The following is a 64,003-nucleotide window of genomic DNA, read 5'->3' as shown; positions in this document are numbered from 1 at the left end:
TATGTGGGATGCATGGTGTGTGTGTGGGATGTGATATGTGGTGTGTGTGTGGTGTGTGTGTGGGATGTGATATGTTGTGTGTGTGTGGTGTGTGTGGGGGATGTGATATGTCGTGTGTGTGTGGTGTGTGTGGAATGCGTGGTATGTGCTGTGATATGTGGTGTGTGTGTGTGTGGTGTGTGTGTGGGATGTGATATGTCATGTGTGTGGGATGTGATGTGTGTGTGTGGTGTGTGTGTGGTGTGTGTGGGATGTGATATGTCGTGTGTGTGTGGGATGTGATATGTCGTGTGTGTGTGGTGTGTGATATGTCGTGTGTGTGTGGTGTGTGTGGGATGTGATATGTCGTGTGTGTGTGGTATGTGTGTGATATGTCGTGTGTGTGTGGTGTGTGTGGGATGTGATATGTCGTGTGTGTGTGGTGTGTGTGTGGTGTGTGTGTGGGATGTGATATGTCGTGTGTGTGTGTGGTGTGTGTGGTATGTGATATGTCGTGTGTGTGTGTGGTATGTGATATGTCGTGTGTGTGTGTGGTGTGTGTGGGATGTGATATGTCGTGTGTGTGTGGTGTGTGTGAGATGCGTGGTATGTGCTGTGATGTGTGGTGTGTGTGGAATGTGAAGTGGGGGGGTGATGTGTGTGTACCCCCAGGCACAGCGATGTCCCTGGAAGGCCCCTCTGGGGGCGGGGTGGTGTGGGCACGGTGGGGATGGAGGGGTACAGGCGGGAGAGTCACAGGGTCTCGTGGGTGCCTGTGCCGGGATGGCTGTGAGCCCGCTGTGTGCCCATCACCTGGGCGGGCGGGCTTGTGTGGACACACACATGTGCAGTGTGTGACAGCAGGGAGCGGGTGCGGTCGTTTGTGTGCAGAGCGCCTGTGGGGTGTGGTGCGCGTGTACCCAGGTGCGCCCCACACAGGCGGCGGGCAGGGTGCGTGAGTGTGTGGCTGGGGCGGGTGTCTGGGAGGGATGCCTGTGCTTGTGGGGGCAGCGCCGGGAGAGGGGTCTCGGGCCGCGTCTCTCTCCTCTTTAGACAGAGCCCCGGAGAAGATATGAAATTTAAAAAAAAAATCAATTTTCATTCCACTTGTGCAGATTGTGTTAAGGGGAGGTGGGGATGGGGGGGCCTGGGTGAGGGATGAAGGGGCTTGGGGGGGGGGGTGAGGCCTGAGGCGGCTCCGGAGGCGGCCAGCACAGCTTAGAGAAATCAAAACAACTGGTTAAACCCCCAGCCCGGGGGGGTGAGGAGACAGGCAGAGGGGGACAGAGAGACAGAGAGACATGCAGAGACGGAGATACTTAGAGGCAGAGGGAGAGAGGACCGGCAGACCCTCAGAGACAGACAGACAGACAGATGCCGGCACCCAGAGGGGCACTGGGAGAGACAGCAACACAAGCAGGTCTGACTACACACACACACACACACACACACACACGCCTGAGAAGTCCATGGATGGGTTGGTGGACAGACAGATGGACAGGGCAGAAGGGGCCCCAGCTGTGGCCTTGGTCTGTCTCTGCGGGGCTGTGGTGCAGGTCCCAGCTGTGCCAGTCATGTCTGGAATTTTGATCCGTGTGTGAGCGTGTGTGTGTGTGTGTGAGCGTGTGTGTGTGTGTGTGAGCATGTGTGTGTGTATGGGTGTGAGAAGGCGGGCAGGGCTCGGGCACTGGCCATCTGGCTGCAGCTTTTCCTGCTCTGGTGTGCACCTGCTTGGCCCCCCTGTGACCGTGCACACACTGCTGGCTCCAGGGTCTGGGGCAGTTGCGTGTGTGCTGTTGTGTTACTGGTGTGGCCGGGCAGCACTGTGACTGGGTGTGTCTCTGTTCCTGAGTGACACTGCCTCTGTGTGATCCGGTGCCCGTGGGATTGTAGGTCTGCTAGTGTGTGAGATTGTGTGTGCTTGTCTCTGTACTGGATTGAATTGGTATGTGTCTTGTGTGTGTATCTGAGCAGAATTGTGTATCTATGTGTGTGAGTGCCTGTGACAGCTGACATCTGAGTGCGGTGCTGGTGTGTGTGACTGTTGACCTGTGGGTTTATGCTGTGTGGGTTGTGTGTCAGTGTTGGTGTGTGATTTTGTGGCATGTGCAGGTCTGTGTGATGTGTTATGGGACGTGGTGGGGTGTGATTCTGAGGCGCGTGTGTGGATGTATGGTGGGACATGGTGGGATGATTTTGTTGGTGTGTGTGTGATTGTGAGATTGGTGGGGTGTGATTTTGTTGGGGTGTCTGTGCGATGTGTTGTGGGACATGGTGGGGTATAATTCTGAGGCTTGTGAGTGTGTGTATGTATCATGGGATGTGGTGGCGTGATTTTGTTGGGGGGTGTGTGTGTGAGATGTATCAGGTGTGGTGGGGTATGGTTTTGTTGGGGTGTGTGTGATGTATTGTGGGATGTGGTGGGGTGTGATTTTGCTGGGTGTGTGTGATGCATTGTGGGGTGTGATTTTGTTGGGGTGTCTGTGTGATGTGTCATGGGCTGTGGTGGGGTGTGATTTTGTTGGGGTGTCTGTGTGATGTGTCATGGGCTGTGGTGGGGTGTGATTTTGTTGGGGTGTCTGTGTGATGTGTCATGGGCTGTGGTGGGGTGTGATTTTGTTGGGGTGTCTGTGTGATGTGTTGTGGGCTGTGGTGGGGTGTGATTTTGGTGGGGTGTGTGATGCATCGTGGGCTGTGGTGGGGTGTGATTTTTTTGGGATGTGTGATGCATCGTGGGCTGTGGTGGGGTGTGATTTTTTTGGGATGTGTGATGTGTTGTGGGCTGTGGTGGGGTGTGATTTTGTTGGGGTGTCTGCGATGTGTCGTGGGCTGTGGTGGGGTGTGATTTTGTTGGGGTGTCTGTGTGATGTGTTTGGGCTGTGGTGGGGTGTGTGCCAGGGCTGGTGTGCGGGTGTGTGCGGCTGTGCTTGGCGATGAGGGAGGAAGGCAGCCCGTGTCTGCCCAGCCTCTCTCCACACTGCTTTGCTCACACGCACACATTCAGTGCCATGGCTGCGGGCGGTAGAGATGGGGGGCGAGGGGGGGTGGAGGAAGCAAAATAAAATTAAAAATTAAAGCTTGCCCGGAGTCCCCATCCGCACCGCGCCGGCCGGCGGGGCGGGGCTGGGGTTGCAGCAGCTCCCCCTCCACAGCCACCGGCTGGGCCGGCCGTCCGTCCATCTGTCCGGCCGCCCCACCAGGCCGCTGCCTGGCCCTGCAGCCCCAGGCCCTCAGGCCCACTCCCTCCATCGGTCGATCGGCGATCAATGGGGCCAGGGGGGTGCCAGGGGCAGGACGAGATCAAAGGGGCCCCAAGAGGCGGACGGTGGGACGGAAACAGAGACGTGGAGATGGAGACGTGGAGGCAGAGACGGGTGTGGAGACCGGGACAGGCTTAGAGACGGAGCGGGGGAGGCGGAGACAGGGAGACGGAAAGAGAAACTGAGCCCAGAGACCCAGAGACACCGCCGCTGCTGCTGCCGCCTTCCCGGGCAGCACAGGCGGGAGGCGGGGCGGGCAAGGGGACCCAGCCCCAGGGCCAGGCACCCGGGGCCCCGTGGGGCCTGACACGGGACAGAGGCCAGGCACAGAGATGGGCAGCGTGACTGCAGAGACCCTGAGACGGCAGAGACGCGTGTGAGAGACGGCGGGGTGGGGGGAGCGTGGGAGCAGGGCCCGGAGCGCCGATCCCACGGCTCCTCGTTATAACGTGTCCGGAGGAGGCGGCGGGGAGTTGAAAGCGTCGGGAAGAGAAATCAAAACCAACACGGAAATGAGAGGGGCCAATAGGGGGTGGGGGTAGGCGAGGGGGGGGTTGGAGGAAGGAGGGGGACCCAGGGAGGCCGAGTGAGTGCAGGGGAGGGGGTGATGGGGGAGAGGGACAGAACGTGGTGGGGGCACAGAGATGGGGGAGCAGAGACAGTGGAGAGAGACGGGGAGAGACGCGGAAGGAGGAACTGGGGAGGTGGAGAGGAGGGAGGCCTGGGAGCCACCTGGAGGAGCGGAGAGGGTGGGAGGCGAGTCGGAGGGCCGGGGAAGAGAGACCGGGAGAGACCCCCAGGTGGGAAGAGGTAGGGCAGAGGGAGACCGAGGCAGAGAGAGAGAGGGGGACACGATGGCAGGAGACAGAAGGGAGGAGAGACCGGGGAGGGGGGAGATGCAGGGGATGGGGGACAGAGATGGAGAGATGGGGATGGGCTGTCAGGGCGGCGGGTGTGGGCTGGGGGCGGGCGCTGGGGCGTCTGTGGGGAGACGCGTCCAAGCGGCGGGGTTCTGAAAAGTCCTGTCCGGTGTCCAGGGGTGAGGCGGGGCTTGTAGGGAGGGCAGGCGGGGGTGGGGTGGTACTCCGAAGTGCGGGGTCTCTGGGGAGCACGGGGTGGGGGGTGGAAAGGACATCTCTTTAAGGGACTTTAATGGGGCAGGCATCAGAGGGAGTCACAGAAGTGCTGGGAGAGGTGGGGTCTGCACAGTGGGTGGTGAGGGGCTGGGAACCTGGGGGGAGGGGTCTCCCGGAGCCCTGCTGGGGCTGGCCAGGATGTGCCTAAAAGAGGGAGTCCGAGGGGGCAGTGTCTGCGTTGGGTGAGAGGGGACTGGGTGGCTGGGTGGGAGCCTGCCGGCGAGGGGCTGAGCAAGGCGGGGCCTGAGGGGACTGGGATCCAGGGGGATGGGTGGGGGCTGTCTGAGGGGGGAGGCAGATCCAAGGGGAGGGGGCTGTCTGAGGCAGAGGCAGATCCACGTGGCAGGGGTCTCCAGGGTGAGCAGCAAGTCTGCAGTGAGGGGCTGCCCTGCCGGGCGGGGCGGGTGGCACACCAGGAGGGCAGGGGCTGGGCCTGCCCCTCCCAGCCCGGCCACTGCCCACTCTGGCCAGCTCTGGGCCGCCGGCTGCCGCCGCAGGAGCCCACCGGAGGGAGCCAGCCAGTGGGTGGGGGCGAGTTTCGGGCGGAGAAGATAGGTGTGGGGCGGCCCGAGACAGACGGAGAGCCCGCAGGTCAGGCGGGAGACGGCAGCAGAGCCGTGCGGGCGCGGGCGGGCGAGCGGCGAGGAGCGCGCAGGGAGGCCGGCAGCGGTGTGGTTAGTGGTCGCGGACCAGCGGGAGGACGAGGCTGCGGGAGGAGAGGCTGCGACCGAAGGGACCTGGCGCGGGGCCGGGACAGATGGGGCGAGCGGGCCAAGGGCTGCGAGCGGGAGGGAGCGGGCGCGAGGGGCTGGGGCCAGGCGGGGCGGGGGCCGGGCGCCGGCTGACCCGTGTCTGTTTCTCCCGCCCGCCCCGTCCCTGCCGTCTGTCGCGGCCTCTGCAGGGCCGGCTCCGCCATGGACTGTAGCTGCGTCTCCGACCTGCTCTTCGCCCCGCCCGCCCTGCCGGCTCTCTGGACCCCCGGTAACTGGCCCGGACCTCCCCCACCCCTCCCCAGGCCCACCCCGGGGAGCCGCGCGCCCTTCTCTGTATCCCTGTGTGTGTCACTCTTGTCCGTCCGTGCGTGACTGCATCTCCCCGGGTCTCGGTCGGAGCCCCCTGAATAAAACCTCTTCATGAAAAACTTGGCGAAAAACTTGAGGGCCAGATTTCCCTGCCACCTGCCTGCTGGGGGAGAAGGGGGGTGTCTGTGGGCGGGAGGGGGCGGGTGGAGGTCAGAGAGCGATGCAGATGCCGGGTCCTGGGTCTCTCCTCTGGCACCTCCCAGCTGCTCCTACCCACTCTTGCTCTGTGGGAGCGGGGCCAGGCCGGATAGAGGGACACACAGGAATGCACACGCAGCCCGAGCCGGGAGACTGTAGCTTGCTGGAGTGGGTGCTCTGAGCTGGAAGAGGGCAGAGGGGCCGGCTTGGGTGGGCATGTGAGCTCGTCACACGCTGCAAAGGAGGATACTGTGTGCGCACGCATGCATGCATGTGACAGAGGGCGAGCCTGGGACTGCGTACCTGGTTGTCTGGGGTCTCCCCTTGGAGTGTGTCCCTGCGTCACTGGAGTGTTTCTGGAGGAGGGGGCCGTACTGGGAGCTGTGTGCCCAGCTGCTGCCTGCCTTTGTGTGAGCTCGTGTGTCTGCTTGTACGTGCACATCGGAGCCACCTGCGCATCTCTGGGCTGGACGTGTGGACGGGGGTGTCCGCCGGGTCACCCTCCCCTCTCCCCAGGTCTGTCACGTGCGTGGTGTGTGGCAGTCCACGCATTTAGGGTTGTGTGGGTGGACGCGTCCTGGGCTCCGTGTCCCTGTGCATGAAGAGCACTGGGGACCATCGCTACACGTGTGCCGCTGCTGCCGAGGTTGGGGTCCTGGTTCTGGCTCTGGGTCTCCGTAGGTGCCACACACCTGAGCATGTGCGTCCCAGGACAGGCGTTTCTGGGGTGTCCGCTTTCCCCGGAGGATGTGTTCTGGGTGCAGAATGGGCTGGAGTCCTAACTGAGCTCTCTCATCTGTGCTGAGAAAGGCCCCCGAAGGAGTCCTTCGGGGAGAACGCGGTCTCAGCACCCACTTCTGCACTCCACTCCCTGCCTCCCGCCTCTGGAATGCTAGGAAGCCGAGACAGCGAGGAGCTGTGCTGTGGCCATGCTGTCAGCGGATGCAGGCACCCTGGTCTCTCGGCGCAGCCCCAAGCCCCAGGGGACACCCTCCCTGGCCTCCTTCCCTTTCAAGCAGCCCTCGGCTCATTAGCGACTAACCCTGCTGCCTGCTCACACATGGGTCTGGGGTCTCCGAGGATGTGGCATAGGAGTGGGTACAGAAGCTGGACCCCCAGCCTGAGCCTGTGGATGGGAGGCAAGACAGACCCCCCATCTGCACCCACCTCTGGTGTTCTCTGGACAGTGGGGCCCAGGGTGCCCTCCGGGTGGGAGGTGTGCCATGCTGCGGGGGGCCGGGGTGTGAGTGCCGGGGCAGGCAGGTTGCTCTGCTGCAGCGTCGCCTGGGTGTCCCCCTGCTGCGTGTGTACCTGGGGACCGGAGGGTCTTGGTGCCACGTTCACTGTCTCCATCACACTGTGTTCTTTGGGCTCCCGTCTCCTCGTGCAGTTGTGTGGTTAGGGTCCCTGTTCTGAGGGGGCCTCAGGTGTGCTTGTGTGTGTTGTGATGGGTGTGCCGCCTGGCTGGCAGAGATGACCTGGCCCAGGTCTAGGCCACCCCCGGGAGTGTGGCACTCGGGTGGGTGAGGGGATGTCTGTGTGGCATGCCACCTGCCACGGGCACCCCAGTGTGTGCACACATGCATAAGCTCACAGGTGCATATGCACAGCCTGTTCTAGACGGTGCTCTCACACACCTGAGCACGGATACAAGAGGACGTGGGGTGTGAGGGCGGCGGATAGACGGGAAGAAGCAGGGACGCTGATGTGCACACGGGCCAGTCAGCTTGTGCCAGCGTAGGGTCCGTGGGGGTGGGGCGCGGTTTGGGGAATGGAAAGATGGAATAGGAGGTGAAAGACAGGGAGACTGCCAAGGCCAGGGGAGGCTCAGCGGCACAGGATGCACCAGACCTCGGGGCAGCAGGGAGGGGCTCCGCCTCTGGAGGGGTCCTTTCCCTCCATCCACTGGCCCCTCCCACCTTTCTGGGGGCTGGGGTCAGGCTGCACAGTCCCTGGATCGTCACCCACTATTTGGACAATCAGGGGACTGGACGGCGGGAATGAGGTTCCCAAAGATGCCTGAGTCTCAGGGCCAGGGCAGGACGGGAGACCTCCCAGGACCCACAGCCAGGGCCAGGCCACACTCCCTGCCTCCCCTCCCCAGGGTTCGCCTTCCCGGACTGGGCCTACAAGCCGGAGTCGTCCCCTGGCTCGAGGCAGATCCAGCTGTGGCACTTCATCCTGGAGCTGCTGCAGAAGGAGGAGTACCAGGGCGTCATCGCCTGGCAGGGAGACTACGGGGAGTTCGTCATCAAGGACCCGGACGAGGTGGCCCGGCTCTGGGGCATCCGCAAGTGCAAGCCGCACATGAATTACGACAAGCTGAGCCGGGCCCTGCGGTGAGGAGGGGCTGGGGCCCGGACCCCCAGCCTGCCCCCTCCCGCCTCACTGCCCTGGGGCACCCCGCCCCTGGGAGCCCTCCCTCTCCATCCCCTGCACCCAGGGCGGGACCCCAGCTCCTGCCGCACCCCTTCCTTGCCCTAGGCACTTGGTTAGGGGACTTCTGGGTGCCTCCACTTCCCCAGGCTGCTATACCCGAAACCCTGCTAGGGGTGGGGGCCCCCCATGGCCCCTAGGGCCCCCAGCACCCTCCCGGTCCCTCTCCCTGCAGCTACTACTACAACAAGCGCATCCTCCACAAGACCAAGGGGAAGAGGTTCACCTACAAGTTCAACTTCAGCAAAGTCGTGCTCGTCAATTACCCACTGCTGGATGTGGCCGCGGCTGCCACCGGATCCCCACTCCTGCTGACCCCCGGTCCCTTTGGAGGGACCCCCGGGCCAGATGCTCCCCCCCTCACCCCTGAGGTGAGTCTGGCTACCAGTGTCCGCCGGGCCGTGAACGCCCTGGGGAGGGGTGGCGAGTCTGAGCTGTGCCGCCTGCATTTCCCTCTCCAGACCCTGCAGACCCTGTTCTCTGCCCCACGCCTGGGAGAGCCGGGGGCCCGGACGCCCCTGTTCACCCCCGAGACGGACAAGCTGCGTCTGGACAGCCCTTTCCCGTTCCTGGGCTCTGGTGAGAACCCAGGGGGCTCCCAAGGTGCTGGGGAGGTGCTGCGTGTGTCTGAGGGGAGATGATGCGGGAGGGAGGCCCAGGGCGAGGCTGTGCACCTGTGCAGGTGCCTGCCTGTGTAGCCACAGTGGCAGGGACCTGAGGGAACCACCCTGGGAGGGCTTTGGGGCCCCGAGGGAGCAGGAGGCGAGTGGGGAGGGGAGGAGACGGAGTGGGAAGGACAAGGGGAGGCCGCTGCACCCTCACTAGCCCAAGTAGGTCCTGGTGCTGGGGCGGCCCAGCCTGACCCACCCCATCCTCCCCAGGTGCCACCGGCTATTCCAAGCCCCCCGGCCTGCTGGGCCCCTACGGCCGCGCCTTTCCTGAGTACCCCTGGAACTTTAACCCATACCTCGCGGGCCCTTTCCCCAAACTGCCGCCGTCTCTATACCCCCCGCACTTCTACCCCAACCCTCTGGCCACTTCCCTGGGCCACCTGCCCTCGGCAGGGGCAGGCGCAGGCGGAGGCCCGGCAGCCGCGCCCCTGCTGGCTGCCACAGGGGAGAGCCTGGGTCCCGAGCGTCCCTCAGGCCTGGCAGCGGCCCCCCGCCTGGCGCTGCCAGGGGCCGGGGGTCCAGAGGGGGGGCTGGGCGGGAAGGAGGACAGCGACTCGGAGCTGGAGATCACAGACGTCAGCGGCTGCAGCTCCGACAGCGAGGGCGACGAGGGCCTCCCGGCGCCCCCCAAGGCCAAGGCAGGCAAAGGGGGTGCTGGCAGCTGAGCAGGCGCAGGCCGACGGATTCTGCGAGGCGGGGACCTGGACGGCTGCACCTGCAGCCTGTTCTGTTTGCTGTGTCCTCAATGCCCACCAAGGCCCAGGCCCCGGGCTGGGCCCGTCGCCGCCCCAGTCTCCTTCCCCAGCCCCCTGCAGAGGGGAGGGAGCAGGACGGCCTCCAGCCCTCTCCCCAGGCTCCACAGTTGGAGGGGGTCCCCGCCTGGCCCTGCTCCCCAAGTGCAATACGGCGCTCAGCCTCCCCGTCCTCCCCGTGCTGTGACCCGCGTGCTTGTGTAGCCGTGTCTCTGACCCCCTGTGCCCACCCGAGTCCTCACCCTTCCCGACAGGCCTCCCTGGGGCAGGGAGCTCAGAGCAATAACCCCGCCCCCAGCCCCGGCCCAGGAGGGGCCCCCTCCCCACCAGCTGCCCACGAACCCCTACAGCCACCTCCAGAGAGTTTACTACAAAAATAAAAGACGAGTGAGAAGTGGGGCGCCCAGTGTGGTGGGTGTGGAGGGGGGAGGGGCTGGGTAAGGGCTGCGGGGGGGGGGCTCCCCTCCCGCCCACCGCGGTGTGTCCAGCGGGTTGCCCAGGGAGTTAACTGTTGAAGGAATGGACAGGTGGAGGGGCAGACCCGGGGAGTGGATGTCAGTCTGCAGGGGCCCGGACGCCACACCCAGCCCCGAGCTCACAGGAGTCTCTCCTTAGATAATATATATTAAAAAATAGACCTCCAATTCCGGGTATAAAAACAGAGCAAGGCACTTGGGGGTGGGGGAGGGGGTGGCCCCCACAGGCAATACTGAGACGGCCCGGGAAAGGGGGTCGCGATGACGCCCCTGGAATGAAGCCCTGAGTCCCCCAAGCGGAAGGTGGGGGGCAGAGAGGGGGAGCGGAACCCCAGCCGGCCCCTCCCCCTTGTGGCCCCAAGGCGCCGGCTCCCTCTGCTCAGGCCTGGGTGCGAGATGCTACGGCGGCTGCGTGGGGGCAGCCCCTCCTGTCCTCTCCCGCATTCCTGTTCTTGAGAAAGGCCTGTGGGAGGGCGGAGAGGCAGGGTCAGGAGAGGGAGGACCGGAGCGGGGCGCCTCCGTGCCCGCTGCGGCCAGGCCCCCACTCACCTGCCTGGGCGGGGTCCTCAGGTGCAGCCCGGCTGGGGCACGGGGCTCCCCCCGAGCTGAGACAAGACGGGCCGCAGGCGGCACATTTCCTCCTCCAACTCCTGCGGGGGCGGTCGGTGAGCGGGGCCCTCCCCCGCCGGCTCAGCCCCCCCCCCCCCCGCCGGGCCCCCACGCACCTCCAGCTGCCGGAGGGTCTCCTCCAGGCTGAGCAGCTTCTCTAGGATGTCCTGGGTCTGCGGCGGGCTCAGGGGGCCACCCTCGGGGACCTCCTCCTCGCGGGGAGGCCCCGCCCCACTGTCTCCCTCCGCGGGACACAGGAGCTGCTTCAGGTTCAGCACTGACGGGGTGGACGGCCGAATCAGGCACAGGGGGATGGGGACGGGGACAGGGACGGGGGTGGGGGTGCTGGGCAAGGCGGGGCCCACGGGGACCGGGTCAGGGACCGAGTCAGGCACACGGGGCGGGGGTGCTGGCGAGCCGGGGCCCACAGGATGAGTCAGGCACACGGTGGTGGGGGGACGGGTGTGCAGGGCGAAGGGAACTGAGCCCGAGGCGAGCAGGCTGCGGGAGGGGAGGGGAGGGGAGGGGCTCGGGTGGGCCAGGTGCGTGTTTTGCAGCAGCTGGGCCTGAGCTGGCGCGGGGACACCCCGGAGGGAGGGGCAGGCCCGGGCTACCTTTCTGAAGGGCCGAGGCGGCAAGCTGGCCCTCGGGGCCCGGGCGGCTGAAGGGCAGGAGGTCACCGAGGAGTCTCTCAGTCCGGGCTGGGGGCACAGCAGGGTGCTCAGCTCGCGCCTCCCCCTCCCCGCCCGGCCCCCACAGGCACCCTGGCCTCACCGGTCTCACCGTCAGGGGGCGGCATCTCTCGGCTGCCGTTGCCGTTCTCAGAGTTGCTGAGCAGGGTCTCTCGGATGCTGGGGGAGGAAGCGCTGGGTGACCCCACGCTCTCAGCCCCAGGAGGGGGCAGGGGCAGGGAGAGAGCTGTGGGCGGGGCGGCGGGGAGGCCAGGAGACAGAGAGAGAGGCCTGGAGCAGCAGACAGACGGGCCGCGCGGGCTGGGCACACCATGGGCGCACAGGGCTGCGGCGCTGCTCGGATTCGCAGGAGCCGCCCGGCCCCCTCACCTGCTTGGGCTGGGTCGGGACTTCGGGCGAGCAGCAGGGGCAGGGACCTTCAGGGAGCCGGCAGTCTCGGTGATGAGCGCGCACCAGCTGGGGAGACAGGCCAAGCCCCAGGGCCCTCAGAACCCCCGGAGCCTGGCCCGGGGCCTCCCACCACCCTTAGCCCCCGGGAGAGCCCTCACTTCTTCCGCTCTGACACGGTCTGCGCCACCAGCTCGTATATCTGGGCCTCCTGGTCCCAAGTGAAAATGACATAGAAGGCTTTGTGATCTGCAGCGGGAGGGGAGACCGGGCTCAGAGTAGGGTCCCCCAGCGCGCACCCCTCTGCGAAGCTCCCACAGCTCAGTCCACCCTCACTGCCTGCTAACACCTAGGGTCCCCCACACCCCCTCACAGATCACGCAGCAAATTCCTGGCAGCTCAAGCAGGACGTCCCTTCAGCTGCCCGCCACCCAGCACTCCCACTGGCCCCGGGCAGCTTCTGGGCGTGGCTTCCGCCCCTGCTCCCGCCCAGCTCCCCAAGTGGCAGCACCAGCCCCTGCAGGGTGACTCTCCCCTCTCCTGCTCTACCTCAGTAAAACCCACACCCGGCCCCGCCCCTCGCCCAGAACAAGCCCTAGCCTGGCCCCGCCCACACGTCACCAGGACCGCGTCCGGCCCCACCCACCAGGCCCCGCCCCCTCCCCACCCGGCCCCGCCCCTCATCCAGACCCTGCCCCCCTGGTTCTCCAGAGGGTGCCCTCCCTTGCTCTGCTCAGCGGACTGCCCTGGGCCAGCCCGGCGCGAGCGCGCTCACCGGTGGCCACCTCGCGGGTCATGGCGGACGTGAGCCGCAGCACGGGCCGCAGCATGGTCTTGCCGTCCGGCGTGGGCGTCAGTGTCCGGCTGTGGGACTTGAGCAGCAGCCGCTCGTCCTGGCGCTGCAGCAGCAGCAGGAGGTCGTCCAGCAGCAGCACGTGCACCTCTGCGGGAGGCCGCACGGCCACTCAGCACCGGCCGGCCCTGGCCCGTCCCGCCCCGCCCCTGCCCGCACTGCCTCCCCACTCACCCACAGCCTTGTCCTTCGTCACCCGCCACGTCAACGGCCCTTCATGGATCAGCTTCTTCCGGGTGATGTCCAGGTTCTGGGGCAGGAGGGGGATGGTTGGTGCCAGACAGGAAGGCGGGGACGGGGGTGGGGGGTGGGGTGGCCGTGGGGTCGGCTGTCAGCGGGGTCTTGGTGGGTAGTCACTGGGAATGAGGTGGGGCTCAGAGCTCCCCGGGTGTTGTGTCACAAGGGCAGGGCAGGGGGCACCCACCTTGAACTCGCTCAGCATGGGGTCGCTGCTCTGCCTCAAGTGCGACAAATCCAGTCGTCGCTGGTAATCCTTGAGCCGCTGGGGCAGGAAGCAAGAGTGTTAGAAACGGGCCAGGCCACGCCCCGGGGCTGACCCACGCGACCTCCAGGCGCTAAGCCCGGGGATCCTGAGGACTGGGCCAACCCCTGAACACACAGCGACCTCGCTTGGGACAAGCCCAGGGCCAGGCCTGACCTCAGGCTGAGGCGGGCTGGTGCCTGCACCCAGGCCCTCGCTCCCCCGCCGGGCTCACCAGCAGGTCCTCCATGTCACGCACGGCTTGGTTGACGTGGTGCAGGATCTCCCGGCAGCACTCGGCCGCCCGCTCCACCTTCTCTCGTTCCGCGGGTTCTTCTGCGGGTGAGGGAGAGGCCAGCCGCCGTGAAGCCCGGCCCTGGGAGCCCCTGGCCGGAGGGCGCGGAGGGCGCGGAGGGAGGAGGGCGCAGAGGGCGCGGAGGGCGCAGAGGGCGCGGAGGGCGCGGAGGCCGGGCGGCCCTGCGGGTACCTGTGTTCTGCCCGATACTCTGCAGCAGCAGCGGGTACTTGGTCAGCCGCTGCATCTCCGTGGGGATCATGTCCTTCAGCTGCAGGCGGCGGCACCGCGGGCGGCTCTCGGCTTCCTGGGGGGAAGCAGTGCTGAGCCGCCCGAGGCTGGGGCTCTCCTGGGCCCTGGGCCCCAGGGGTCCGGACCCCGCCCCTCACCTGCACAAAGGCACAAAATCGGGGCTCCTTTCGCTGCTTGGCTTTGAGCTGCTCTAAGGCAAAGGACTGGCGGCTGCAGAAGCGGGAGGAGATTTTCTGGAACCAGGAGCCCTCCGCACCATCAAACTACGGCGAGATTTGGGTCGGGGAGGCGCGTCAGGTGGGAACGGCAAGGCCAGGGCCTCGCGAGGGGTGGGGATGGTACCCTAGAGTAGGACAGGCCTGGGGGCCGGAGTCCTGGGACTTGGGGGCAGCAGTTCAAGGCCTGGCCCCGGGTCCCTGGCTGGGAGGAGGGGACAGGGTGGGGGTGCGGGGCTGGGCACCCGCACCCGGGCCAGCAACACGTCTCCGATCTCTTCGATGAGGTAGCCACTGTCTTGCCTCCGCTTCATCAGGCGATCCAAGAACAGGGCTGTGAGGGGCAGAGAGGGGAAGCGGGTGCTCTGTCAGGGCTTGGAAGTTTCTGCGCAGGGCCCGGCTGGGAGCAGGTGTCTGGGTACGACCCTGGGGACTGGTGAGCCCGGGCCCCACCCTCAGGCGTTTAGATGGTGTCTGTCCCTGTGGGATGTGAGCTCTGGGGGTCCAGGGCGGTGGCCCCTGTGCTGGACACAGGCTGCTCGTGGTGGGTGCTCGGGGAGAACGTGCCGGGCCCCAGACCCACAGCACCAAGGCCTCGAAGGAGGCAGCCGGCGTGGGCGGAGGGCCACAGCCCTGCACTCACAATGCACCTCGATGAGCTCGTCCAGGCTGGGGAAGATGTTCTGCAGCTCCTCCAGGGGGAAGAAGCCCCCCTCCGCCATGGGCTGGTAGAAGAGGTCGTGCAGTACCCGCAGCATGCGCACGTGGGCTGCCTCCGTCACCAGCAGCTCTGTGGGGCCAGAGCGGGGAGCGTGGCTGGGGAGGGGCCGGAGCGGGTGGGCAGTGCTTCCTCGAAGTTGGCAGGGTATGAACCCTCTGGTGGGGTTGTTTGCCCCCTTAAATAGCCACTGAGGACCCCTCCACCTGCTGCAGCCAGCAAGGGTGGCCAGCGGTCCCCATCTGCCCGTCATGGGGAAGTCCTAGGCAGAGCAGGACGAGCTGGTCACCCTGCCGCCCGCCGCCGTGGTTAGTGTCTAACCGTCCAGCGCTCTGTCTCAATCCCCTCCACGCACAAACACACGTCAGTGGCCTCAGCTCTAGGCACACCCAGAAGCCCTGGCACACACGTTTCTGAGAGAAACTGCCACGCTGTCCGGTGTGGCAGCCCCTGGCCACACGCGCCTCTTCCCGTGTGAATTAACTGAAATGGAGTGCGATCCAGAAATCCAGTTCCCAGCTGCATCTCCACATTCCACGTGTTCACAGCTGCAGGTGGCTGGACATTTCTATCATTCCAGAAAGTTCCATCAGAGGGGGTCGTTTAGGATTTTATCGTGTCCTCCCAAGGAAGTGTGGTCCCAAAAGTAGTCACCCAGGGCCCTAAAATTTCTGAATGAGTGCCTTTTTGACTGTTAAGCAACCTGTAGGTCAACTCGCAAAGGAGCTCTGTGTGTAGAGGGGGCGGGGCTTTCAGGTTCTACCACCCAGTTCCTTTCCATTAGGAAGCGGAAAGAAAAAAAAATCAAGACAAAACCACGCACCACCGAGCCTGCCCCGGAGCCAGCCTGGCTGGGAGTGATCGTCTTCCCAGCTTCTCCCAGTGGGCGGGCTCTCCTGCTCTGAGACTGAGTCCAGGCTAACAGCAGCCCCTCCCTCTGCACGGCACCACACTAGACGCTGCACAGCCCTCAGGTGGGAGCTACGAGCGTCCGCCTCTCACACACACAAGCAAACACGGCGGCAGGTGCAGCGTGACCTGAGGGCACCTCACAAAGTCCGTGGAAGATGGGGTGGGCTGCTGCTTGGAACGCGTGCATCCCACACTGGGGCGCCCAGGTTCAAGCCCCGACTCTGCTTCTGATGCAACCTTGGGTGGCAGCCGATGGGAAACCCAGATGGAGTTCTTGGCTCCTGGCTGCAGCCTGGCCCACCCAGTTGTTTGTGGGTTTTTAGGGAGTGATCCAGGGATGGCTCATCTCCCTGCCTGCATTTACCTTTCAAGTTAAATAAATAAAATTTTAAAGAAAAAGGCTTATGGAAAATGGAATTAAAACATGCTTATTTTGTGGGCTGGCATTGTGGCACATCAGGTTTAGCTGCTGTCCGTGACACTGGTATTCCCATATGAGCAGCAGTTTGAGTCCTGGCTGCTCCACTTCTGATCCAGCTCCCTGCTAATGTGCCTGGGAAAGCAGTGGGGGATGGCCCAAGAGCTTAGGACCCCGCCACCCACTTGGGAGACCCGGATGGAGTTCCAGGCTCCTGGCTTTCAGCCTGGCCCAGACCCTGGCTGTTGCGACCATCTGGGGAGTGAACCAGCAGATGAAAGGTCTCTGTCTCTCCCTCCCTCTAACTCTGCCTTTCAAATAAATAAATACATTTCTAAAAAAAAAAAAAAAAAAGATGCCTGTTTTGGTACAAAAACTTTTGTCCATGCATATGAGGGACCTTCAAAAATTCATGGAAAACACAGGAGCCCAAGGACTTGGGCCATCTTCTACTGCTTTCCCAGGCCATCAGCAGAGAGCTGGATCGGAAGTGGAGCAGCCGGGACTCGAACTGGCGCCCATATGGGATGCTGGCACTGCAGACGGCGGCTTTACCTGCTATGCCACAGCACTGGCCCTGAGAAGCTTATCTTTTAATTCCACTTTCCCGCGGAACTTCTTGAAGTCCCCTCGCACACCACTTCCCTCCCTCCCGTCGGCACCGTCTGTACTGCACACAGGTTTCTGGAGAGGCCACTGTGCCAGCGCCACGCACACCCAGCAGCGGCAGGGCTGTGGTTCACAGGAGCAGCAGTCCTCTGGGACCCGGCGGCTGCCACCAAGGTGAACGCCCCCTGCACCCGTCTGCCTCTGCCGCCATGGTGGGGGGCAGGGTGCACTCACCGCTGATGACCTCCTGCCGCTTCACCTGGCTCTTGGGCAGGCTGTGCAGGGTGTCTAGGGGCACGAGCTCGCGCCAGCCAGGGGGCTCCTCCGGTTCCAGCTCCAGGCCTGAGCGCCCCGGCTCGCCCTCATCTCCAGGCTCGGGGCTGTGGACAGAGGCCCTGTTAGAAGCCCCGCTCAGGGCATCCAGCGGGAGCCTTCAACTCCTCGGTATCCCCCCACCCTGTGGCCCTGGCCTCCGACGTGCCCAGGGCGGCTCCCCTCCCAAGGCCTTGGCTGCGGCTGCCTCGGGGGCCTCAGCGTCTGACCGCCGTTTCTCTGAGTCCAGCACAAACTCCCGCCCCCTCCCACTCCGGCTCTCCAGCGGCCTCGGTGGACGGACGGGGAAGTGACGTACGTGGCTCGTCGGGCAGGGCCAAGCACGGCCGTGGCAGAGCTGGGGTCCATGTCCACGTCGCTCCGGGAACGGCCCCCACCCCGGCCCTTAGCCCCGAGGCTGCCCCGGGAAGGCCGGCGGCGGTCACTCACCCGCAGGCTCTCCGAGCGCCCCAGACGCCCTGATAGCCTGGACCCCAAGGCCAAGGACAGAGTCAGGCAGAGGCCAGGACAAAAAGAGACCAGGACAGGGACAGACAGACGGAGAGACCAGGACAGGGACGGGGACGGACGGGGAGAGACCAGGACAGGGACGCGAGTGGGGAGAGACCAGGACAGGGACAGGGATGGGGAGAGACCAGGACAGGGACAGGGACGGACGGGGAGACCAGGACAGGGACAGGGACGGACGGGGAGAGACCAGGACAGGGACAGGGACAGACGGGGAGAGACCAGGACAGGGAGAGACTGGGACAGGGACAGACTGGGACAGGGACGGGGATGGGGAGAGACCAGGACAGGGACAGGGACGGGGAGAGACCAGGACAGGGAGAGACCAGGACAGGGAGAGACCAGGACAGGGACGGGAGTGGGGAGAGACCAGGACAGGGACAGGGACGGACGGGGAGAGACCAGGACAGGGACGGGGACAGATGGGGAGAGACCAGGACAGGGACAGGGACGGGAGTGGGGAGAGACCAAGACAGGGAAAGACCAGGACAGGGACAGACTGGGACAGGGACGGGGAACGGGGAGAGACCAGGACAGGGACGGACGGGGAGACCAGGACAGGGACGGGGACGGGGACAGACGGGGAGAGACCGGGACAGGGAGAGACCAGGACAGGGACAGACTGGGACAGGGACGGACGGGGAGAGACCAGGACAGGGACAGACTGGGACAGGGACGGGGAACGGGGAGAGACCAGGACAGGGACGGACGGGGAGACCAGGACAGGGACAGGGACGGGGACAGACGGGGAGAGACCGGGACAGGGAGAGACCAGGACAGGAACAGACTGGGACAGGGACGGACGGGGAGAGACCAGGACAGGGACAGGGACGGGAGTGGGGAGAGACCAGGACAGGGATGGGGAAGGGGAGCCAAGACAGGGACAGGGACGGATGGGGAGAGACCAGGACAGGGACAGGGGTGGGGAGAGACCAGGACAGGGACAGGGACGGGGACAGACGGGGAGAGACCGGGACAGGGAGAGACCAGGACAGGAACAGACTGGGACAGGGACGGACGGGGAGAGACCAGGACAGGGACAGGGACGGGAGTGGGGAGAGACCAGGACAGGGATGGGGAAGGGGAGCCAAGACAGGGACAGGGACGGATGGGGAGAGACCAGGACAGGGACAGGGGTGGGGAGAGACCAGGACAGGGACAGGGACGGACGGGGAGAGACCAGGACAGGGACAGGGGTGGGGAGAGACAGGGACAGGGACGGGGGTGGGAAGAGATCGGGACAGGGACAGGGACCGGGGTGGGGAGAGACAGGGACAGGGAGAGACTAGGACGGGGACGGGGCGAGACCAGGACAGGGATTAAACATGCAACAGGAGACAGAGGAGTTGCAAAGACTACTGGGATTTTGGGGGTGCTGGGGTGATAGGGCCAGGAAGGAAACTCCAACTTGGCTGGGGGAGGGGAGGGCACCCGGGGGAGCATGGGTCTGGCCCCTCCCCCACTGAGGCAGGGCAGGGGCAGGGGATAGGGAGGGCAGGGTTTCCATACTTAGCTCTTCAACTGGGAGGGAGCTGTCCCTACCCACCCCTCATGGGAGGGATGAAGGGGAGGGGTGGCCATGGGGAGAGGGGAGGGGCTGGGAGAAGTGGGGGAGGGGCTAGCCCTCCCCCCACCCAGAGCCCAGGCACCCACCTCTTCCACCTTCTGGGGAGAGAGGGGCACAGGGTCAGCAATGGGCCTGGGAGGAGCCCATCCCACCTCCCCACACCCACCAAGGGGTCCCCAAAAGCAGCAGCACAAGGACGGGCAGGGGGCAGAGCCCCCCCACAGTGAGGGGGACAGGGCCCCCGGGCGTGGAGCGTGGGGCACTGGGGAGGAGGGCACCGGGACCAGGAGCAGAGCAAGGCTGCAGGGCCAGGGGCTTAGGAGGGAGAGAAGGGAAGGAAACGGAATGGGGCTCGGGCAAGAGGAGGGAGAGGCAGGCAGGGAGGGGAGGGAGGCGATTGGGAGGGAGAAGGGGGAGACAGGAGCTGGCAGTGAGGAAGAGGAGGAGGAAGAGGAGGAGGAGATGGCTAGGGGCAGGCAGGGAGGGAGAGAACCTGGACAGAGGGGAGGGGCAGGGAGGGGTGGAACTGGGAGAGGGGGGAGACAGGAGCTGGCAGCAAGGAGGAGGAGAGGAGGAAGAAGAGATGGCTAGGGCAGGCAGGGAGGGGGGGAACTGGGAGGGAAAGTGGGGAGACAGGAGCTGGCAGCGAGGAGGAGAGGAGGAGAGGAGGAGGAGGCGGCTAGGGGCAGGCAGGCGCAGATGCCAGCGGCAATGCCCACGCACCCTCCCCAGCCCCAAATAAGCCCTCCCGGCCCCTGGCCCAGGCACCTCTCCGTGTCAGCACCCTCCTCCGTGCTGTCCAGGGGCGCTGGGGGCTCCAGGCTCATTGGGCCCTGGGGGGGAGGGTCCCCCACCTCCAGGGGGCTGTCAGCACCTGCAGGGGTGGAGAAAGGGGAGCGAGGGCTGGTCTCCACCCTGCCCCACCCCTGCAGGCTTCAAGTGGCCCCTTTCGTGGAGTGGGGGAGGGGAAAGACACACAGTCTGAGCAGGTGCCCTGGGCAGCTCCGTTCCTCAGGTAAGACCTTCCTGAGCGTGGGTGTGGGCAGCTGAGACGCCCCCCCACCAGGCTGCAGCCCCCTGTGGAGTGGAGAGGCCGGGAGGCCCGAGGAAAGCATCGAGGGGCAGGAGGTGAGAGAGCAGCAGGGCTGGGAGCTGAAGTCAGGCCCAGCCACGCGCTGTCTGAGCGCCCAGGGCTGAGGGCTGCACAACCCTAAGGAGCTGAGGGTGGGGCGCTGGGGGCTCCCGGCTAGGAGGGCCCAGAGACACTGCTCGGGGGCTCTGGGAATGGAGCCACACGGCTGGCCAGGAGGGGGCGCTGGCACCCAGAGGGAGGGAGGTCTGAGGCAGCTGTGGCCTGGCTGGGAGGCGCTTCCTGCCCTGGCCCCGGGAACTCACCAGGCTCCCGGTCTGGGCTGTCCCCAGAAAGCGGGTGCAGAGAGATTCCGGGGGCGTCCTGCCCAGAAGCCCCGGCGCTGCGGTCCCGGGAGGGCACCCCCAGGCCCCCCTTCCGCTCTGTAGGGCCTGGCTTCTCACCTGGGGAGACAGCAGAGGGAGGCGGGGTAATGACGCGAGCAGCCCAAGCACAGCCCCGGGGACCCCTGCCCCGATCAGGAGGCCCTCTGCCTCCCTCCAGGCCCCGCCCCCGGACGCCGGCTTTACCGTCAACCTCGCCTTTGAGGTGCCGCAGGTCCGCAGCTGAAACGAGAGAGCAGAGCGGGTGGTGAGGTGGGGCGGCCGCGGAGGGCGGGCTGGGGGCGGGGCCGGGGCCCCTCACCCTGGGGCTCGCCCCGGTTCCAGCGGGCGGCGTCCAGGATGCTGCTCAGCCCTTTCTTGGTCTTCGGGGGCTCGTCGGACCGCCGGTTCCCCATCATCTGCAGGAAGACGGGGGAGGGGCGCCCGCCTTTGTGAGAAGCCAGCAGAGCGGATTTCCACCGCGGCGGGCGCGGGGTCCCCTGGAGAAGGGGCCGGGCCTGGGGGCTGCGGGAAGCACCTTTTTCCGGAAGAAGTTCCTCCCGGACTTCTTGTCCCCGCTCTTGGTCCGCACCCCAAGATGGCGCATGTACAGGCTGATGGCGCTGACCACCGCAGCGCTGCGGGAGGGGACAGTGAGGGCCCCGGACCGCGGAGCTCGGGCCTGGCATCCCCCCCCCCCCACAACCACTTCCTGTGAGTCTGAGGGAAGAGGAGGGTGCAGTAGGGCAGGGATGTGGCCCGGTGCCCCGGCCCCAGCCCCTCCGTCCCTCAGACCCAGGCTCCAAAGCCGTCACTGTGGTCCTCACCAGCGCTCCTCATCCACAGAGATGGTGTGCCTGCCGGGACGAGAAGGGAGTTGGAGTTGGAGCCGACCTCCTGAGCCCGGGGCCCTGCACCCAGTCTCCAGGCCGCCGGCCCCGGGGCGACACGGGGGCAACTGAGGGAGGAGGCTCTCTGTCGGCAGGACAGCGGCTGCAAGGACATGTCTGGACCAGGGATAAGACCTGGCAAAGGCAAGGGACCCCCAAAGCTGGGGCAGAGGGAGGAAGGAGTTAGAATCCCAGGGCTGGGGACAGGGGCTAAGACAGGAAGCCTGACGCAGCCTGGGGATGGCGGGGGTGCCCTGGTGGTGGAGGGGCGGAGGCCCCCGTCGCTGGCCACTCACTGCATCTCCTCCAGGTGGGCCAGCAGCCGCTCGGCCACATGCCGCTCGCGGGCCACGTAGCTGGCGCGGTCCCGTCCCCCCCAGGCCTCCAGCTGGGCCAGCTCCTGCTCCCAGGGCGTCATGCCCATGAGGCGCTTGGAGCGGAAGTCCTCCAGCTGCCGGCCCACGGCGGCCTGCTGGCTCTGCACCACCTCCTGCACGAAGCGCCGCTGGACGTCCTCGGCGATGAGGTCGGGCCGCGTGCGATCTGCAGGGACAGCGCGGCGGGGCTGGGGCCTGCGGCTGGGACCCCAGGGCCCACCCGCCTCGGGGCCCTACAGCCTCCCGAGGCCCGGTCCCTGCTAGGCCCGGTCCCTTACCCGGGGAGTCCCCTCTTCTTTCTTACCCAGTTCAAAGGCCACGCTGGGGGGGACCTGCACCCGCAGAACCTGCTCGGGAGACAGTGCAGTGAGGAGGGGGCGGCCAGGAGGGAGGGCTGGGGAGGGCCTGGAGGCAGCGACCCCTCGCGGGAAGAGGTCAGCAGGGGACAGCGGTTCTTGGGGTGCGCGGGACACTCGAGGTTGCCTCTCACCGCGGTCTTATCCAGGAAGCTGTGACAGAAGTCCAGGAACGCCTTCTTGGCCTCTTTGGGGCCCAGTGAGCCCAGCATGTCCGCGTGCAGGCAGCAGAGCTGGGGGAGACACAGGGCGGCACGCCCAGACCTGCCGACTCTGCAAAGCTGTCCTCCCCTGACTGCAGGGCTCAAACACCACCTCCTCCAGGAAGCACTCTCGGATCTCCACCCCCAGCCCTGGCCTCCGCACGGCCTCTCCAGGGCCACCACGCGTCTCATTTTCTATCCCATGATGCAGTTCTTTGTGCTTCTGAATCCTCAGCGTAGCCACGACCCCCTCAGCCTGTTCGGTGGTGGGGACCCCCACTGGCCCCAGGAAGTGGCACAGTGAGGATTTGCGTCTGGGCAGCCGTTCCCTGCCCAGTGTGCTCGCCCTGCCCCGTCGCCTCTCCCTGCCCAGTGCCCTCTCCCCGCCTCGTTGCCTCTCAATGCCCAGTGGCCTCTCCCTGCCCCAGTCCGGAGCCTAGGAACCTGAGACAGGGTCTGCAGGTGGGGCCGAGGGGCGGTGCTGCCTCCTGTGTCCAGCGCACGGCAAGGCCTGGTGCACGAGCTTGGGCGGGAGTGGACCCTCTCCTGAGCGGCCGTGCAGCGGGGACCCCCATGTGTGCCGGCTCCTGGGGCACTCTCGCCTGGCCAGTGGCTGAGGACTCCCCGCGAGGCTTTCTCCACGGATCTACAGCCACTCTCCCCTCCCCCAGCGCAGCCAAACTGCAAGAGGCCCGGGCAAGCAGCCCAGGGGCCCGCACCGTGTCTCCACCACTCCCTGAGCTGAGCTGAGGGAACCACACGAGGGTAAATCTCAGACCGCACGGAGCCGCCTCTGCCGCAGCGGACAGACTACTGCCTGCACTGCCCGAGCTCTGGGTCAAGCCCTCCTGTTCCACTTCTGATCCAGCTCCCTGCTAAGGCGCCCGGGGAATCAGCGGAAGACGGCCCGAGTGCTTGGGCCCCTGCCGCCCACGTGGGAGGCCTGGGTGAAGCTCACAGCTCCTGGATTTGGCCTGCCCCAGCCCCGAAGTGAATAAACAGACAGAACAGCGGCTCCCGGCTTCCCCCGCCGGCCCAGGGGGCTGCATGGGGTGGGTTTCTTGCTTGTGCCTCGGGGCTGCCGACGGCCTTCTCCCAGGCTCCAACCCTGACCTATGGACGGAGGACGGGATCCTCTCCAGAGTGCATGGGGAGGGCACTGTCACTGATGGTGACGCCGCGAGCAAGGGAACGGGATGTAGTCCCTGCAAAGCCCCAGGGACCCCCCCCCCCAAGCACCGCCCACCGAGGTTCACGCGGGCGGGTGGGCGCCTGTGTGGGTCTCTGGCTGTGAGCCGCCCGCCCACCTCGCTCCCCGAGCGCGCCCTCACCATGGGTCCCGGCTCGAACTGCAGGGCCACGTGCTGCAGCAGCGCCATCAGGTGGGCGGGGCGCTGCTTCACCTGCTCCAGGCTCTGGAACTGGCTACTCTGCTCCTCCGCGTTCTGGAGATGAGCACAGTGGGGGGCTGCGCTGTACCCACCCCTCCCGACACCTCCCGCTGCATCCAAGCTGGGAGGTGGGCAGCAGAAGGCGTGGGTTTCGTGTGGCACAGGTAGGTGACGAGGACAGGAAGCAGGAGGGACAGGTGGGGGGGGCAGGGACAGGAGCTGTGGTGGGGTCCCTGAGGATGGGGTGGGGAGGTACCAGGAAGAGGTGGGCAGCAGGAGGCGGGGACAGGAGCTCCGCGCCCGCTTCCCACGGCCCGCTCACCATCTCCAGGTCGTTCTCAAAGTCCTCATCCTCGGCGCCGATGATGCTGACGGGCGCCAGGCCAGGCCGGGGCGGCCCCGGGGCCTGTGCGAGACCGGGGACGGGCTCAGCCCCCGCTGCTCCCCACCTGGTGGCCCCAGGCCCCTCACCCCCGGGCTGCCCACTCACCGCCCCGCGGGCGACCTCCTCCAGCTCCATGGGCTCCGCAGGCTGGGGGAAGAGGCGGGGGAGGCGCGGGCGGGCACTCGGTCACTCGGGATCCCTGTCCAGGTGCGAAGGTGAGTAAACAGCCCGCCCCAGCCTGGCCTCCGCGGCTCAATGGGGCCTCTGTGCGGCCACAAAGAGCCCTTCAGAGGCCAGCCGGGGCGGGCGGGGCCCAGACCTCTGGGTCAGAGGGACCAGGGGGCGGGAGGCTGGCTCCAGAGGGCAAGTGCAGGTCGGGAGGGGAGAGCAGGGGTGCGGGGGGCTCTCCCCCTCTTCTGCGACAGCCCTGGTCAGGATGTTGCTCCGAACCCACCGGCCCCACTTCCTGTCACAGGAAGTCACAATGGCAAACCCCCAACCCCCACCACGGAAGAAACGAAACCAGACCCCCCCGCCCTCGGGGAGCCCCCCACCCAGAGGCCCTCCTTCCCCTCAGGAAGCTCCTGTGTTCCCCGGCCAAGGGGCCGTGTGTGCCCAGGCTGCACCTGTCCCCTGCCCAGGTCCTCTTCCGGCCGTCGGTCGCCCCTCCCCTGGCCTCCGGCTCCCCCTCCTCGGCTCCCCCTCCTTGGGTGGTCTTCCCCACATCCCCTTCCAGTCTCCGCTGCCCCAAACCCTCCCACCTCCGCCCCCGGGTTAGTCAGGGGTGAGGTGGACCCGGGGGCGGCTCCCTACGGCCCAGAGTTATTTATAACCCGGGACCCGCCCTTCTCCCTCTTCCTGGGCCTCCTCCCTCCCTCGCCCACGGCAGCTGTGATCTGGACTGGGCTCATGGGACAAGGATGCTTTCTGGGGTGCCCCGGGGGTCCACCTGAGCAAGCATCGTCTCCAGCCCTTCCCGAAAAGGGTATCTGTCCACCGAAGGCGTGGGTGGTTCGGGACTGAGCACTGAACGCCCAGGTCAGGTTGCCCCGCAAGGCAGGAGAAGCAGAGTCATTATTTTTTTAAGGAGAGCTGAGCTCACCAGCACCGCCGGAAGTGCTTCTGGGGACGAAGTCCCTGAACCCGCCCGCCCGTCTGCCTCCCGCACGGTAGGGAACCTGCGGCATCCGGGCTGGGAGACGGGACCACGGGCGTGGAGGGTCCACGCTCAACCTCAGCCCAGTGAGGGCAGGGAGCCCCCCCACTCCCCGAGGTAAGCACTCAGACAACAGGACAACAGTGTGAACGGTAGCTGACACCTGGGGGCAGCGATGCAGGGCCGGCCACCCCACCCTCTGCACCCAAAACCCTGAGACCCGCCAGGTCTTCCCAGATGCCAGCAAAGCCGCGGGTGCGGGGGGTGCGGGGGTGCGGCCGCTGTGGCCTGGGCAGGTCCAGTGTGTGCCGTGCGGGACGCGGGAGGGGAGGGGGTCCAGGAGGGCGAAGCTGTCCGAGGACGGAGGGGTCCACAGACGACCCGCAAGGCCTGTGGTCCAGCAGAGGGAGCCCTGGGTGCAGCGCCGCGGGGGCACCCAGCAGTCAGGGCACCTGGCCGGAGCTCAGGGTGCGACAGGCGTGGAGCGGACGACCCCAGGCCCCCGGGAACCGGGGCGGGCCGTAAAGGAGCTAAAAGGAGCCCTTGGAAACTTCAAGTCCGTTCCCTCTGCCACTCGGTAAGGGACCCGAGGGTCCTGCAGGGAAAGCCCCCGGAGGCTTCAAAGGGGCGCAGAATTGTACAGGACTCGAGGTGGGTGCCGGGATGTAGTGTATACGCCCCCTACTCAAGGGGATGCTATGGCCAAGAGGACCCCGTCTGTAAGAAGGGGTCTCAGGGAAGGGGCGCGAGCGCAGGAGACCCTGAGACCTACAGGGGCCGCGGCGGGTCCACACAAGCCCCAGAGCATCCATGGGACGTGGCGGGGCTACACGGGCCTTAAATCCTACAGGGGACGTGGCGGTGTGCACGGCCCGGGATGCTGGACGGACCCGCAAAATCAGGGTGCGACGCCCGCCGGGGACCGCGAGTCCCTCACCTGCTCCGGGTGGGAAGAGAAGCCCCCGCGGCCGCCGGGACCGAAGCCTCCGCGCGCTGGCTCCGGGATGCCCCCACCCCCGCCGCCGAGTCGCTCTAGCCGCCCCCGAGGCGGCCTGCGCGCCCAGCTCCACTCCTCCCGCCGGCCGCTCTAGCCAGGCTCCTGCCGCGGCGACTCTACTCCTCCTGCAGGCCGCTCTAGCTCTCCGCCGCGCCACGCTGGCCGCACAGGGCCGCTCTGGCCTGCCTTGGAGGGCCGGCGCTTCCGTATCTCCACTGTCCCGTCACTCCGCCGGGCCCCGCCCCCGCCCCGCCCCGCCCCCCACCCGGAGGCGCGGAGGCTTCCAACTCCGCGGTGCAGCTGGACGCGGGACCTGAGCGGCCCCGGCCCGGAATCCCGGAGCCGGGGACCGGCCGAGGCCCCGCGACGCCCCCTCTCCCTGACAGGCGGGGTGACTTCCCACGAGCAGCCTCAGTCTTCCCTTCTGCACAATGGGCGAGCTCTCCGGCTCCCTGCCCTGCACTTATCTCCCAGGGGATAATGCATGATCCGGAAACCAGCTTCCCAAACGCGCCGTGCGGCTCTCAGCTCCACAGCGGCCCACGCCGTGTTTTCCTTTACGAGTGGCTCCGAAGCACGCGGGGTTTTCCACGGGCCACCTCCACACGGCCTCTCGCTGGGCTCCTGGGCCTCAGTTTCCCCACCCGCACCCCAGGGCTGACCGCGCGTCCTCCGCCGAGCCGTGGGGAGGCCCGGGACCCGGCCTCGCGCGGCCGCCACCCGCCGGCGGGCGCTCGGCGAGCGAGGCTCTCTCCCTCGGCCCCCTTTCCCAGACGGGAACACTGAGGCGCGGGGCCGGGGTCGGTACCTGAGTCGGCGGCGGCGCCCGAGGTCGGCCTCGGCGGTCCGGGGCCTGCGTCCCGGCTCCCGCTTCCTGGCTCCGGCGGGGCAGGAAGTCGGCGCGTTTTTTCCGGAGCCCCCGCCCCGCCGCCCCTCCCCGCTTCCTGCCCGCGCCCCGCGCCCGCTCGGCACCTCCGCTTCCTTCCCCTTCTCGCCGGCCGCCCCACCTACCCGGCCCCGGCCCGGCCCGGCCCCACCTACCCGGCCCCGGCCCGGCCCGGCCCGGCCCCACCTACCCGGCCCCGGCCCCGGCCCCCGGCCCCCGCCCCCTCCCCACTTACCCGGCCCCGGCCCCCTCCCCACTTACCCGGCCCCCTCCCCCCTTACCCGGCCCCGGCCCGCCCCGGCCCCCTCCCCACTTACCCGGCCCCGGATCCCGGACCCCGCCCCGCCCCACCTGCCCCGGCCCCCGCCCCGCCCCGGCCCCACCTACCCGGCCCCGGCCCGAACCGGGCCCCCGCCCCGGCCCCACCTACCCGGCCCGGCCCCGGACCCCGGCCCCCGCCCCGGCCCCCTCCCCACTTACCCGGCCCCGGCCCGCCCCGGCCCCCTCCCCACTTACCCGGCCCCGGCCCGGCCCCCCCGCCCCGCCCCGGCCCCACCTACCCGGCCCCGGCCCGAACCGGGCCTCGGACCCCGGCCCCCCTCCCCGGCCCCACCTACCCCGGCCCCCGGCCCAGGCCCCGCCCCGCCTACCCTGCGCCCCCCCCCCCGCCCCTGCCCCGCCCCACCTACCCCGCCCCGGCCGCGCCTGGTCCGACGACCCCGCACCCTGGGCAGCCCCGCGCCGCTAGCTGGAGGAGCCGGGGTCCGAGCTGCGGCCTGGCCTGCCGGCCGTCCCTCCTCAGTCCCCCACTGCCCATCTCGCGTGGGGTCTCTCCGCAGCCCGCGCTGTCCCTCGGAGCCCTCTTGGCTCCCCGCCTCCGCCCCCCACCAAGTCCCTGTGTGGCCGGCGGGCCCTGCACCCGTCCCTGTCTGTCTCAGTCGCTGTCTCTCTGGCCCTACTCCTCGGATGGAGACCAGGCTCCTTAGCTGGGTGGCCCGGGTGCGGCCCCAGGTGTGGGAGTGGGCCAGGGCGGGAGGGGGCTGCCCCCCTGAGATCCATCACTGCTGCCGAGGTCGGCAGTGGGAAAGGATTTATTATCACTAAGTGGCCATGACAGAGCGGGGCGGGGGCACTAGGACGCTGCCCGTCGATTAGGGGCTCGTTCCCGCGGGGGAGGGGAGCAGAGGGGGGACTCTCGCTGCAGAGGTCTGGGACAGTGGAGAGGCCGGGGCGTGGGGGCTGGTGTGGTCATGGCTTCTCCAGCTGCACGTCTCCGATGTGGAGGCTGCCCACGTCCTGGTAGGTGCCCTGGAGGCCCCGGGAGATGTCCTCGTACATGGAGCAGTCGTCCAGATTCAAGCCCTGGAAACAGCGTGGGGTCAGCACCTGCCCAGTCCCCAGCCGCCCCCAGGGAGGAGCCGGGCAGACCCTCGAGGCCCCCACCCCACGCTCACCTCGTAAAGATTCTCGTCTTCGTAGTCGTCCTGGGCGTCCACTGCGAATTTCTCATTCTGCCAGCGCTTCTGCAGGGGTGGGCGGGGGGGATAACCTTTCAGACCCTCCCCATGCCAGAGGGGTGGGGTGGGGTCCAAAGCTGGTGTCCTTAGGCCTGTCCCCACGAGTGATGACGACAGTGACTCAGAGTAGCGGCCCTGTGGCCGAGACAGCGCGGGGAGGACGCCCAGCCCCATCTTCCCAGTTATTTGAAAGGCGGAACGAGAGAGAGAGAGAGAGAGAGAGAGAGAGAGAGAGAATCTTCCATCCGCTGGTTCACTCCCCCAGTGGCTGCAACAGCCAGGGCTGGGCCAGGCCAAAGCCAGGAGCCAGGAGCTCCGTCTGGGTCTCCCACGTTGGGTGGCAGGGCCCTAGTACTTGGGCGGGGGTCTGCTGCCTCCCAGGGCACATTAGCAGAGAGCTGGGTGGGGAACAGGTGCTCCATGATGCCGGCACCGCCAGTGGAGGTTGGACCTGCTGTCCACCATCTTACCTGGAGGGTGCCGGCAGGCACTCCTGGGCTGGGGGTGGGGGGCAGGACAGACACCCCCTGGGGGTTAGAATGACTCGCCTTTGAAGGGAGGTGACTGCGGGGGGGGGGGGGGAGGCAATGAGGGGGCGTGTCCTGGGCTCAGCATCATTTACAGTCCTTGCCAAAGCGCAGGGTGGGGACTTGGAGGCCTGAGCCCTGGCAGGCTGGCTGGGCGGGGGGAGGGGGGGGGGATGCAGGGGGGGGCTCACCCTGAACAGCAGCAGCGTCCCGGGCACCACGGCACAGAACAGCAAGATGATGCCCTCGGCTGTGATGATGCGGTTCTTGGTGCCCTCGCCCATGTCCAGGAAGGGTCTGGGGGGCGGCTCTGTGGGAGGGGCTGCTGCTTAGGCTCCTGGCACCGGCTGCCCGCCCTCCCTCCAGCCCCCTGACCCCAGCCAGCGCCGGCCACGCCCCCAGCGCCCTTGGCAGAGCGTGCTCACCGCGCACTCGGAGGTAGGTGCCGCAGGAGTGCCGCTCCATGTCCCCGTCTTTCACGGTGCACTGGTACATGCCACCGTGGCTCTTGTTCACCTTGGCGATGACCCATTCGCCACTTTCCGTGGAGGCCTGGCCCAGGTAGTAGCGTGGCCACGAGCAGTTGCCCTGCCCGATGAACCACCAGGAGACGTTGGCACTGTTGCTGCCGTTGTTTTCGCACGGGAGGTGGGCCCGGTCCCCCAGGCTGACGGTCATGGACGGTGGGCCCTCCTTTATCCACAGGGCCTGGCACTCGGGGCCTGCGGAGGGAAGGAGCCGTCAGGGCCTGGGGAAGGCGAGGCCCCCCTGGCTGCTCCCTCTTGCACCCCCACCACCCAGGAAGTACCCTGGCCAGGTCAGATCCCTTCCTGTTCCGATCCAGCCCACCCTGCCTTGCGTGCATATGTGTCTGTGTGGGTGAGTGTGGCCAGCCCAGGGGCAGGGCGTGAGTTCTGTCCTTGAGCCAGGCTGGGAGCTAAGGGAAGTGGCTCAGCAGGGAAGAGAGAAACTGGACTGGACGATGTCACTGCCCTAGGCCAGTCCACATGGCCCACGGGGGAGGGGGCTGAGGAAGAGGGGAGGAGGAAGAGGTGGGGGAAGGCCCAGCGGCTTCATGGTCATGGGCGTGCGACACCCAGATGAGCTCCAGGCCCTCCTGGAGACACTGTGGTGAGCCACCTTGCTCTTGGAGCCCCTCGGTCAGCCCGGGCGCAGCCCCTGCCAGGTGCCGGCCATCGGGGGCTCGAGGGAGGTGGTGGAGGCCCCACCTCCCCCCAGAAAGGGCTCCTTCTACAGGGGGGCCGCTGAGAGTCCTCCCCTCCCCCCAGGGCCCCATTCTGCACCAGCGCAGTGCTCAACCTCGCAAGTTCCTTATTTTGACCTGTGGGGCTGCCTCCCTCCACGGCGCTGTGGACGCCCCGGGCTCCCTCCGGCCTCACCTTGGCTGGCTCAGGAGTGTAGCTCCTGTGTCCCATATGTCGCCTACGGCAACGTGCAGGACTGCTACGGGGAGGGGGGTCATCCCCAGCTGCCCACCCTTCCCTCCGTCTCCCCCACCCCTCTGCCGGCCGCCCACCCAGCGCCCACCCCTCCGCCACATACCCAGGCAGGCCAGGAACAGCAGGAAGAGGGGGAGGAGGGGGGCAGGCGGACCTGGGCGGGCTCGCAGACCCCCAGGCATCTTCTCCCCGTGGGTTGGTTGGTCTGAGCTGCGGCAGTCCTGGGGTACCAGATTCCACGCCAAGCCCCACCCCACTTCCGGCCCAGCCTTCGCGGAGATGGGCTCCGCTGACCCGGTGCTGGGCTCTCTGGCTGTTGGGCCTGAGAGCGGGGGAGGAGCTGCCCCTGCACCTGTGGTAGCCGCAATTCCCCTGAGGGGCGGGGGAAGAAGGCACGCACAGGCTGCCTCAGCGGCGTCTGGGGAGGTGAGGGAGGGAGCCGAGGTGCAGGGTGCAGCTGTCCCTTGGCCCTGTCCCGGCACACCCTGCACCTCCCCTCTCTGAGCCTCTGTTTTCTCGCTTCTTGGGGGACAGGAGTAAAGGAGCTGCCCCCCCACCCCAAGCGCTAAGCGCTCAGAAAACGTCGCTTGTGTTGAACAGGCGGCCCCCTTGGTGGCCTCCCTCCTCCAGGCCCTGGCATGGAAACGATGTATTTATTGAAAAGGCAGTGATGGAGAGGGATCCTCCATGCATCGGTTCACTCCTCAGATGGCTGCCACAGCCAGGGCGGGGCCCGTCTCCCAGCACCCGGGCCGTCCTCTGCTGCTCTCCCAGGCGCATCAGCAGGGAGCTGGGTTGGAAGCAGAGCGCCGGGGGCTTGCATCGGTTCTTCAGTATGGGATGCTGGTGTCGCAAGCTGCAGCTCAGCTCTGTGCCACAGTGCAGGCAACGTGGCCGACAAATGGAGGGCAGACAGAGCTCTTCCACCTGCTAGTCCCCCTCCAACAGCTGGCTGGGTCACGCAGGAACTCCATGTCTCCACACGGGTGGCAGGGACCCAAGTACTTCAACCAGTGGGTGGGTGGGAAATTGCTTTGTGTCTCTCCCTGTCACTCTGCCTTTCAAATAAATACATCTTTAAAAGATAATGACTTCAGTGTTTGGTCCCTGCCACATGGGAGACCTGGGTTGAGTTCCTGGCTCCTGGTGGCCCAGCCCTGTTGGAGGGAACATTTCTGTCTTCCTTCCTTTCAAGTAATAAACAGTCCACTGTAGGGAGATTTTCCTTTTCAAAGATTTGAAAGGCAGTGACGGATCTTCAGCCAGCTGGTTCACCTGCCAAATGAGGTCTTTTAGATTTTTATTTATTCATTTGCAAGGCAAAGAGATTGAGATCTTCTATCATCTGGTTCATTCCTCAGTGGCTCCAAGGGCTGCGGCTGAAGCCAAGAGGCCAGAACCCCACTCAGGTCTCCCCTGCAGGTGCAGGGGCCCAAGCTCTTGGGCCATTTCTCCACTTTTTCCCCAGGAGCATTAGCAGGGAGCCGGATGGCCGGTGGAGCTGGCAGGACTCGAACCAGTGCCCGTATCAGGTGCTGGGTTTGTAGGCAGCAGCTTGACCCGCTGTACCATAACGCTGGCCCTGAGCCCAAACACTTGTCAGCACCTGCCGGCTTCCCAGGCACATTAGCACAAAGCTCATCTCAAGTGCAGCAGCTGGGACCTGAACCGGAGCTCCCACATGGGGTGCCAGTCACAGGTGGCAGCCAATCTGCTGTGCTACAGTGCCAGCCCCACAGGGGGATTTTTAGTGTCAACAATTAGTAAAGGGGCCGGCGCTGTGGCGTAGCGGATAAAGCTGCTGCCTGCTCCTCTTCCGATCCAGCTCTCTGAGGCCTCTGCACCTGCAGTGTCCTTACAGGACGGGTGTGGGGGTGCTGGGACCCTAGTGCACAGCAGGGGAAGCACACCTGGCTGCCCCTGGAGTGACAGCGGGGGTGGAGCCACAGTGGGGTGAGAGGCCTCATTCCTGAGGGGCACCCCCAGGACGCCGCACGCCTATCGTCACTTGCTTCCTGGGCTGGAGGGTCCCAGGGGGGTTGTCCACTATAGTGAGCGTCTGTCTGGTTGCCTTCCTTTGAGGCTGTGGCCCAGTTCCCTTTGAACCCGGGTCCTCCCCTTCCCATGCAGGGTGTTCCTTGAGGGGCAGGTCATTGGCTCCTCTATGCTTCTGTTCCTTCTGCCCCTCCCAGCAGATCGGGATCCAGAACTGGAAGCCGGACCTCATCTTTCAAGGCTGAGCGGCTTCCAGGGCCTCCACTGCCCCCCAGTGGCCGGAGAGGCGCAGACAGATGCCTGGCGCTGAGCTCTGGGGAATGCCTTCCCTGGGGGGAGGGGCCAGGCCGGGGAGCAGCTGGGGGCTCCACGTGATGGGGTCTCCTCATCGGTGGGGCGGCTGGCAGACTACCCAACCCCTCACCTCCTAAGTGGGGCTGCACAGAACAGCACTCAGGCCCATCTCACTGGCCGCTCCCCATGGAATCCTGGCCCGGGAAGGAGCCAGGTCCCCTGCTGGAAGTGGACCGGTCATCGGGGCAGTTTGCGGGACCATCACTCCCAGAGTCAGCAAGGCCAGTTCAGAACTAGCTGCACCCAGCGGGGGCCCAGGGTCCCAACCACGGGGGGGGGGGGGGGGGGGGCCGTGCAGTGGAGGCAGGCACGGCGGGGCAGGCCCCAGGTGTGTGCTCGGCGCCTGCCTTCCTCCACCCACCCTGGTCCTGGGCTTCACACAGCTGCTCCTCTGCTCTCTTTCCCGAATTGCAGGGACAGGACAGGACAGGACCAGGGGCAGGCAGAGGGACAGCTGGGACATCCTGCCTCCTGGGGAAACCAAGTGCAAAGCCTGGGCCTCACTGCCGCACCACAGGCACCTGTCAGGGGGGAAAGTGCCCCTTCCCCCGCGCCCCACGGAGCAGCCAATCAGGAGCCAGACCAGTTTACGAATGAGGCAATTTATTGACCCAGCATCACTTGTTTTAATGTTTCTTGTTGGCAGCTGCCACCTGTGGGAGAAGACGGCGAGGTCAGGGCGGGGCCTATGGGGGGGGGCCTCTGCAGCAGCCCCCACCACACGGCCCGGCCTTGCAGTTCCAGTGGCTCAGCTGGCCCCACAACTACTTTTCCCCACTGCCCCCAAGGAGGAAGCAGTGTGCCCCACGGGCCCAGCCACCTCCTTCCCTCCACTGCCCCCACCAGGCTGGGCTGTGGGAGGACCCAGCCCAGACACGCCCAGGCAGCGATGGAGAGCCAGCCCCAGCCCCCTGTGGGCCTCACCTGTCCAGCGATTCTGTCCAGATCTCTTTGTCCCTGAGGTGTCAGTTTGCGGCCCCTGCGGGAGGGAAGGGGTCATGCACACATTAAGTCCCCTCGCGCCTGGCTCTGGACCACACGGGCCAGGTCCCCGAGGGAGCCTGGTGGCTGGAGGCCCCTGGACCACACGGGCCAGGTCCCCGAGGGAGCCTGGTGGCTGGAGGCCCCTGGACCACATGGGCCAGCTCCCCGAGGGAGCCTGGTGGCTGGAGGCCCCTGGACCACATGGGCCAGCTCCCCGAGGGAGCCCGTGTAGCTGGAGGCCCCTGGACCACATGGGCCAGCTCCCCGCGGGAGCCCGGTGGCTGGAGGCCCCTGGGAGCTGATGGGGCAGTGCTGTGCAAGCATCAGATCAAAATCCCCAAAAAGTAGTGGCCAAGTTAGGGGGCAGGCTCATGAGGGCGGAGCCAGGGTGGTCGGTGGAAGTGGCCCCGCCCCAGGCGCCCACTTACCCGTCCTGGTCCTTTTCCACCATCTTCAGCCCCTCCAGGGCCTGCAGGACGCGGCGGGCCACGCTCTTGGAGCCGCGGCTGAAGTGGCTGGGCATGACGCCGTTCCTCTGCCGGCCCCCGTAGATCTTGGTCATGGAGCCGACGCCAGCACCGCCCCGCAGGTACAGGTGCCGCGCTGTGGACGCTGGGGGTGGGGTGGGGACGTGAGGACCCTTCGTGGGCAGGAGGGGTCTCTGCACAGCTGCGGCCACGCGCTCCCCGCGAGCGGAGAACCCTCTGGTGAATCCAGGCGGGACGCCTCACCCACACCCGAGGCCAACAGGCACCCGGCAGCGGCGTGCAGATGCGGGCGAGGCTCCAGGGCCTGTCCGTGCTCTGCCACTGCGGCTGCAGGACCGAGGCCTGGATGCGGGAAGCCCGGCCGCCCGGGCCTGCCCAACTGGGCTGGGATTTCCAGGGCTGAGACCTGCAAGCGGTGTTGGTGGCCTGGGTGACAGCAGCGTCCCAGCCCTGCAGACCAGTGGGGAGGGCCTCCTCTCTCCTGACTACAGCCCAGGAGCCAGGCGCTGAGACCAAGGCGAGGTGGGTGCTCCCCTCGCTTCAGCCTCCCCCTGCCCCTGGAGACCTAAGATGCGGGGGAGGGGCCGGTGCTGGGGCACCATGTGTGTGTGCCCCGCATGGACACCTGGACGCCCGTTGAGCCCCGGCTGCTCCACTTCTGGTCCAGGCCCCTGCTCGTGCGCCTGGGAAAGGCAGCAGGAGATGACTCAGGTGTCTGGGCCTGGCACCACGCGGGAGACCCCGATGAAGCTCCTGGCTTCAGCCTGGCCATGGTGGCCACCTGGGGAGGGAGCCAGCAGGCGGAAGGTCTCTCTCTCAAAATAAATAAGTCTTAAAAAAATGCAAAAGGAGCTTTTTCGCATTTTCCACAAACTTTTGGGATCACAACATTCTTCTGCAGCAAGACACGCCCTCTTCCTGCCACGGCCACCCTGCCTCTGCTCAGCTCAAAACCACCATCTGGCCGCCCATTCTGCCTCGGCCTTGACCCAGGCCCCACCCCTACAGCCTGCCCCTCTGCCGGGCCTCACCTCACCCCCAATCTGCCGTCACAGCAACCTCACTGGAAGCCCCGTTCAATGCCACCCCTTCCCGGCCGCCTGCACCCGGGACAGCCCCGAAGGGCTGAGACGCCCAGACGGCAGCAGAGGCTGTGCCCAACAGGACCGGAGGCCTCTGCTCAGCTCGGGTCGACAGGGGAGGGGGGTGTCTAACCCAGCACTGCTCCTCTCCCGTAGCAACACGGAGCCTGCCATCCCTGGGGAGGCTCGCGGAGAACACGCACGCCCAGCGAAGCCAGCTGACTCACGGCTGACTGCTGCCTGAAACCCCGCTGGTGGGCACCGGTAGCCAAGCCAGGCCGTCCTCGTCACAGCGCCTCCCCTCCTTGGGAGGGCCACTCTGGCCCCTGCAGTCACCCTACCGTGTGGCCACACCCCCACCCTCTCCTATACAAGGGGTTTCTTCTGCCAAGGGCCACACCAAAGAATCACCTTAGCAAGTGCACCACGGCTTCACTGGACTTCAAGCGCTGCCTGTGGTTGCTGGGCAGGGCCACACTGAGCCCTGGGCTGATGTCCCCCCCATGCCAGACTGAGGGTGGAGGCTGACTCTGCACTTGAGGGCCTGTGCAGACCGACAGCCCAGCCCCAGTCACCCCTTCCTCCCACCCACGCCCGTCACAGCCCGCGCAGGACCGGGGCCGCCTGCACCACAGACGCCCCAGCTCAGCAGGGCCCCCACCCAGACGCCACTCTCGACCCCCCCTCCCTTCTGAAGGTCAGGCAGCCCCCTGCAGCGAGCGGCGTCCCACTCGTGCCCGGTCCCCGGTCCCCGTCCTGCCCGGACGCTGCACTCCCCACCCGGCTCCCCGCCACCCTGAGGGGGACTCTGGCCTGGCCCCGTCCACACTGTTGAGGCCACTTGGAAGAGCTCACTCTGCCTTACAAGTAAACGAATTACAAAAATGGCCAAGGCAGCACAGATCCGAGGGTCAGACGGAGCCGGCCGGGTGGGCAGGGGCACCCAGGGGCCAGGGCCGGCTTAGGAGACGCTGCAGGCCCGAGGCGCAGCCCGGCCACCCTGCACCGGCCGGCGTGGCCGCATCCCAACAGAAACGCACGGAGCAGGGCCCTGGTCCCGAACCCAACCCTGTGCCAGACAGACCAGAACTCCACGGGCAAGCCCTGACGACGACTCACCGGGGTCACCCAGGGTCTTCGGCACAGCCAGCGCCACCCCGACCCCACCCCCACCAACCTCTCCGCTAGCCGAGGCTGAGCCCCGCCGACCCCCAGTACCGGCTCCCGGGCCTCGTGGACACCAGGCGCAGTGCACCTGCCGCTCGCGGCCTCCGGCGCGGGACACCCCGTCTCGGGGTCACCCTCGAGCGCCTGCAGTTCCCCGGAGCCCAGCACGGCCCCCCGCCCCCACCCCACCCCGGCCCGCGCCCAGCCCCCGCGCCTCACCGGCTCGCGTGTAGAACCAGTTCTCATCGTAGGGGGCTAGCTCCTTGTGCTTGGCCAGCTTGACGGTGTCCACCCACTCGGGGACCTTCAGCTTCCCGGACCTGCCCGCGACAGCGACACAGGCCCCGGTGAGACCCCCGCCCGCCCCGCGCGGCCCGCCCCGCCCGCCCTGGGCCCCGCACTCACTTTTTGAGGAAGGCGGCCAGAGCTCGGACGAACTCCTGCTGGTTCACGTCCTTTACGGTGACTCCAGGCATCTGCGGCGGCAGTCAGGCCGGTGACCGCGGCTCGGCCCCGCCGGCCCCGCCGCCGCGGCCCCGCGCCGGGAACCCAGCACGACCCCCTGCGCGCCCGCATCGCCGGTCCGGGCGCCCCCCAGCCCGCACTCTCCGCTCCCACACCTCGCCGGCCGGGCATGTCCGGGCCTGCCGCCCGCACGTGGCCGCGGCTGCAGGGGGCGGGGCGGCCCCGCGCCGGACGCCCCCGGGCTCTCGGGCACGCGCTCCCGGCTGCTGGAACCCGGCCCCGGCGCCCCGTGCCCAACCCGACCCGGAGCGCCCGCTTACCGTGCGGCCTCCGCGCTGCCAGCCAGGGGAAAGGGAGCGACGGGGTTTCCCGGGCGCACAAGTCGGGCGTAGGATCTCGCGAGAGTTCCGAGGGCTCGCGAGAGCAGAGCTACGGCAGGTGGCTCCGCCTCTCTCAGGGCGAAGGCGGCTTCGTTTCCGCTTAGATGGGCGGGTGTGTAGTCAGAGGCGGAGAGGCAAAGGGAGAGGCCAGGGGCAAGGGCGTAGAGGCTGGTTTCCTTTTTGCCCGTCCTTCTTCCGGAGGCCTGGGGGGAACTTGTGATTTAGGTGGCGTCGCGCGTTGGCCGGGAGGAACCGTGGTGGGGGAAGAGCATAAGGGCGGAAGTGCGCGAGAGGTTGGCTGGGTGGCCCCTGCAGGCGTCTCTAGCGGGCCGTCCCTTTTCCGGGTGGAAGTGCCGGTTCCCTTACCGGAAGTGAAAATAGTAAGGGCGGAACTACGAGGGCGGAACGTATGGGAAGGGCGAGGACGGCCTATGGCCACACCCACTTTTCTTCCACAGCCAATAATCGCTCGACTTGGAGCCGGAAGCCCCACCCTTCTTAGGGCGGACATTGCTTCAGCCGGGTGGAAGTGGGCGTGAGGCCCTGGCGGCGGGGAGGGGTTAAGGGCAGGGACAAAGGCAGGGGCGGGGCCTCCCGGCGCCGGTGTGCGTGGGCTCGGCCCCGAGTTTACCGTGACCGTCAATTTTTTCCCCGGTGCTGAGATGCCGTGTATGCGAAATCCGCATTGCTTAATTATTGATAAGCCTATAGGCGTTGTTGAAAAATGTGAAACTATTCTAGAGACAGAAAATCGTGTATTTAAGTCGGGTTTGCATTCGTGTAGAATGTTGTTGAAACCTGTTTCATACTTTCTAAAGCTGAAGAGTTTTACTATCTCATTTGCTTTCTCTGCAGTCAACACACGAATTCGCGAATTTATTTGAAATGCAGAGTGACAGAGACAGGAAGAGATAGGAGAGAGGTTTTCCATGTCATGGTTCCCTCTCCAAAGGCCTGCACCAGCCAGGTGTGGGCCAGGCAGGAGCCATCTGGGTCTCCCGTGTGGGTGCAGGGGTCCAACTCCTCGGCTGCCTTCCGCTGCCTTCCCAGGTGCATCAGCAGAGAGCCGGATGGGAAGGGGGCGCAGCCTGCGTGTGATGCTGGCCTTGCAAGCAGATGCTTAACCCGCTGGACCACAGCACCAGCCCCAGGCTGACTCATTCCAGGCCGTCTTCCGCTGCTTTCCCAGGCACGTTAGCGAGGACCTGGATTGGAAGCAGAGCAGCCAAGACTGGATCCTCTGATCCGACCTGCGCGCCAGCGTCGAACGTGGCGGCTTCACCTGCTGTGCCACAAGGCCAGCCCTCCGTGGTGCTGGTTTCTGTAGCTTCATGCCCAGCAGCTCTGTGACGTGCTTCCAGGCCAGGCCACTGAGGCCTTGTAATATTGCGACCTGAGCGGGAACTTGAACCCAAAGCCGGTAACTGCTCAGCCCCTTCCAGTGGATTCTATAAACGGACATTTAAAAAATGCCCTAGGGCTGCGGCGTAGGAAATGGTGCTCTCAGTTGCTGGTCCCGGGTCGGGAGCCCAGTGGCCTCCCAGGACTGCAGGGGGAGGGTGCTGAACTCAGCAACTCTTAAATCTGCCGTCTCCCCCCGGCCGGCCTCCCCGAGATCTGCCCCCCTCCCCCAGGTGCCAGTGGGGAGGCCTCAACAATTTGAAAGACAGAGTTGGCCTAGCCGGTGGCAGCGTGGCAGCCTTGCCAGGGCTGGAGGAAGGACAGGGCTGTGAAGAGGGACCCACCCTGCGCCTTCCCCACTTCCCTCTCACACCCTCCTGTGACCCAGCTGTGTGGCGCTGGTGTGCCAGGGGCTCTTGGTTGGCACCAAGCAGCAGTCTTAGCCCCCGTGCTGTGCCCTCATGGGTGTGGCCGTCTCTCCCAGCGCAAGGCCAAGTGACAACAGGGGAGTGAAGCCAGGCTAAGGCAGGCCTCCGTCTCCACCCCGCAGTGAGCTGCCCTCACCTCTCAGGGAGCCGAAGCAGCCTGCCTTCTCGAGGCCCGAGCAAGGCGGGACAGGCTGTGGCTGGACCGAGCAAGGCGGGACGAGCTGTGGCTGGACGCCACTGCCGTCAGGCACGTGAGTAGAGAGTGGTGCGGGGAGACGGACACCGCGTGTTCTCTCCTGGGCCTGCAGTGGCAGCCGCCAGCACCCACTGCCATAGAAGAGAGGAGGGCAGGAGGACAGGGCCGGGGAGGTTAGACCAGGGGTGCACCAATACAGCGCCAGAGGAGCAGTTAGTTTTAGAGGTTTTTATTTATTTATGTATTTAAACTTTTTAAAAAAGATTTATTTGAAAGTCAGAGTTACACAGAGGCAGAGAGAGAGAGAGAGAGAGAGAGAGAGGTCTTCCATCCACTGGTTCACTGCTCAATTGGTCGCAACAGCTGGAGCTGCACCAACCTGAAGCCAGGAGCCTGGAGCTTCTTCCAGGTCTCCCACGCGGGTGCAGGGGCCCCAGGACTCGGGCCATCTTCTACTGCCTTCCCAGGCCACAGCAGAGAGCTGGATCGGAAGTGGAGCAGCTGGGACTCCATCTGTGGCCCACATGGGATGCCAGTGTCACAGGTGCCAGCCCCAAGTTTTGTTTTCTTTTCTTAAAGATATTATTGATTTGAAAGTCAGAGTTAGAGAGGGAGGGAGAGACAGAGAGAGGAGACAGAGAGAGAGAGAGAGAGAGAGAGAGAGATTTTTCATCCACTGGTTCACACCCCAATTGGCCACAATGGCCAGGGCTGGGCTGGTCTGAAGCCAGGAGCCAGGAGCTTCTTCCACGTCTCCCACGTGGGTGCAGGTGCCCAAGGACTTGGACCATCCTCTGCTGCTTCTGCCAGGCCATCAGCAGGGAGCTGGACTGGAAGAGGAGCAGCCGGGACCTGAACTGGTGCCCATATGGGATGCTGGCACTGCAGGGGTGGCTTTACCTGCTACACCACACACCATAGCGCTCGCCCGGTTTGAGTTCTTGCTTTTTTTTTTTTCTGGACAGGAAGAGTTAGACAGTGAGAGAGAGAGAGAGAGAAAGGTCTTCCTTCCATTGGTTCACCCCCCAAATGGCTGCCACAGCCGGCGCTGTGCTGATCTGAAACCAGGAGCCAGGTGTTTCCTTCTGGTCTCCCATGCGGGTGCAGGGCCCAAGTACTTGGGCCATCCTCCACTGCCTTCCCGGGCCACAGCAGAGAGCTAGACTGGAAGAGGGGCAACCGGGACAGAATCCGGCACCCCGACCGGGACTAGAACCCGGTGTGCCGGCGCCGCAGGTGGAGGATTAGCCTAGTGAGCCGCGGTGCCGGCCCCAGTTTGAGTTCTTGTAACACAGTGGGGTGACGATAGTTGACAGTTTATGATGTAGTTCAAAATCACTCAAGAGTCCAACATTTCCTAACCAGTGGAAGTGATAAATGTTTGAGAGGGGTTGCACATCACCCTGATTGGATCCTTACCTGGGTACTTATATTGAATTACTGTACTATGCCCCTGAGTGTGTACAAATATTACCTGTCAGTTAGAAGAGAAGGGGGCGCAAGTAACAGCAGCACAGAGGCTCCGTGATGAGTCGGCTCCTCCAGCTTTCTGGGCGCCCCTTCTAGGAGGGGCAGGGAGGGGTCTCCAGGGCTCACATCTTCGGAACAGCCTGACCGCTCTTCACGTGTGCAGCGGTTCAAGAAAGACTAGCCAGCAGACGACTGAGGAACGAGTGTTTATTTCTGCCGTTACTGAGTAATTGATTTCCACTTCGAGAAGTGAATTGAACGAGTCCTCCCCGCGGTCAGGATGGCTCGGTTAGCCTGTGCTAACAACCCCCGGACCTCACTGGCTTAAAAGAACAGAGGCTTAGTTCCTGCGCACTCACACAAACCGAGGTGCAAAACGGACTGTTCTCCCATGTCCCATGCGGGAGAAGCAGGGTGCGTGGATGGACACAGAGCCATGGCTCAGATGAACACCCTGGCACGTGAGCTCATGCGACATTGTGCCACACGGTCAGCTTAAACTGTACAACTCTTTGTTGGGGGATTTAAAAAGGCCCGAGGACCCAAAGATGGGCTGAAGAAAATCCAGCTCGGACCAAGGGAACGCCCCCACTGTGGAAGGAACCGAGAGCCACGGGAGCTTAGAGAGAAAAGGCCCGCACGTGCGCCACGCCGGATCCCGTGTCAGCCTGTGAACCGCCGCGCGCTGCCGCCGCCCACGCAGTCCTAGCTCAACAGGGAGATGGAGCCCAGACGCCCGATGTGGAAGGCCACGGAGGGCCCCGTGCTGGGGCGGAGGGCGGGGCCCACGGGCTGGAATCCTCTTCCTCCAGTGGAAGCTGCGGAAGAAGGGAGGGCGGGGCAGTCACACCTCCCCTCTGTTCAGATAAAGGAAGCCTGTGTGTATTTGGAAGGCAGAGTGACAGAGGAGGGAGAGAAGGGAGGGGGGGAGGAGGGGGGCGAGCGAGCTTTCACCCAGGGCCCACTCCCCGGAGGCTCAGACCAGTCACAGCCAGGCGTGGTCCAAGGAGGAGTGGGGGCCTCCACCAGGCCTCCCACACGGGTGGCAGGAGCTCAGTGCTGGGACCCGGCTGGCGCCCAGTGCAGCGGCAGGCAGGGAGTAGCTGGGCCGCAGCGCTGCGCACCCGGCCCTCTGTGCAGACTTTCCTCCCTGTTCTCACCTCCGCCTGCCTCCCTTCCCTCCAGCACAGCTCAGTCCCTGAATACAGCCCTGCCTAGCCAGAAGCCTTCGCGGCCAGCGTCAGTCTGGCGGTCAGGTCAGGACGCCGGTCTCAGGTGAGGGCCGCGTTCTGTCCCGGCTGCGGCTCCCGACCCCAGCTTCCTGCTGCTGCAGAGCCTGGAAGGAGCAGCCCCTGGCACCCGCAGGAGCCCCGCTGAGCTCTCCGCACCTGGCACCCTGCTTTGGCCTCGTCCATCCCTGGCTACTGAGGGCGTTGGGAGTGGATCACCAGACGGAAGTGCACACACGCTCTCTCTGCCTCCCAGATGAGTGCGCAGGAAGAGAGAGCAGCATTCCCAGCTCTCTGCTTGTCCTGGTCTGGACTCCCAGCCCGTGGCCCAGGCCGCCCCAGCCCCGTCTCTGTGCTCCAGGCCCTCAGCCCCTCTGTTCTGCTCCAGAGTCGTCAGGGAGCCGTGTGAAGGCTTCCCGCTTCCCACCCGACCCCCTCGGCCAGACCCGCAGCTCTCAGTGGGCGGCTTGGGGCTGGAGCGGGCCCGGCTCTGCCAGTGTCTTACTGTGTGCTCTCGGCCCGTTCCTTGAAGTCAGGATGCTGGACATTTGGTGCTGAGTGCAAAGCTGGTGAAGGGGATGAAGTGGGGACGCCTCCAGTGCAGCCCGGGGACAGGCTGAGGAGTGAGGGGCCCAGGCCTGGAGACCCTCGCCCAGGGTTACCCCCGCGGCCTCCCCTTGCCCAGCTGCCCCTCGTCGTCGGCTCCTTCCAGGGAGCAGGTACCTGGTGGGCCACAGGGGTGGAGCAAGGAGATCCAGGCAGGGTTGGGGGGCACGGAAGGGGTCAGGCGGGGAGCCTGGGATGAATCTTTCAGGCCTACGAGGGCCTCAGCTGCCTCTCGCTGTAGCTGCCGCTCTGAGGGGGCTGGTGTCCAGGCCAGGCGAGAGGCCCCAGGGGCCTGCAAAGCAAATGGAGAGAAGTGGAGTGGGAACCCCCACTTCTGCCCGGCTCCAGGCGCTCCCTCGGGCCCCTGCTCTTCCCTCCCCCAGGCCCTGGCTCCCATTTCTTTCCCAGGACCTGTGGCTGTAGCAGAAGCGGGTCTGGGGCGCCACACGACTGCAGTATCAGGGTCGAGCATCTGGAAGCAAGGAGAAAGGTGTCCGGGGTTAAACACGTGGACAGACAGGTACACACAGGACGGGGCGGGGGTTAAACACGTAGACAGACAGGTACACAGGACGGGGGCGGGGGTTAAACACGTGGACAGACAGGTACACAGGACGGGGGTGGGGGTTAAACACGTGGACAGACAGGTACACAGGATGGGGGCGGGGGTTAAACACGTGGACAGACAGGTACACAGGACGGGGGCGGGGGTTAAACATGTGGACAGACAGGTACACAGGACGGGGGTGGGGGTTAAACACGTGGACAGACAGGTACACAGGACGGGGGCGGGGGTTAAACACGTGGACAGACAGGTACACAGGACGGGGGCGGGGGTTAAACACGTGGACAGACAGGTACACACAGGACGGGGGCGGGGGTTAAACACGTGGACAGACAGGTACACAGGACGGGGGCGGGGGTTAAACACGTGGACAGACAGGTACACACAGGACGGGGGCGGGGGTTAAACACGTGGACAGACAGGTACACAGGACGGGGGCGGGGGTTAAACACGTGGACAGACAGGTACACACAGGACGGGGGCGGGGGTTAAACACGTGGACAGACAGGTACACAGGACGGGGGCGGGGGTTAAACACGTGGACAGACAGGTACACAGGACGGGGGCGGGGGTTAAACACGTGGACAGACAGGTACACAGGACGGGGGCGGGGGTTAAACACGTGGACAGACAGGTACACAGGACGGGGCGGGGGTTAAACACGTGGACAGACAGGTACACACAGGACGGGGGCGGGGGTTAAACACGTGGACAGACAGGTACACAGGACGGGGGCGGGGGTTAAACACGTGGACAGACAGGTACACAGGACGGGGGTGGGGGTTAAACACGTGGACAGACAGGTACACAGGGCGGGGGCGGGGTTCTGACTTGGGGATCTGGTGCGAACTGGGAGGGCGCTGCCCTGTTGGTGGGAACCACACGCGCCCCTCTCCCTACTCACGTGCGGGGCAGGCTGGGGGGGCCCTGAGGCTCTCCAGTGAGAGGGACGGTCAGTACCGAGCGCGCCCCTGGGCAGGCAGCGAGGGGCCCGTGCGTGGGCAGCCGGAGAGAGGCGCCAGAGTCGAAGGCTGCGGGGTGGGTGAGAGAAGGCGGAGGGGAGGTCACAGGCCCTTCCCTGCCCTCTGCGGCCGAGACAGGCGCCTCGCTGACTGACGTCTCACCAGGGAACGGATGCAGCGGGACTGCCGATTCTGGGCAGAGCAGGCGGCACACCACTGGGGGTGGCATGGAGAGGCCCGGAGGCAGCCAGTGGCCAGGGGCCCAAGGGCCGGGGGGCACCGCAGTCCACGGCAGAGGCAAGGCTTCCGGGGGCCGGCTGAGCAGCAGAGGCCCACGGACGTTCTCCTGCAAGGGCAGAGGGCACGGCTGGTGTCCTGGGGTTGGGTAGGACCCCAAAACTTTGCAGCCAGGGAGCCTTGAAGACCCACCCTCTCACTTTGCCCACAGGAAGAAGGGATTTACCCAAGATTAGGCAGCAAGTCAGGGCTGGGGCTGGAACCCAGGGGTCGCGGGGCACAGCCGGGGTGTGGGCAGGAGCTGGGGTGGGAGCCGCTGCCCGAGGCCCAGGCTCTCCTACCTTCCCGGGGGGCGTCAGTGTCAGCGGGACTGCCCCATGGTGGGGCTGCGGCTGCGGTGCGATGTTCTCCTTTCCAGCTGGGAGGGACCGGCAGGGGCTCTGGTGAGCCCTCCCCCAACCCCCAGCCCACATGGGTGCTCATCCCCCCATCCCCCCAGCCCACATGGGTGCCCAGCCCCCATCCCCCCAGCCCCACATGGGTGCTCAGCCCCCCACCCCTCACTGGGTGCCCAGACTCCCAGCCCCACATGGATGCTCAGCCCCCACCCCCCCAGCCCCTCACTGGGTGCTCAGCTCCCTTCCCCATTTTCCACCACACACCCACTGCGTTTGATCGCTGGGGAGCTGCGGCCAGAGGAGAACCACCTTGCCCGAGGTCACACGGGTCACACGGGCAGGACTGGGCCTCCACTTACGCTTTCTACACGCACAGCCCCACCCCGCCCGGCACTCACAGGGGACCCCCGGTGGAGCAGCGCCCTTCTTGCCGCGGCCGGGGGCTTTGGGAGGGGCTGTCCCTCTGCGCAGCAGCCCCTGAGCCAGCTGTCTCTTCAGCTGCGCCTCCTGCTGCCTGCGCAGGGCTACCTGGGCGGCCATGACCCTGCGGCGCTCCCTGAGGGGTGGGGAGGAGCGTCAGGGGGCAGCTCAGAGGGGGCGCTCCCTGGAGGGGTGGGGGCGAGCGTCAGGAGGAGGCTGGGGGGGCGCTCCCTGAGGGGTGGGGAGGAGCGTCAGGAGGAGGCTGGGGGGGGCGCTTCCTAGAGGGGTGGGGATGAGTCAGGGGGCAGCTCAGGGCCCCCCCGGGCGCTCCCTGAAGGGGTGGGGGCGAGCGTCAGGGGCGGCGCCCCCTGGAGGGGTGGGGAGGAGTCAGGGGGCGGCTCGGGGCCCCCAGGCGCTCCCTGGAGGGGTGGGGAGGAGTCAGGGGGCGGCTCAGGGCCCCCAGGCGCTCCCTGGAGGGGTGGGGAGGAGTCAGGGGGCGGCTCGGGGCCCCCAGGCGCTCCCTGGAGGGGTGGGGAGGAGTCAGGGGGCGGCTCAGGGCCCCCAGGCGCTCCCTGGAGGGGTGGGGAGGAGTCAGGGGGCGGCTCAGGGCCCCCCGGGTGCCCCCTGGAGGGGTGGGGAGGAGTCAGGGGCGGCTCAGGGGGGGGAGCCCCCTGGAGGGGTGGGGGTGAGCGTCAGGGGCGGCTGGGGGGGCGCCCCCTGGAGGGGTGGGGAGGAGTCAGGGGGCGGCTCGGGGGCCCCCCGGGTGCCCCCTGAAGGGGTGGGGAGGAGTCAGGGGGCGGCTCGGGGTCCCCCGGGTGCCCCCTGAAGGGGTGGGGAGGAGTCAGGGGGCGGCTCGGGGTCCCCCGGGTGCCCCCTGAAGGGGTGGGGGCGAGCGTCAGGGGCGGCTGGGGGGGCGCCCCCTGGAGGGGTGGGGAGGAGTCAGGGGGCGGCTCGGGGGCCCCCCGGGTGCCCCCTGAAGGGGTGGGGAGGAGTCAGGGGCGGCGCCCCCTGGAGGGGTGGGGAGGAGTCAGGGGGCGGCTCGGGGCCCCCCGGGTGCCCCCTGAAGGGGTGGGGAGGAGTCAGGGGCGGCTCAGGCCCCGGGCGCCCCCTGGATTGGTGGGGAGGAGTCAGGGGCGGCTGGGGGGGGCGCCCCCTGGAGGGGTGGGGAGGAGTCAGGGGGCGGCTCAGGGCCCCCCCCCCCCCCCCGGGCTCTCCCTGGAGGGGTGGGGGCGAGGTCAGGGGGCGGCTCAGGCCCCGGGAGCCCGGCCCGCACTCACAGGATGAGGACGCATTTGTGGCACTCGCAGGTCTGGAAGAGGCAGAGGCGCTTGTGGCCCTTGAGGCGGGCCGTGACGCCGTGGTTGCGGCAGCGGGCGCAGGTGGGGGAGCGGCTGGCGGCTCTGCGGGGCACCAGCTCCGCGCCCTGCAGGGCTCTGCTCTCCAGCCCGGGGCCCGGCTCCGAGGCGCAGTGGTGGGGCTCCACTCCGCTGGGTTCCATGGGTCTGGGGCCGGAGCGGAGGGAGGGTCAGGACAGCCCCGGGGCCCTGCCCCATCCCCCCCCCACCCCGGAGGCCGCACCTCTGCTTCTGGCTCCCGCACCACCTCGCCCCTTCCTCCCGCCACTTCTCATTTAGTCTGCTACACACTTTCCCAGGGCGAATCCCGGCTTCACCCACGCCCCCACCCACCGCTCCTACACCCGCTCCTGCCACCGCCTGCCCCAGCTGGCCGTGCTTCCTGGCATCCTCACCCCTACCATCGATCCGATCTGACCCAACACCTTCGGCCCCTCCCCTTCAAGTCCTGGTCTCAGTCTCCTCCTTGCACCCCCGCCCCCACCCCGTGCGCCCTTCCCATCAGAACTCCCTCTTGGACCAACACCAACTGCGTGCTCTCTGGGGTCCCCGCCCCTCTTTCAATGCCCTCAATTTCTCGGCCACGCCTTCATTCACTCCCCGGGTGGGTGCCGGGCCAGGCCCCCGTCCGAGGCCCCGACCCCTCTCCTCGGGGCGTCCAGGCGCGCATGCTCCCGTGCCCACTTTCCAACCACGACTCTCAAGGACGGCCCGTCCCGCCGCCCACCCTGCTCGTGCGTCCGTGTGCACCCCCTTCCAGCAGCCCTGCGGCCCCGCCCCGCTCCGGGGTCCGAGGGAGGGGGTGGGGCGTGGGGCACGCGTGGGGTGGGCCCGCGGGGCTGGGGGAGGGGAGGGGAGGGGCGCGAGGGGCGCGAGGGGGAGGCGAGGACGTGCCTGGGGGAGGGATCAGGCAAAAGGGACGAGAAGGGGACGGGTAGTGTCCGCGCAGCCAGCCCTCGGTTACCACAGCCTCGCGGGGCGTCAGACTCAGTCCAGAGGGGACCAAGAGAAGGGACAAACAGGCAGAGGAACGGCTGCGCTCGCGCTGGTTTTCCCGCCCCTTCTCACGGGGACCAATGAACTTCAGCCGCCTCTCGCTGCTGTGGCGGGCGTCCAATGCGCTTTGAGATCCACACCGCGGCACGCCCCTTTCTTCCAGTGCCAGTCTCCACGCGCCCAGCTATCAGGCCAACCAATAGCGCGTCGAGTTGAGCCTCGTGCCCCTTGCCCCTCCTCCCCAAGGGCGCGCTTTCCCAGATTGTTCCTCCCCTTTTGGAGGAAGCGGCCAATGGGGCGTCGAGTATCGGGGCCACGCCCCCAGGCGGGCCCTGCCCCCAGGAACGGCCTGCCCAGGCAGGCCCCGCGGGCGTTGACTTGGACTCCTCTGCGCATGCGCACAGCCTTGCCCTTCTGGACTGCGGCCTGGGTCTCGGTTGCGCTGGGCGCTTCGTCCGCGTCGTGCTGCATGGTCTCCTCAGAGCCGTGCTTGTCCTTCTGGTTGCCCTGCTTGCTTCCCGGCTCCCACCTCGGCCCGGGTCTCTGCGCCCTGCTGCCTCTCGGCCTGTTGGTGCTGTCCACTGTGGGACCTCGTTCTCTGGGTGCTCCGTGCCCTGAGAGCCTGGCCCCCTGCTCCCTCTCTTGGCTGTAGCCTTGGTGTCCCTGCAGCGCCTGCAGCGCTCTGCGAGGGGTCCCTGCCCAGGGGGTCCCCTCTGTCCTGTGCTCCCCTCGGACCGTCCCGGGGTGGACCCTCCCGTTCTCCATTTCCCCCTCCGGGTCCCATTCCCGGGGCCCCGCGCCCCCTGCTCTCTCTGCTTGGCCTCCCCATCTCCGTGCCGGCTTGCAGTCCGTTAGCTAGCGGCTGCTCCTCTGTCGGCCTCTCCGCTCCGGGCGGCAGCCTCCCCGACCCGGCCACTCCGCCCTGAGAATTGCCCTCCGGCCTTTCTCGGTCGTGTCTGTGCCCGTGCCCGGATCGTGGGGTCCTGGCTGGTGGGCGCGGTCTCCTCTGGTTGGCTCCGCCCCTCTGCGTGGCCCTGTGCCAGCCTTCGTGGCCTCTCCCCGTGTCTCGTCTTCGCTGCCCCTTGGCCACAGGCTTACAGGTTACAGAGCGCCTGTGTCTGTTGGGTGTCCGGGCCAGGACAGGGGCAGGCAGCCGTGACCTCTGAGCTGGACGGCTGGGCGCAGGAGCCGGCTCAGATAAAGTTGGAAAGGTGGTTTGGCGTCCGCTGTTGGGGGCAGTGAGGCGGGAGGAGGCTTGGGTGTCTCGGCCAAGGAGGTTGAGCTTGGTTCTCGGGGCGGGGGGGGATTTAGGGGGAGCTTGGCGTTTGCCCAGCACTTGTGTTAATCTTGCATCTCCCATTGGCCCTGTGAGATGGATCATTCATCCTCTTTAAATCGAGGAGGCAGACTCAGCATTGAGCATCGCACGGGGTGGCCCAGGTGGTGGTGGTGGGGTAGCGATTCCTGCTCGTGGCCACCTCTCAGTGCCAAGTCTACCGGTGTTGCCCCACTCCCCCCCCCCCCCCCCGCATTGTCTTGGTGTGATTGCCACGAGGCCCCACGCCGGTTCTTGATCTCCCCGTAGGTGGTCATTCCAGGGTGGTTAGTGTTTCTGCAAGATGTGTAGGGTTCTGTGTGCATGAATTTTAACGTTTGCAAGTGGTGTGCTTCTGTGTTTTTTGTTTGTTTGTTTGTCTGTTTTGTTGTTGTTGTTGTTGTTTTGACAGGCAGAGTTAGACAGAGACAGAGAGAAAGGTCTTCCTTCCGTTGGTTCACCCCCAAAATGGCGCCGTGCCAATCCGAGGCCAGGAGCCAGGTGCTTCTCCTGGTCTCCCATGCGGGTGCAGGACCTGAGCACTTGGGCCATCCTCCACTGCACTCCCTGGCCACAGCAGAGAGCTGGCCTGGAAGAGGGGCAACCGGGACAGAATCCGGCGCCCCGACCGGGACTAGAACCTGGTGTGCCAGCGCCGCAAGGCGGAGGATTAGCCTAGTGAGCCGCTGCACCAGCTGTGCTACTGTGCTTGTAACACGTGGCGGCCGTGCTGTGATGGTCCCTGGGGCCTCCCTGCCTCTGTTCTTGGGAAGGGACACTTGCATGGCCTCAGCTCGCCGCCGCCGTGACAATGCCACCTCCTTGGGCTCGTCCCTCTGGAGATGGGGGTGGAAGTCGTGTCCCACAAGTACCCGGGTGTACCAGAAATGCATGGAGGTACACCTTTAAAAATTCATGGAAAATGGAATTAAACGGTACCTATTTTGGTGGAAAAAAATCTTCTGAAATCTCTGCACACAAGAGATCTTCAGCTTTGGTTTGAAGCTTATTTGGCACCAAAATAAACACATGTTTTAATTCCACAACCTTTTGGAAGCATCCTGCTATTTAGAAACCTAACTGGACGCCTTGTCAGGATTGTCCACCGCACTGTTCTCGCGGTGGAGATGAGGCCCCCCACACCACCCCAGGAGCAGGCCCTATCCCCTTCCTGCCAGCACTCGCCTCTGCCCAGCCGCGGGGCCACCGGGGTCTGGTGGGCGAGCAGGTGACCGGCGGCGTCTCCTTGGTTACTGCTGGATGTGAGCGTCTCTTCCCTGTTAGCCTCTGGTTTGCGCGTGCAGGGCTGCTTCCTTTTTGTTGTTGGTCTGTGGGCGACCTGGGGCCGCTCTTGGCTGTTGTCACTATGTAGTCTCCCCTTGATCTCAGCCATCATCTTTACTTCTGTTCTCTTGTCGGGGGAGACGGGCAGAGGCGAATTCAGAAACATATTTTTATGCTGTTTCCTGATAATGCATTTGAAGTTATCAATTCTAAATACCATGCATACTAAATGTTGACATCTTTTTACAAATATATATATATATATATACATTTTTGATTTGACATGATTCTTGGCTCATAGGAAGTTACTGAACAGTGGAGTCCCCTGGCCTCGCCCCCTGCTGCCCGCCGTGGACGGCCTGTGGGTTCTGAGCCCGTGAGCAGGAAGCTGTTACCACGCGGGCCTCTCCACCAGGCCCACAGGCCGCAGGAGCCGCCCGCGGATTTACCGTGTGCTCTGTGTGTGTGAGAGGGACACGCGGTGTGTGTACCGTTAAATCTCCTTGCGAGCCGGTTTCTTTGGTAGGATGCTGACCCTCCTCCCCCTACAGGAGTCCTAGGCGCCCCTTGCTTGTCCTGACCTTGCTGCTGCCCCCTGGAGCACCAGGTGCCGTGGGCCAGCCAGCGTCCCCCTCCCCCGCTCAGCGCCGTGGGCAGCGCAAGCCCCACGCAGGAGAGTGAGTGTCTGTGAGAAGCTGAGGGGGCGTGGGGGGCTGCAGCTGGGCAGTCTGCAGGGAGCCGTGTCACGTGTCCCGTTCTGTCCAGAGGCAGGTGGACAGAGGGCCCAGGCGCTGCGGAGGAGCGGGCGTGGCCCCCGGAGCGGGCCGGGACCCACGCGGAGCTCGGCGCCCAGACCATGGGACCCCGGCCCTTGAGACCCGCGCAGCTGCTCTGGCTCCTGGGCGCCGTCGCTGCTGTGCCGGGTACGTCCCGCGGGGCCGGAGCTGTGGGTGCCCAGCTCGTGCTGGGCAGTTCAAGTTCAGGGGCTGAGCCGGCGGACCACTGGAGGGGCGCTCTCTCCTCAGGGGCTCGAGCGCTCCTGTGCTACGAGGCGACCGCCTCCTCCTTCAGGGCCGTGGCCTTTCACAGCTGGGACTGGATTCTGATGCGGAGCGCCGTGTGCAAGCTGCGAGAGGGCTGCGAGGAGACGCTGGTGCTCATCCAGTCAGGTGCCGGGCGCGGGGCCGGGGTGCGGGGCGCGGGGTGCGGGCGCGGGGTCGGGGTGCCGGGCGCGGGGTGCGGGGCGTGGGGCGCGGGGTGCGGGTGCGGGGCGCGGGGCGCTGGGCGCGGGGTCGGGGCGCGGGGTGCGGGCGCGGGGTGCGGGGCGTGGGGTGCGGGGTGCGGGGGCGGGGCGCGGGGCGCTGGGCGCGGGGGCGGGGGCGGGGCGCGGGGTGCGGGCGCGGGGCGCTGGGCGCGGGGGCGGGGCGCGGGGTGCGGGCGCGGGGTCGGGGTGCGGGGCTCGGGGCTCACTCCTCCCGCCGGGACCGGAGCCCTGGGCACTCGGCTCCCTCCAGGAGCCCGGCCCCCGGGGGAGGAAGGGAGCCCAGGGCGGGAGAAAAGGATGGGGCGTGGGCGAGAGGGGCTGCAGGGAGAGGAGTGAGGAGGCAGACCCGGAGAGCCCGGGTAGGGGGGGACAGAGGCGACGACGACGTGCCGGCGGGGCGGGAGGCTGGGGACACGGACCAGAGCGCTCTTGCTCCTCAGGGACCAAGAAGGGAGTCGTGGGTTTTAAAGGCTGCAGCTCGTCCTTATCCTACCCTGCGCAAGTCTCCTACCTCATCTCGCCGCCCGGCGTGTCGCTGGCCTCCTACAGCCGAGTGTGCCGGACCTACCTGTGCAACAACCTGACCAACCTGGAGCCCTTCGTGCAGCTGCAGGCCGGCGCCCCCAAGGCCACGGGGCACTCTGCCCGCGAGTGCCCGACCTGTGTGGGCAGGCACGACAAGGAGTGCCTCCCCAACTTCGTCTCCGTGGAGTCTTGCCCGGCCGCCGCGCCTGCGTGCTACAGTTCCACGGTGAAATTCCAGGCAGGTGAGCCGGGAGGAAGCTCGCCTGTCGGGTGCCTGCCTGCCTGCCTTGTGCCCTCCCGGGGCTGCCCGGTGCCGCCCACCTGCGAGAGGGAGCAGGGAACAGGCGCGTGGGTTCTGCGGTGGTCAGGGTGTGGCACCTGCTGCCCGAGCCCCTGGGGAGGGGCCCCGGGAAGAGGGCAGGCTCTAGTCGTGAGCGCCCCGGCCCCTCTTCCTGCCAGGCCGCCTCAACACCACCATCCTCCTCACGGGCTGTGCGCAGGCCCACCGCCACCTGTTAGCCGAGTTCCACCACATCGGGAGCATCTGGGTGACCGAGGGCCTCAACATCCTGGACAGGTCCCAGGTGGTGGGTGCTGGGCCCCCCAGTCGGGGCCCCGCCTGGAGCATGCTCTTGGGCCTCCTGCTGGCCCTCAGGAACTGACCAGCCGGCTGGCCCACACCCACCCCGATCCCTTCGCTTAGCCAATTAAAGTCTTAGAGTTTCCTTTCTACCTTGTCCTGTGCTCCAGGGCCGTGTGCAGGCCAAACGCGCGTCCAGGGTGGCAGGGGCGGGCCTGGGGCCAGAGGCGGTGGGCAAAGCCGAGCAGCCGGGGCGCTCACAGGTTCCTGTTTCCTGCCTCTTCCTCTGGGGGGCTGGGGTCAGCCACCCACACGGGAGAGCCTGGCGAATGCTGTCCCCTTGAACGTGAGGGCCTGGGGCTCAGAGCCGGGTGCCGCAGGGCGACTGACGCCAGCTCCCGACGGCGTCCTGGGTGCCAGACCTGCGCCGCGCTTTACGGACGGCGAGCCCCTCGGGTCCGGGAGCTTCCTCCTGGTCTCCCGGGTGGGTGCAGCGGCCGAAGCATTGGGGTCATCCTCTGCTGCCCTCCCAGGCCACAGCAGGGAGCTGGGTGGGAAGTGGAGCCACCGGGACACCAGCCAGAGCCCACGTGGGAGGCCGGTGTTGCCAGGCTATGCCACGGCGTGGCGCTTGGGGCGTCTTTTACCCCTACCTTGCAAAGGAGCAGGCTTCCGGGGGTCAGACCACCTGCCCAGCGGGGCCTGTCCCCCGCCCTCAGCCCTCACCCGGCTCTGTCCCCGTTGGGGGGGGGTCATCAGGGGAGTGGATGGGGACCTCAGCTGCTTTCCTCTGCCAGTGATCATTTCTTCTTCTTCTTCTTTTTCATTTTAAATTTCATTTGTTCGAAAGGCAGAGAGACAGATCTTTCACGTGCTGCATCCCTCCCCAGATAGCCACAAAAGCCGGGGCTGAGCCAGGCCGTAGCCAGGGCCCCACAGCTCAGTCCGGGCCTCCCACCAGGCTGCAGGGACCCCAGTGTGCGTAGCAGGAAGCTGGGGTGGGAACAGAGCCGGGACTGGAACTGGGCACTCCCACGTGGCGACCCAGTCGGTGTGCAGACGCCTGTGCCTGCCTTCATTGTCATGGAGTCGTGAGCCGGCGTAAACGGAGCGAAGCCGTGGGATCAGCTCCCGGCTTTGGCCAGCGCGGCCTGTGCTTCGCCCGTGGTTACACAGCGCTCCACTGTGCCGCACAGCGCCTGCTTCTCTCCCTAACAACCCGGTCGAGCGGACGGCTCTCCTCGGTGTCTGTTCTCCTCCACTTCTCCCTTAGCGATGAAAGCGCGGACTACCGGGACGTGGCTGTTAAAGGACCAGAGCTACGTTGCCTGGCTCCTTCTGAAACGACCTGCGGCTTGTGACCAAGTTCTGCCACCAGGACTTAAGTGCAGATGTCATGGATGACTTCCGAGTTGTGTCCTTAGCAGGGCGGAACACGCCTTCCTCTCTTCTTCCCTTCCTCTCTCCCGACGGCTAGGCTATAGATGTGATGGCTGGAGCTCAAGCAGTCGTCTTAGGTTGTGAGGTGTATGTGGTGCGTTGAGAACCACAGAAGGAGCCTGGGTCTGTTACTGAGAGCCACTGGAGCCTCGAGCTTTCTGGGGCTCCCGCAGCAAAGGAGCGCGCTGGCTGGCTTCCCCGGCAGGGCCTCATCTGCATGAAGCTGGAGGCAGGAGCCAGGCACAAAACCAGGGATTAGCACATGTGACACAGGCGTCTGGACAAGTGTCTTAACTGCTAGCATCTCCCTCCCTTCCCCCCTCCCTCCCTCCTCCCTCCCTCCCTCCCTCCCTCCTTCCCTCCCTTCCCCTGCCCCTCCCTCCCTCTCCCTCCCTTCCTCCCTCCCTCCCTCCATCCCCCCTCTTCCCCCTCCCTCCTCCTTCCCTCCCTCCCTCCCTTCTCCTCCCTCCCTCCATCCATCCCCCCTCCCTCCCTCCCTCTCTCTTTCTTCTTTTCTTTGAAGATTTATTTATTTGAAAGGCAGAGTTAGAGGGGGAGAGAGAGAGAGAGAGAGAGGTCTTCCATCTGCTGGTTCACCCCTAGATGGCCACAATGGCCAGAGCTGCGCCAATTTGAAGCCAGGAGCCAGGAGCTTCTTCCAGGTCTCCCACGCAGGTGCAGGGGCCCAAGGACTTGGGCCATCGTCCACTGCTTTCCCAGGTCATAGCAGAGAGCTGGATGGGAAGTGGGGCAGCCGGGCCTAGAACCGGCGCCCACGTGGGATGGCGGCACTGCAGGCAGCGGCTTCCCCCACTGGGCTGTGCACCGTGGCGCCAGCTCTCTGTAGCTCAGAGGGCGCCTGTTCAGGGAATTTGTCTCTGACAGCAGTCGGGGCTCGGCGCAGGCACTGGGAGAGGGCTCGAGGGGCTCTGGGCTCCGCGGGGGCTTGGGGAGCAGGAGGCCGTGCTCAGGGGGCCGCAGGCTGGCGTGGGTGCAGGCAGGCGGGTCGTGGGAAGTCCCCTGCATGCTGTAGGCAGACAGCGCCCGAGTCTCCGGTGGGGGAGACTCAGCTCAGGGCCCGGCCTGGGGCAGCAGCCGGCCACGCAGGACCGCGCGGTGGGTGGCTGTGCTGCCAGCCCTGGGGCTGGCGCGTGCCAGGGGCTTGCAGTTTATAAACCGGGCCTAGCAGCAGCCTCTGCCTCACTGCGTCTTTCTCAGCTAGACTGGAAACGGTGGGCGGGGCGGGGGGGGGGGCACAGTGTCCCCGAGACACTGTCCGTGGTGCTGATGCCTGGGAGCGGGGCTGGGAAATTGTGTTCTAGTTTTGCTTTCTGTTATTCTTTTAAAAAATTTTTATTTCTATTTACCTGAAAGGCAGAGAGACAGAGGAAGAGAGAGAGTGACTTCTCCCACCCCCTGGTTCACTCTCCAAATGCCTGCAGCAGCCAAGCCGGGAGCCTGGAGCCCAGTCTAGGCCCCCGACGTGGGTGGCAGGGATCCAGGCACCTGAGCCGCCCCCGCTCTCTCCCGGGGTGCACTAGCAGGGAGCTGGAGTGAGGAGAGGAGCCGGACCTGGTCCACCTGTGGCAGCGAGTGTGCGTCAGGCTTCAGTGGTGGCCGCAAGGGTCCAGGGTCCCCCAGCCTCTGCCCCTCCCCGGGGCTGCCCCCTCCCTCCTCTGCTCAGCACCCCGCAGGGCCTGGGTCCCCGAGACTCACCTTGTAGATAGGAGCAGCTGCCTTGGGGCCAGGAAAGGGGGCCTCGGGCGGAGACAGAGCCGGGCGGGCTTTGTCTCTCTCAGGTCGGGGACCAGTTCAACTTCCTCAGCACCAGCCTCAACGAGGATGGGACTCCCCAGTGCCTCCCTTCACCGTCACTAACCCCAGACCCTGATGGATGCTCCCAGCACCCACCGTGCACCTGCTGCACTGGGCTCTCTTCTGGCCCATGGAGGGAGCCCACGGTGGGCTCAGGACAGGTGTGGGTGGTCCAGTCTCTACACAGAGGCCCAGCCTCTGACCAGGGTGGAGGCAGGCTGGGGAGTGACAGTCCCTCCGTCCTGGGCCTCCCCAGCTGGGACCCCCCCACACCATGTAAGGGGTGGGGGAGGGGAGGGGCTTGTGAGGGAGGCGGAGCTGGTGGAGGGACCTTGACTTGGGAGTGGAAGTAGGAGTTAGCAGGCGGGTGTGAGGAGGGCTGGGCCCCTTCTCCAGGAGGGCCTGGGTCCTCAGAGCCCCCGCCCCGAGCAGCAGGAGAGAGCGGCCATCGTCAGAGAGACCCCGCAGCCATCTGAGGGGCCGAGCGAGCAAGCGAGGTTGAGGAGGTGGCCTGGCCGCCACGGATCAGGCCCGAGCTGGCCAGTCGGGGTCCCTGTGCCCAGCTCATTTCTGAGAAGCCTTCTCGTAGGCCAGGCCCAGGCCCAGGGCCCCAGGGGTGATGCAGGAGTGGGCACCGCGGGGCCAGCCCAGGGGCCCCGGTCACAGCCCAGCGGCAGGGCCACACAGTGGGAGTGGGCGCTCAGGGCTGCAGGGAGAGGCCGCGGCTTGGGGGCCAGGCAGGTTCCATGGCGGGCAGGGCCCAGGAGCGGGGCTGAGGACAGGCCTGGAGGGGCTAGCCTCTGTCCTGAGCCAGCAGGATGCAGGTCTGGGAGGACACAGGCCCCAGAGGGGAAGCAGGGCCTGCCTTGCCGGGGGCGGGGTTCTGGGAGCTGCAGGCATCGCGAATTCTCCCCGAACTCCAGATGCTCCTCTTGGGCCAGGAGGTGCTGAAAAGTCACCGTGGCCCTGCCCCCTCCCCGCCTCGCTGAGAGGAAGAGGACGTGGCAGCCCCCCCCCCCAGGCCAGGCCCTCCCCTCCACGCCTCAGGGCTGCAGGTGACACAGAGGCTGGGACAGCAGCAAGGGTGTGCGGGTCCCTAACTGCCCAATTCATACACAAGGAAGCAGCGGGAGAGAGGGAGAGAGAGAGAGAGGGAGAGAGAGAGGGAGAGGGAGAGAGGGAGAGAGAGAGAAGGAGAGAGAGAGAAGGAGAGAGAGAGAGGGAGAGAGGGAGAGAGAGGGAGAGAGAGACAGAAAGAGAGAGAGGCAGAGAGAGACAGAGACAGAGATGGAGAGAGAGGGGGAGGGGGGAGAGAGAGGGGGAGGGGGGAGAGAGAGAGGGAGAGAGGGAGAGAGGGAGGGAGGGAGAGGGAGAGTGGGAGGGAGGGAGAGAGAGAGAGGGAGAGGGGGGAGGAGGGAGAGAGGGAGAGAGGGAGAGGGGGAAGGGGGAGGGGGGGGAGGGGGAGGGGGGAGGGGGAGAGATGGGAGAGGGGGAGAGAGGGGGGAGGGGGAGAGGGAGAGGGGGGAGAGAGAGGGAGAGAGAGAGGGAGGGAGAGAGGATGGCGTGGGGGGAGGGGAGGGGCCCACGGAAGGGAGAGAGGTGCGGGCAGGACCACAGTCCACGGGCGGCAGCCACTCCTTCCCCCAGGGCTGGGCCAGCTCGGGTGGGTGAGGGAAGCCTCGGTGCCTTCCGGTCCTGGAGAGCAGCAGAGCGTGCCAGGATGGCCACCAGAGCTGCCCCGACCAGGCCCCCGGTCACGACGGCCCTACCGGGAGCTGCAAGAGGCAAAGCCCAGGTGTGTCCAGCAGAAGCCGCGAGGGCCTGGGTCGGGCAGTGGGAGAGGCCGCGATGCCCACGTCCCCCGGCCACCTCGCGTTCTGTTCTGAGCCCTTGGACTCGCTCCAGCTCCTTCCGGTCTCCCACACACAGCCCCTGCAGGGTCTGCTCCCGCGCCCTGGCCACCGCTCTCCTGCCCGCCAGGGCCTCCTCCTGCTGCTTCTTTTCCACCCCTCCCGGCTTCTCAGTGGTCAGCTCACCCGGGTCAGCGGCTGCCCTGGGGACCACTGTGCACACGTCACCCCCAGGCCCCTTGTCCCCGTGCTGGAGAGCAGCGCCCCTCCCACCCTGCCCACGCCTCCTCCAGCCTCTCTCCGTGATTTAAGGCTGGACCTGTCTGGATCTGCCTGGGACAGGAGGTCAGGGGTGAGGACCCTCGTCCACGGGCCTGGGAGGGGCTGAGTGGCCTGGCCTCTGGCCGTGTGGATTGGGGCTGGCAGCCCGGGCGTGGAGGAAGACGTTACAGGAAACGTTCATGGTGAATGGGTCACTGCAGACGGTGTTCCCTGGGTTACTGACTCCACACTCGTAGGGTCCTGTGTCGTTCCGTGTGATGCTGAGCACAGCGAGAGTCCTGTTGTCCAGGGACAGCTGCAGCCTGTCCGTCGTCTCCAGGAGCCTCTGACCATTTATCCACCACAGATAGGTTATGTTCTGAATCTCAGGTTCACAGGTGAATGCCTCAGAGTCCTCGTCTTCCACGGGCTGGGACTGGTTGCTCGTGATGTGGGGCTCAGGTAATTTTGCTGTGCAGGAACAGAGAGACGATCACCCTGGGCGGTGCCTTTGATTCCCCCAAAGGCCGCCTGCCTTTGTTGGCATCTCTCACCTCCCAGCCAACCTGAGTTCTTAACCAGGCAGGTGTGTGTGTGTGTGAGAGAGAGAGGGGGGGGGGGAGAGAAAGGGAGAGAGGGAGAGGGAGAGAGGGAGAGAGAGAGAGAGGGAGAGAGATTCCATCCACTGGTTCGCTCCCCAAATGGCTGCAAAGTTCAGAGCTGGGCCAGGCCGAAGCCAGTACACTGGAACCCCATCTTACTCGCCCCCGTGGGTGCAGGGGCCCAGGCACTGGGGCATCATCCGCTGCTTTCCCAGGTGCATTAGCCGGGAGCTGGATCAGAAGAGGAGCAGCTGGGACACGGACCGGCACCCATATGGGATGCCGGCGCTGCAGGCGGAGGCTTAGCCCACTGTGCCCCAGCGGTGGCCCCTGGAAGGGCTGCTATGCATGACTGCCCGACAGCAGGTGTCAGGAACAACTCTCTCGAGAAGATCTGTGCCCACTTCAAGAGAGAGACGCTGACAGGTTTCAGAAATCCGGGCGTTGCCAGCCAGGGCTCTGCGGCAGGAGACACAGCTCACGCCTGGCAGCTGTGCCCGTTAAAGCCGTCCTACAGGGTGGAGCAGCCCAAGCCACTCTTACAGCTGCCCATGGGGGAATGCGTGCCCTCCCACGGTGGGTATACGTCCCTGACAATTCTGGAAAGCTCTCCCTAGCTCTTCAAGATGCACACTCCCCAGTAGTGCCGTGGCTCACCCCACCCTGTCTAAATCCGTGGCGTTCGGGACCGGGCCCCTGGTGGCCGAAGCCATGCACCTGTCAGGTTTGCCTTGTAGACTGTAGGAACAGAGATGGCCCTCTTGTTGCTGGTGCACCTGCGAGGTGACCCTGTGTAAAACCCACCGGGGGCCAAGCCCCACCCTGATGCAGCTCTCCCAGTCCCCAAACACCGGCTTCACCCCTGTGACAGCAGGAAGCGGCCCCTACTACAGGACCGAGGAGTGACAGGAGCGGGGCGGAGTCCGATCTGCCACCAGGCCCCTCTCCTGGCCTCGCCTTGGCCCTGCACTTCGGTGGCACAGCCATGAACTCCCGGGACCCAGCAGTGGCTCCGCCGGCCTCAGGATTCTCACCCTGGTCATCGCTTCTGCATTAAGGGGGCTTGTTCAGGGGAATCCCGGGCCTGGGCCAAGGTTACTGCCACCTGGACGCCAACGCCCCCAGGCCAGTGGAAGAAGCCCGCGGTCCTCACAAAAACCCCCCATCAGGGCTAGCGCGGTGGCACAGCAGGTTAACACCCTGGCGTGCAGTGCCAGCATCCCATATGGGCGCCGGTTCAAGACCCAGCTGCTCCACTTCCCATCCAACTCCCTGCCAAGGGCCTGGGAAAGCAGTGGAGGATGGCCCAAGTCCTTGGGCCCCTGCACCCACGTGGGAGACCCAGAGGAAGCTCCTGGCTCCTGGCTTCGGATCGGTGTATCTCCAGCCAATTGGGGAGTGAACCAGCAGATGGAAGACCTCTCTCTCTCTCTCTCTCTGCCTCTCCTCTCTCTGTGTAACTCTGACTTTCAAATAAATAAATAAATCTTTAAAAAAACCATCAAAGGAAGGCCTCAAGTGGGAAGTAACACTGCTTGAAGGAGGAAGGGACACTGAGCACGTCTGGGCGAAGCCAGTGTAAGCTTTTATACGGCTACATCCAAGTGAGCCAAGGCAGGGTAAATGCACTGCACGTAAAAGAATGGTTTAATAATTGTACGAGGGGCTGGCATGGTGCAGTGGGCTCAGCCGTCGCCTGCGATGCCGGCATCCCATTGTCGGGGTGCAGATTCGAGTCCAGCCCCCTGCTATTGGGCCCGGGGAAGGCAGCAGAAGGTGACCCAAGGGCTTGGGCCCCTGCCAGCCACGGGGGAGATCCGGATGGAGTTCCAGACCAGTTCTTTGGCCTGGCCCAGCCCCAGGCGTTGTGGCCATTTTGGGAGTGAACCAGCGGATGGAAGACGTCCCTCTCTGTCTCTCCCCACCTCTCTCTGTAACTCAAATAAATAAGCAGATCTTTAAAAACAAAACAAACAAACAACCAAAAGATTCTGTCAACCCAGATGCCTGTTGGTTTACATAATTTAAGGAAATCTTTGATAAATGAGCTGCTTTAAATTTGTTAATAATAAAAAAAAGGAGTTAAGGCTATTTTCGGAATTGTTCACGTACATCTGTGCCCGGGTTTGCCGGCAATGAGATGAAGGCACATTCTTCCTAGGAACTGTTTCTCGGAGATTTTTAAACGATTATTTCAAACAGGCGACCGAAGAGCCGGCAGGCAGGCAGGAGAGAGACCCAGACCGGGAGCTGGAAGCCTGCCCTAGGCTGGGGTCTCGACCCCTGGGGACCACCCGGCCCCTCTGGAAAGCGCCGGCATCTAGGGAACAGAGCACCCCCTCTTCCTGAGGCCGCACGGACCCCGGAACACCCACACGCCCGGCGGACCCGCAGACTCAGGCGGGGGCCACGCGCGACCCGCGGCCCCCGGGGCTCTTCCCGCCTGCTCCGCTCGCCATTCCTGGGGGAAGCGCGCCCTCTAGTGGGTGCTCTCCACACTGCGTCCCACCGCCGAGCGACCGAAAATCCTGGCCCCTCTCCCGCCGGAGCCGGGTGCCCTCTCTGGAGCCACAGACGTGGGGAAGTGTAGACAACGCCCCCACCTCCTCGGGCGGCCTGGGATAGCTTCTGAAGCCCCCGGCCCGCTTCTCTCCTCCGTCTCTGCCCTTCTGCTCGGGGGCACCAGACGCCAAGGCAGACCCCCTGGAGGGGGGGGGCTGTCACCACCTACGAGCCCCTGGCACCCCAACGGGCCCCTGGTGCCCACCTCCCCATTGCTTTCACAAAAGCTGATGAGGGTGACAAGGTGATGTCAGGCAGTTAGGGCCAGCAGCAGGAAGCCACACCCCCAGCATATCTGCCTGTCAGTCAGGTAACCTTTTTCACCTGGGACCTGGGGGAGGCACCACGGAGACACTCCCCTCCATGTTCCTCACTGGCCAGCGGCAGCTGGGAGGGGCTGGCTCTTTCCCTCTCCCTCCCTCCTCCTCCTCCTCCCCCTTTCCTCCTCCCCTCCCCCTCTCTCCCCGGTGTAGACCGGGACAGGACCAGGTGCGACTGTACTTCCCTCCCCCATCCCTTCCCTTCCATCTGTTCCTGAACAAAGCCCACGTGTCTGTGTGCCCTCTCACCTTTTAAACAAATTATAGCACTTTTTTTTTGAAGGATAGCATCTTTTTTAAATTTTTTAAAGATTTATTTATTTATATGAAAGCTGGAATTAAGAGGAGAGGCAGAGGCAGAGGTAGAGAGAGAGAGAGAGAGAGGGGTCTTCCATCCACTGGTTCAGTCCCCAAATGACTGACAGCCGGGACTGGGCTGGTTCGAAGCCGGGAGTCAAGATCTTTTTCCAGGTTTCCCATGTGGGTGCAGGGAACCAAGAGCTTGGGCCATCTGCTGCTGCTTTTCCGAGGCTCAGTAGTGGGGAGCTGGATCGGACACAGATGGGCACCTGTATTGGATGCCGGCTTCAAAGTTGGTGGCTTTACTTGTTACGCCACAATGCTGGCACCTTAGGGCTTATCTCTTTAACCTGCATGTTCCCTTGGTCTCTTCCAAATAGAATCCATCTGGCTACAACTGATTCTCCAAGGCGGACACAATGCATCAGTTCCAATGATGGCATCTACTGGGGACCCCGGCGTGGACCCAGGACCCCCAGCAATGCCCCTGGGCAGCCAGAGCGGTCATCACCCAGACCTGGGCTCTTGTTACGTGAGGGGGGACAGTCAGGCAGGTGGACATGAACCCCCAGGGAGGGTCACGGGACCCTCCTCCAGGGGTAAGACCAAGGGCCCTGCTCTCCGCCTGAGGCCACCCCAGACTGCCCACTTTATGGTGTAGGTGCTCTGAGGAGTCGTCTCTAGCCACCTGCTGAAGATGGGCAACTCCTACATGTCAATCAAAAACCAGTCACCAGGAAATGGCCCGCGCCTCGGGGAGCAGGGGCCTGGAGCAGGCACCAAGGCCGCCAGGCTTTCTCCCAGCATGCCCGCTGCCCGCTCGGAACAGACCGCAATACACCTCACTTTAATTTCCCTACCCTGGTCTCACTGAACTGTAATTCACTACTCCATTGGTGAAAAAGAACGGCGGCGAGCCAGCCGTGACCTTGCCAGCCAGCCGTGACCTTGCCAGCCAGCCGAAGGCCCTCGGCTGAGAAGGGAAGGGGCAGTGGAAGGGAGGGAGACCCCAGGAAGTGGCCCCGGGGATGTGCAGGCTGAGGGAGGGGGAGTTGGGGGACGCCCCGCCCACCGCTCCCCTGACAGCCACAGCTCTTGGGCGAGTGGCTGCTTGGAGAATGATGGTTGTAGGTCCTCCTCCTCCTCCTTCTTTATTTCTTTTTTCTTTAAGATGTTTATTTATTTACAGGCAGAGTTAGAGAGAGGGAGAGAGGGAGAGAGGGAGAGAGGGAGATCGTCCATTTCCTGGTTCACTCCCCTGCGACAGCCAGGATTGGGCCGAAGCCCGGAGCCAGGAGCTCCATGCTGTCTCCTATGTGGGTGCAGGGCCCAAGCCCTGGAGCCGCCACCTGCTGCCTCGCGGAATGCACATTAGCAGGGACCGGGAGCCGGGCTGGGACAGCAATTGGGCTCTCCCGGATGGAATGAGCGCTCCGCGTGATAGCTAAGCCGTTGCCTTAAACACTCCCTCCACTGGTCGGTTGAACAGCTTGGAAAGTTGAATCTTTGTTGGTTGAGATTGACATTAGACCCACAATTGTGTGTGTGTGTGTGTGTGTTTGCAATGGATCAGTCACCAGCCACAGGCTTTTAAAACCTCGTAACCTGGTTACTAAAATACAATTGGGCAAAACGCTTCCTGTAAGAGGAAGTCAGACTTGACTAATCCCCGTGCTGGCCTGGAGAAGTGTGACAGGTGTGACAAAGACAGACACTCTCCCCAGCGGAGGACGGGAGAGTGACAGGAGGCACGGAGGACATACCCAGACATCACCCACGGCCCCTCCCCCAGGCTCCCCAGGCTCCCACGCGGACCTGCGAAACCCTCCTCTAAGTAACTCGTGGTGAACGCATTTAGAAATTAACGAATGTGGCCGGCGCCGCGGCTCACTAGGCTAATCCTCCGCCTTGCGGCGCTGGCACACCGGGTTCTAGTCCCGGTCGGGGCACCGGATTCTGTCCCGGTTGCCCCTCTTCCAGGCCAGCTCTCTGCTGTGGCCAGGGAGTGCAGTGGAGGATGGCCCAGGTGCTTGGGCCCTGCACCCCATGGGAGACCAGGAGAAGCACCTGGCTCCTGCCATCGGATCAGCGCGGTGCACCGGCCGCGGCGGCCATTGGAGGGTGAACCAACGGCAAAGGAAGACCTTTCTCTCTGTCTCTCTCTCTCACTGTCCACTCTGCCTGTCAAAAAAAAAAAAAAAAAAGAAGAAGAAGAAAAAAAAGAAATTAACGAATGTATGAGCACCTTGGCATTGACGCCAGCATTTTTATTTTTTAATTTTTGCTTTTGTGGAACCTCTTCCAGGCCCCAAGGGGAGACTCCCGGGGTGGG

At 65.5% G+C, this 64,003-nt stretch overlaps 6 protein-coding genes across 20 annotated transcripts; 2 read left to right on the top strand and 4 right to left on the bottom strand.

Annotated features, from left to right (window-relative positions):
* Positions 1 to 5,231: 5,231 nt before the first annotated feature.
* ERFL (ETS repressor factor like) lies at positions 5,232 to 9,847 on the top strand. The gene is made up of 5 exons (XM_070063289.1): positions 5,232 to 5,356; positions 7,700 to 7,934; positions 8,207 to 8,402; positions 8,493 to 8,610; positions 8,913 to 9,847. Exons 1-5 carry the CDS (start codon positions 5,290 to 5,292, stop codon positions 9,365 to 9,367), a joined length of 1,071 nt encoding a protein of 356 aa, XP_069919390.1. The 5' UTR covers positions 5,232 to 5,289; the 3' UTR covers positions 9,368 to 9,847.
* Positions 9,848 to 10,060: 213 nt separating this feature from the next.
* On the bottom strand, positions 10,061 to 26,961 carry ARHGEF1 (Rho guanine nucleotide exchange factor 1). 8 transcript variants are annotated; one of them, XM_051836509.2, is made up of 30 exons: positions 26,794 to 26,961; positions 23,938 to 24,031; positions 23,770 to 23,853; positions 23,388 to 23,501; positions 21,988 to 22,086; positions 21,802 to 21,844; positions 21,417 to 21,663; positions 21,058 to 21,087; positions 20,769 to 20,868; positions 20,553 to 20,649; positions 20,438 to 20,473; positions 20,174 to 20,311; positions 19,547 to 19,652; positions 17,003 to 17,170; positions 16,606 to 16,751; positions 14,358 to 14,504; positions 13,966 to 14,048; positions 13,637 to 13,762; positions 13,440 to 13,554; positions 13,188 to 13,288; positions 12,896 to 12,973; positions 12,646 to 12,721; positions 12,394 to 12,561; positions 11,780 to 11,867; positions 11,601 to 11,687; positions 11,323 to 11,390; positions 11,154 to 11,240; positions 10,656 to 10,816; positions 10,480 to 10,580; positions 10,061 to 10,393 (listed from the first exon to the last, which is right to left on the bottom strand). In XM_051836509.2, exons 2-29 carry the CDS (start codon positions 23,965 to 23,967, stop codon positions 10,497 to 10,499), a joined length of 2,907 nt encoding a protein of 968 aa, XP_051692469.2. In that variant the 5' UTR covers positions 23,968 to 24,031; positions 26,794 to 26,961; the 3' UTR covers positions 10,061 to 10,393; positions 10,480 to 10,496. The 8 variants fall into 8 exon arrangements, with proteins under 8 accessions (XP_051692469.2, XP_051692467.2, XP_051692468.2 ...); XM_051836507.2 differs by having other exon boundaries at positions 11,314 to 11,390; positions 26,794 to 26,960; XM_051836508.2 differs by lacking the exon at positions 26,794 to 26,961 and adding an exon at positions 25,926 to 26,185 and having other exon boundaries at positions 11,314 to 11,390.
* A 983-nt stretch (positions 26,962 to 27,944) lies between these two features.
* Positions 27,945 to 31,450, bottom strand: CD79A (CD79a molecule). Of its 2 annotated transcripts, none has more exons than XM_051836400.2 (5): positions 30,479 to 31,450; positions 29,341 to 29,637; positions 29,107 to 29,225; positions 28,326 to 28,394; positions 27,945 to 28,233 (listed from the first exon to the last, which is right to left on the bottom strand). In XM_051836400.2, the coding sequence occupies exons 1-5, from the start codon at positions 30,555 to 30,557 to the stop codon at positions 28,120 to 28,122; spliced, it is 678 nt and encodes a 225-aa protein (XP_051692360.1). In that variant the 5' UTR covers positions 30,558 to 31,450; the 3' UTR covers positions 27,945 to 28,119. The 2 variants fall into 2 exon arrangements, with proteins under 2 accessions (XP_051692360.1, XP_051692361.1); XM_051836401.2 differs by lacking the exon at positions 30,479 to 31,450 and adding an exon at positions 29,724 to 29,870.
* Positions 31,451 to 33,310: 1,860 nt separating this feature from the next.
* On the bottom strand, positions 33,311 to 37,631 carry RPS19 (ribosomal protein S19). Of its 3 annotated transcripts, XM_070063284.1 has the most exons (7): positions 37,231 to 37,627; positions 36,851 to 36,921; positions 36,665 to 36,765; positions 35,690 to 35,822; positions 34,137 to 34,320; positions 33,649 to 33,703; positions 33,311 to 33,377 (listed from the first exon to the last, which is right to left on the bottom strand). In XM_070063284.1, exons 2-7 carry the CDS (start codon positions 36,919 to 36,921, stop codon positions 33,328 to 33,330), a joined length of 594 nt encoding a protein of 197 aa, XP_069919385.1. In that variant the 5' UTR covers positions 37,231 to 37,627; the 3' UTR covers positions 33,311 to 33,327. The 3 variants fall into 3 exon arrangements, with proteins under 3 accessions (XP_069919385.1, XP_051692362.1, XP_069919386.1); XM_051836402.2 differs by lacking the exon at positions 35,690 to 35,822 and having other exon boundaries at positions 37,231 to 37,631; XM_070063285.1 differs by lacking the exons at positions 35,690 to 35,822; positions 37,231 to 37,627 and adding an exon at positions 37,066 to 37,084.
* Positions 37,632 to 40,978: 3,347 nt separating this feature from the next.
* On the bottom strand, positions 40,979 to 47,402 carry DMRTC2 (DMRT like family C2). The gene is made up of 9 exons (XM_070063278.1): positions 47,285 to 47,402; positions 46,480 to 46,704; positions 45,181 to 45,338; positions 44,726 to 44,802; positions 44,310 to 44,493; positions 44,090 to 44,216; positions 43,032 to 43,092; positions 42,738 to 42,912; positions 40,979 to 41,603 (listed from the first exon to the last, which is right to left on the bottom strand). The coding sequence occupies exons 2-9, from the start codon at positions 46,698 to 46,700 to the stop codon at positions 41,491 to 41,493; spliced, it is 1,116 nt and encodes a 371-aa protein (XP_069919379.1). The 5' UTR covers positions 46,701 to 46,704; positions 47,285 to 47,402; the 3' UTR covers positions 40,979 to 41,490.
* A 520-nt stretch (positions 47,403 to 47,922) lies between these two features.
* Positions 47,923 to 52,671, top strand: LYPD4 (LY6/PLAUR domain containing 4). Of its 5 annotated transcripts, none has more exons than XM_070063283.1 (7): positions 47,923 to 48,764; positions 50,454 to 50,613; positions 50,704 to 50,829; positions 50,918 to 51,075; positions 51,178 to 51,321; positions 51,857 to 52,183; positions 52,401 to 52,671. In XM_070063283.1, the coding sequence occupies exons 4-7, from the start codon at positions 51,009 to 51,011 to the stop codon at positions 52,601 to 52,603; spliced, it is 741 nt and encodes a 246-aa protein (XP_069919384.1). In that variant the 5' UTR covers positions 47,923 to 48,764; positions 50,454 to 50,613; positions 50,704 to 50,829; positions 50,918 to 51,008; the 3' UTR covers positions 52,604 to 52,671. The 5 variants fall into 5 exon arrangements, with proteins under 5 accessions (XP_069919384.1, XP_069919383.1, XP_069919382.1 ...); XM_070063282.1 differs by having other exon boundaries at positions 50,454 to 50,633; XM_070063281.1 differs by lacking the exon at positions 50,454 to 50,613.
* Positions 52,672 to 64,003: the final 11,332 nt, after the last annotated feature.

The sequence above is a fragment of the Oryctolagus cuniculus genome, chromosome 18 (genome assembly GCF_964237555.1).
Source record: "Oryctolagus cuniculus chromosome 18, mOryCun1.1, whole genome shotgun sequence".
Lineage (NCBI taxonomy): Eukaryota > Metazoa > Chordata > Mammalia > Lagomorpha > Leporidae > Oryctolagus > Oryctolagus cuniculus.
This window is presented reverse-complemented; position numbering and strand designations above follow the sequence as displayed.

Bases quoted from the DNA above. Each gene is read 5' to 3' on its own strand.
- ERFL (XM_070063289.1), top strand. From the start codon at position 5,290: ATGGACTGTAGCTGCGTCTCCGACCTGCTCTTCGCCCCGCCCGCCCTG. The intron at 8,403-8,492 runs GTGAGTCTGGCT...TTCCCTCTCCAG, and splicing joins CTCCCCCCCTCACCCCTGAG to ACCCTGCAGACCCTGTTCTC. The intron at 8,611-8,912 runs GTGAGAACCCAG...CATCCTCCCCAG, and splicing joins TTTCCCGTTCCTGGGCTCTG to GTGCCACCGGCTATTCCAAG.
- ARHGEF1 (XM_070063286.1), bottom strand. From the start codon at position 18,654: ATGCTCCCCCGGGTGCCCTCCCCTCCCCCAGCCAAGTTGGAGTTTCCT. The intron at 12,974-13,187 runs GTGAGCCCGGCG...TTCCTGCCCCAG, and splicing joins GTGACATGGAGGACCTGCTG to CGGCTCAAGGATTACCAGCG. The intron at 11,241-11,313 runs GTGAGGCCAGGG...CTGTGCCCCCAG, and splicing joins GCCCCCTGACGGTGAGACCG to CCCGGACTGAGAGACTCCTC.
- CD79A (XM_051836400.2), bottom strand. From the start codon at position 30,557: ATGCCTGGGGGTCTGCGAGCCCGCCCAGGTCCGCCTGCCCCCCTCCTC. The intron at 29,226-29,340 runs GTGAGCACGCTC...CCCCTCCCACAG, and splicing joins CACCTACCTCCGAGTGCGCG to AGCCGCCCCCCAGACCCTTC. The intron at 28,234-28,325 runs GTGAGCGTGGGG...CGCTGTTTCCAG, and splicing joins AAGACGAGAATCTTTACGAG to GGCTTGAATCTGGACGACTG.
- RPS19 (XM_070063284.1), bottom strand. From the start codon at position 36,921: ATGCCTGGAGTCACCGTAAAGGACGTGAACCAGCAGGAGTTCGTCCGA. The intron at 36,766-36,850 runs GTGAGTGCGGGG...TGTCGCGGGCAG, and splicing joins CTGGCCGCCTTCCTCAAAAA to GTCCGGGAAGCTGAAGGTCC. The intron at 33,378-33,648 runs GTGAGGCCCACA...CTTCTCCCACAG, and splicing joins TGGACAGAATCGCTGGACAG to GTGGCAGCTGCCAACAAGAA.
- DMRTC2 (XM_070063278.1), bottom strand. From the start codon at position 46,700: ATGGAACCCAGCGGAGTGGAGCCCCACCACTGCGCCTCGGAGCCGGGC. The intron at 44,803-45,180 runs GTGAGTGCCGGG...GGTCCCTCCCAG, and splicing joins TGCTCCACCGGGGGTCCCCT to CTGGAAAGGAGAACATCGCA. The intron at 42,913-43,031 runs GTCCTGGGAAAG...TTTGCTTTGCAG, and splicing joins CGCTTCTGCTACAGCCACAG to GCCCCTGGGGCCTCTCGCCT.
- LYPD4 (XM_070063280.1), top strand. From the start codon at position 51,009: ATGGGACCCCGGCCCTTGAGACCCGCGCAGCTGCTCTGGCTCCTGGGC. The intron at 51,076-51,177 runs GTACGTCCCGCG...CTCTCTCCTCAG, and splicing joins CGCCGTCGCTGCTGTGCCGG to GGGCTCGAGCGCTCCTGTGC. The intron at 51,322-51,856 runs GTGCCGGGCGCG...CTTGCTCCTCAG, and splicing joins GCTGGTGCTCATCCAGTCAG to GGACCAAGAAGGGAGTCGTG.